Source organism: Tachyglossus aculeatus, unplaced genomic scaffold (assembly GCF_015852505.1).
Source record: "Tachyglossus aculeatus isolate mTacAcu1 unplaced genomic scaffold, mTacAcu1.pri scaffold_114_arrow_ctg1, whole genome shotgun sequence".
In the NCBI taxonomy this organism is placed as follows: Eukaryota; Metazoa; Chordata; class Mammalia; order Monotremata; family Tachyglossidae; genus Tachyglossus; species Tachyglossus aculeatus.
The window spans coordinates 678,241-750,329 of record NW_024044846.1 but is presented as its reverse complement, the minus strand read 5'-3'; the positions used below and the strand labels follow the sequence as shown (position 1 = coordinate 750,329).

The 72,089-nt window shown below is 47.0% G+C and overlaps 2 protein-coding genes and 1 non-coding gene across 3 annotated transcripts; 1 reads left to right on the top strand and 2 right to left on the bottom strand.

The window, feature by feature from the left end:
- Positions 1–44,464: 44,464 nt before the first annotated feature.
- LOC119922618 lies at positions 44,465–44,602 on the bottom strand. Its single transcript, XR_005448676.1, has one exon. It is a non-coding gene; the product is annotated as a small nucleolar RNA SNORA7 (small nucleolar RNA).
- Positions 44,603–46,461: 1,859 nt separating this feature from the next.
- On the top strand, positions 46,462–48,188 carry LOC119922601 (vomeronasal type-1 receptor 90-like). The gene is made up of 3 exons (XM_038742331.1): positions 46,462–46,923; positions 47,032–47,221; positions 48,145–48,188. Exons 1-3 carry the CDS (start codon positions 46,462–46,464, stop codon positions 48,186–48,188), a joined length of 696 nt encoding a protein of 231 aa, XP_038598259.1.
- A 1,460-nt stretch (positions 48,189–49,648) lies between these two features.
- LOC119922600 (putative olfactory receptor 14L1) lies at positions 49,649–61,608 on the bottom strand. Its single transcript, XM_038742330.1, has 2 exons — positions 61,578–61,608; positions 49,649–50,316 (listed from the first exon to the last, which is right to left on the bottom strand). The coding sequence occupies exons 1-2, from the start codon at positions 61,606–61,608 to the stop codon at positions 49,649–49,651; spliced, it is 699 nt and encodes a 232-aa protein (XP_038598258.1).
- Positions 61,609–72,089: the final 10,481 nt, after the last annotated feature.

Sequence of the window (72,089 nt, the reverse complement as noted above, 5' to 3'; positions counted from 1 at the left end):
TCCAGATGGAGATGTCCTGAAGGCAGGAGGAGATGCGAGCCTGGAGGGAGGGGCAGAGATCAGGGGCAGAGATGTAGATTTGGGTGTCATCAGCGTAGAGATGATAGTTGAAGCCATGGGAGCGAATGAGGTCACCAAGGGAGTGAGTGTAGATCGAGAACAGAAGGGGACCAAGAACTGAACCTGAGGAACCCCCACAGTAAGGGGATCGGAGGGGGAGGAGGAACCTGTGAAAGACAGTGAGAATGAACAACCATATGGATAAGAGGAGAACCAGAAGAGGACAGAGTCAGTGAAGCCAAGGTTGCATAGCGTGTTGAGGAGAAGGGGGTGTTCCACAGTGTCGAAGGCAGCTGAGAGGTCGAGGAGCATTAGGATAGAGTATGAGCCGTTGGATCTAGCAAGCAGGAGGTCATTGGTGACCTTTGAGAGGGCAGGTTCCGTGGAATGTAGGGGACGGAAGCCAGACTGGAGGGGGTTGAGGAGAGAGTTGGTGTTGAAGAATCCGAGGCAGCGCATGTAGACGACTCGTTCAAGGAGTTTGGAAATGAATGATAGGAGGGAGATAGGGCGATAACTACAAGGTGAGGTGGGGTCAAGAGAGGGTTTTTTAGGATGGGAGAGACATGGGCATATTTGAATGCAGAGGGGAATGAACCAGTGGAGAGTGAGCGGTTGAAGATGGAAGTTAAGGAGGCGAGAAGGGACGGAGCGAGAGATTTCATGAGATGAGAGGGAATGGGGTCGGAAGCACAGGTGGCCGGAGTACCACTTGAAAGGAGGGAGTAGAGCTCCTCTGAGGATACTGCTGCGAAGAATGGGAGAGTAGCAGAAAGTGTTGAGAGCCGGGTGTTGGAGAAGAGGGGGGAGTGACTTTGCGGATGTCAGACCTGATGGATTTAACTTTGTTAATGAAGTAGGAGGCCAGATCTTTGGGGCTGAGGGAAGGAGGAGGGCGAGGAACCGGGGGCCTGAGAAGGGAGTTGATCTTCCTACAGAGTTGATCTGTAGTTGATCTTCTTCATTAAGAGACAGCTGCAATCCGATTCCCTGGACCTGCAGCTTTGTATGTGTTTGTGTGCATGTGTGTGCGTGTGCTCAGGGTATGGCAGGAGAATCAGGGAGCAAATTCTAGACTTTAAAGAAGGGGGCCATCTCGGTAGGAACAGTGCTGAATATTCTCCCTCTCTCCCTAGAGAACAGGTTTGGGGGGCAGAATAGAGCCGAATAAGTAATTAGATATGTTTATGGGGGTATGCGTCTGCCAACGTGTTTGTACTGTACTCTCACAAGTGATTAGCACGTTGCTCTGTGCACAGAAAGCGCTCGATAAATATGATTGACTCTGTGCGACTGTCCATCTTTGGGAGAACCCCGGTCTGCGAGTGAGCGGGAACATGTGTGAGGGCATTATCTGTTTGGATACATGTATGTTTAGCTGTACTTTTGTGTATGAGAATTAATTTGTATACTTCAGGGTGTCTTCTAGAGTTGACATATCCTTGCCTTTTGTGTCCTCTCGGGGTTCAATAAACACCGTTATTAATATTATCAGTCATTCAATCAGCTTAGTACAGTGCTCTGCACACAGTAAGCACTCAATAGATACGATTGAATGAATAAATGTTTATTGAGCTCAGAGCGGAGCTCTGTATATAGAGCACTGTTCTAATTCTTGGGAGAGTACAATATAACAGTATAACAGACACATTCCCTATCCACAACGAGCTCTGTACGGATCCATAATTTCTTTTATATTGACATCTTTATCCCCCTTTGGACTGTAAGGTTGTTGTTGGGGAGGAAGCATGTCTACAAACCCTGTTATATTGTTATTGTCATATATTCTCCCAAGTATTTAGTACAGTGTTTTGTACACAGCAAATACTCAAAAACACTATTTCTTAATTGGTTGATTGATTGATACTACAACTTATACTAGGGCCTTTGCTGCTATTACTGCTGCTATTACTGTGACTGCTTTCCCATCTTATATCTTTGTCATCTTGTTGTCTCCCCTTGGAAAATTATAGTGTCAACCCTCCTTTGCAATTCGCTCCTAGTTACATGGAAGTCTTTTACCAAGTTTCTAGGTCATTTTGTAATTGATATCTCTCTTCCAATATACCATAGGTTGCTCCTCCAATAGACTCACCGGCAAAACTCCTGTTGATTTCTTCACCTCATCGAGATCTTTGTCCTGTGCAGGAAGTCATCATCACATACCAATGACCAACATGGGTATGTGGCCGTCATGGCCCCATGGGCCTTTGGGGAGATGGCCGCCCCCTCCTGCCTCAGCAGGGGCCTGTTGGGTGTCTTGGTTTCAGCTTTGACCTTCTCCCTGTCCTTCTGCGGGTCCAGCATCGCCCAGCAATTTTTTTGTGATGGCCTCTGCCTGCTGAAGATCACCTGCTCCGAGGACCACGTCGCTGTCGATGTGATGGAGTAGCATTAGGCGTCGTCTGCTTCATTCTCTTCTTGTTTCATACGTGTGCATCTTCCGGGCCGTGCTGAGGATGCCGGCAGCCGAGGGCCGGGACAAAGCCTTCTCCACTGGCCTGCTCCACCTCGTCGTCATTACTGTTTTCCTCTCTGTGGGTGCAATTGCCTACATCAAGCCGCCCTCAGACTCCTTCTTGATCGTGGACCTGCTGGTGCCCGTGTTCTACACAGTAGTGGCCCCCTCCCTGAACCCCCTCATCTACAGCCTGAGGAACGGGGACATGAAGTGTGCCATGGGCAGGATCCCAAAAGGGTCACTCCCCCAGCCTCCACTCTAGGACAAAATGTCTTCTTGTGCAAATAATCTCACACCACCCTTAACCAAGGAATTGTTCTTGGATCTAGCCAGATATTTAGCTGTTCTACAGGGCTCATAGAAAATGCTGGACGTTGATGAATTGTCAAAGTCTGAGAAGGAGGCGGCTATGACTGAAGTATGACTAACAATCTAGTTTTGGGAAGGCATCATTGTCTAAAGGACGGGGAGTCCCTGTAGACTGTAAACTCACTGTGGGCAGGGAACATGTCTACCCATCCCGTTATATTGAACTTTTCCAAATGTTTAGTACAGTGCTATGAGCTTATCATAACCAACAATGCCTGTGGAAAGACGGTGGCCGCCTCCCGGCTCACCGGAATGCTGTTTGGGGTCTTGTATTCGGCGTCGACTTTCTCCTTGAGATTCTTTGGGTCCAACATAGCCCACCAGTTTTTCTGTGACGTCACCACCCTGCTGACGATCTCTTGCTCCGAGGACCACGTCGCCATCGATGTGAGCGTCACCGGTGGGGATAGCTTTAGTGTCGTCTGCTTCATTCTCATCATAGTCTCGTATGTGCACATCTTCCGGGCCGTGCTGAGTATTCCGACCACCGAGGGCCTGGCCAAAGCCATCTCCACCGGCTTGCCCCACCTCGCCATCATCACTCTATTTGTTATGACTTGTTTCTGAGCTTACTTGAGGCCTCTGTCAGGTTCCCCCTCAACGCTAGGCCTGCTGTTGTCCGTGTTCTACACCGTGGGGGCTGCCACCTTGAGCCCCCTCATCTACAGCCTGAAGAATTGGGACATGAAAGCTGCCCTGGGGAGAGTCCTAAAGGTGAGATTCCTCCTCCCTCCTCTAAGGGACAAAATGTATGTTTCCTTTTGCTGATTATCCCATTATTCATCAGGGTTCTGACCGTGGGGGTATCCATATAAAGAGCTGTCCATTCATCCACCCTTCCATCCATCCTTAACAACAATAATAGTGATATTTGTTAAGCGCTTACAATGTGCCAAGCAATGTACTACGTGCTGGGGCAGATACAAGCTAATCAGGTTTTACACAGTCCCTATCCCACATGGTGCTCACATTCTCAATTCCCATTTTAGAGATGAGATACCTGAGGCACAGAGAAGCGACGTCCCTTGCCCAAGATCACGCAGCAGACAATCCAACCATCCATCCATCCATCCATCTATCCACCCACCCTTCCATGTATCCATGCATCCAACAACCCATCCATGCATTCATCTGTCAGTTTATCCATCCACCGATCAATCAATGATATTTGTTGAATTCATCCTCAGTGTAAAGTACTGTAGTGAACCCATCAGAGATCAAAATTAATTAAACACCATCCCTTCTTTCTAAGAGCTTAAACTCTAACAGGAGATATAGACACAAAATTAATTAATGAGAGGACAAAGACGAGAATGGAAATAATGGTAATCTACCACCCACAACCGATTAAATGACCGATTGTTTGTTTGATGTCATGAACAACATAAAACTCAGAGAGGCAGCGTTGTCTAGTCGGTAGAGCGTGGACCTGGGAGTCAGAATAAACTGGGTTTTAATCTCGGCTCTGCTACCGTTCTGCTGTGTGACCTTGGGCAAGTCTACTCACTTCTCTGGGCTTCAGTTCCCTCATCCGTAAAATGGGGATTGAGACCGTGAGCCCCATGTGGGACAGGGAATATGTCCAACCTGATTAGCTTGTATCGAATCCCAGGACTTAGTGCAGGTACCATTGAAGGAAAAAAGAAGCTGAAGCGCCCATCCGCTGACCCAGATGGTCACTAACAGCGGAGACCGTTAGGATGCTGTTGCCATGGGAACCCTGCAGACACGTGCCATCACCGGATCCTCATTTCTGTGGGGACTCAAAGACTGTTGGGGCGAGTCTTCATGATCCAACCCTCCGGGGTCCCACCTAGGAGCAGCAGTGGCTTTATCTAAGGGGACGGGAGCCCGGTCTGGAAAGCACGTCTCGGTGTCCACGGGAAAGCAGAGAGTGGTGACGGCTCCTCATCTTCCCTCCGTGGCCACTGCATCCAGGAGTCCTGGGAGAGAGGGGGGTAACAGCCCAGGCCAGAGTGGATCGGAGGTCCCGCAGTCCCACCCTGGCCCCGTGAGAGTGACCGGAGGTCGGGAGGGACAGGGAGGGACCATCAGACTAATAGATGTGAGTGTGAGGGTCACTCTGGGAAGACTTTCATACCCGGGGTCCAGGGTGGAAGTGGAACCAGGGCTGTATGCAAAAGCAGAGAGAAAACATTTTCCCCTCCCGTAACTCCTGGTCCCCTCCATCCACCGCCCAAATCCCGGCTCTCAGAATGGCTCAGTGGAAAGAGCACGAGCTTTGGAGTCAGAGGTCATGGGTTCATATCCCGGCTCCGCCACTTGTCAGATGTGTGACTTTGGGGAAGTCACTTAACTTCTCTGTGCCTCAGTTACCTCATCTGTAAAGTAGGGGTTAAGAATGCGAGCCCCAGGTGGGACAGCTTGATCACCTTTAACCTCCCCAGCGCTTAGAACAGTGCTTTGCACATAGTAAGGGCTTAATAAATGTCATCATTATTATGGCAGCCGGGCCGGGCTAGGATGTTGTGGCATGGCATCAGCCCCATGCCGTGGTGACTTCAACCATTAGTTCACCCCTCCAGGAAGGTACAAGCAGTTATGACTGAGACTGCACCAGCTAGGTGCTTCATCACCAATTCCTCCTCATAAGAGTTCATCCCGAGATCTTGGGAGGATGCAAAAGAGAAGCAGTGTTACCTAGTGGATAGAGCATGGGCTGGGAGTCAGAGGCATTAGGTTCTAATGACGGCTCCGCCTCTTTTATATTTTTTAATGGCATTTCGTATGCGCTTACTATGTGTCAAACATGGTTCTAAGCACTGGGCAAGTTAATCAGGTTGCACAGAATCCCTGTACCTCATCGGGTTCACAGTCTAAGCAGGAGGGAGAACAGGAGAACAGAGTACATGAGTGACTTACCAAACGTCACATAGCAAAGTCTCTTCCCCCCTTTCTCCAACCCCCCGGCTCTCAACACTCTCTGCTACTCTCCCATCCTTCCCAGCGGTATCCTCAGAGGAACTCTCCTCCCTCCTCTCAAGTGCTACTCCGGCCACCTGTGCTTCTGACCCCATTCCCTCTCATCTTATGAAATCTCTCGCTCCATCCCTTCTCCCCTCCTTAACTTCCATCTTCAACCGCTTACTCTCCACTGGTTCCTTCCCCTCTGCCTTCAAACATGCCCATGTCTCTCCCATCCTAAAAAAACCCTCTCTTGACCCCACCTCACCTTCTAGTTATCGTCCCATATCCCTCCTACCATTCCTTTCCAAACTCCTTGAACGAGTTGTCTACACGCGCTGCCTAGAATTCCTCAACAACAACTCTCTCCTCGACCCCCTCCAGTCTGGCTTCCGTCCCCTTCATTCCACGGAAACTGCGCTCTCAAAGGTCACCAATGACCTCCTGCTTGCCAAATCCAACGGCTCATACTCTGTCCTAATCCTCCTCGACCTCTCAGCTGCCTTTGACACTGTGGACCACCCCCTTCTCCTCAACACATTATCTGACCTAGGCTTCACAGACTCCATCCTCTCCTGGTTCTCCTCTTATCTCTCCGGTCGTTCTTTCTCAGTCTCTTTTGCAGGCTCCTCCTCCCCCTCCCATCCTCTTACTGTGGGGGTTCCCCAAGGTTCAGTGCTTGGTCCCCTTCTGTTCTCAATATACACTCACTCCCTTGGTGACCTCATTCGCTCCTACGGCTTCAACTATCATCTCTACGCTGATGACACCCAGATCTACATCTCTGCCCCTGCTCTCTCCCCCTCCCTCCAGGCTCGCATCTCCTCCTGCCTTCAGGACATCTCCATCTGGATGTCCGCCCGTCACCTAAAGCTCAACATGTCGAAGACTGAGCTCCTTGTCTTCCCTCCCAAACCTTGTCCTCTCCCTGACTTTCCCATCTCTGTTGACGGCACTACCATCCTTCCCGTCTCACAAGCCCGCAACCTTGGTGTCATCCTCGACTCCGCTCTCTCATTCACCCCTCACATCCAAGCCGTCACCAAAACCTGCCGGTCTCAGCTCCGCAACATTGCCAAGATCCGCCCTTTCCTCTCCATCCAAACCGCTACCCTGCTAATTCAAGCTCTCATCCTATCCCGTCTGGACTACTGCACTAGCCTTCTCTCTGATCTCCCATCCTCGTGTCTCTCTCCACTTCAATCCATACTTCATGCTGCTGCCCGGATTATCTTTGTCCAGAAACGCTCTGGACATATTACTCCCCTCCTCAAAAACCTCCAATGGCTACGGATCAATCTGCGCATCAAGCAGAAACTCCTCACCCTGGGCTTCAAGGCTCTCCATCACCTCGCCCCCTCCTACCTCACCTCCCTTCTCTCCTTCTACTGCCCAGCCCGCACCCTCCGCTCCTCCACCACTAATCTCCTCACTGTACCTCGCTCTCGCCTGTCCCGCCATCGACCCCCGGCCCACGTCATCCCCCGGGCCTGGAATGCCCTCCCTCTGCCCATCCGCCGCGCTAGCTCTCTTCCTCCCTTCAAGGCCCTGCTGAGAGCTCACCTCCTCCAGGAGGCCTTCCCAGACTGAGCCCCTTCTTTCCTCTCCCCCTCGTCCCCCTCTCCATCCCCCCGTCTTACCTCCTTCCCTTCCCCACAGCACCTGTATATATGTATATATGGTTGTACATATTTATTACTCTATTTATTTATTTATTTATTTATTTTACTTGTACATTTCTATCCTACTTATTTTATTTTGTTGGTATGTTTGGTTCTGTTCTCTGTCTCCCCCTTTTAGACTGTGAGCCCACTGTTGGGTAGGGACTGTCTCTATGTGATGCCAATTTGTACTTCCCAAGCGCTTAGTACAGTGCTCTGCACATAGTAAGCGCTCAATAAATACGATTCATTGATTGATTGATTGATTGATAGCAAACAATTGGCAGAGCTGGAATTAGGGCTCAGGCCCATGCTCTGTCCACTTGCCTGGCTGATTCTCTTCTAGGTGATTTGAGGCTAGTCACTTCATTTCTCTGTGCTTCATTTCCCTCATCTGTAAGATGGGGACCGAGACTGTGAGCCCTGTGTGGGAAGGAGACTGCGACCCACCCAATTTCCTTTTATTCACCCCAGAGCTTAGTACGGTGCCTGACACATAATGAGGGCTTAAGAAATACCACAAAAAGAGAGGTAGCATAATGATGGTATTTGTTAAGGGCTTAACTATGTGAATGAATGAATGAATCATCATCATCGTCAGTTAAAAGTATTTATTGAGCACTTACTACGTGCAGAGCACTCTATTAAAATCTTGGGAGAGAACAACAAAAGCAGCCAGCACGTTCCCTGCCTATTGCAAACTGGCAGTCTAGAAGACCATCTAATTTATTCATTCATTCATTCAGTCGTATATATTGAGCGCTTACTGTGTGCAAAGCACTGTACTAAGCACTTGGGAAGTACAGGTTGGCAACATACAGAGACGGTCCCTACCAAACAATGGGCTCACAGTCTAGAAGGGGAAGAAAGACAATAAAACAAAACATGTGGACAGGTGTCACGTAATCAGAACAAATAGAAATGAAGCTAGAAGCACCACATTAACAAAATGAATAGAATAGTAAATATGTATAAGTAAAATAATTAGAGTAATAAATCTGTACAAACACATATACAGGTGCTGTGGGGAGGGGAAGGAGGTAGGGCGGGGGGATGGGGAGGAGGAGAGGAAAAGTAGGGCGCAGTCTGGGAAGGCCTCCTGGAGGAGGTGAGCTCTCAGTAGGGCCTTGAAAGGAGGAAGAGAGCCAGCCGGGCGGACGTGTGGAGGGAGGGCATTCCAGGCCAGGGGGAGGACGTGGGCCAGAGGAGAACGAGTACAGCGAGGCGGTTAGTGGCAGAGGAGTGGAGGGTGCGGTCTGGGCTGTAGAAGGAGAGAAATGAGGTGAGGTAAGGGGGGCGAGGTGATGGAGAGCCTTGAAGCCGAGAGTGAGTAGTTTTTGCTTGATGAGGAGGTTGATTGGCAGCCACTGGAGATTTTTGAGGAGGGGAGTAACATGTACATAGCGTTTCTGCACAAAGATGATCCGGGAAGCACCGTGAAGTATAGACTGAAGTGGGGAGAGACAGGAGGATGGGGGATCAGAGAGGAGGCTGATACAGTAATACAGTCGGGTTTGGATGACAGATTGAACCAGCAAGATAGCGGTTTGGATGGAGAGGAAAGGGCGGATCTTGGCGATGTTGCAGGGGTGAGACCGGCAGGTTTTGGTGACGGATTGGTTGTGAGGGGTGAATGAGAGAGCGGAGTCGATGATGACGACAAGGTTGCGGGCTTATGAGACGGGAAGGATGGTAGTGCTGTCTACAGTGATGGGAAAGTCAGGGAGAGGGCAGGGTTTGGGAGGGAAGATAAGGAATTCCGTCTTGGACATATTGAGTATTAGATGGCGGGCAGACATCCAGATGGAGATGTCCAGAAGGCAGGAGAAGACACGAGCCTGAAGGGAATTGAATATTTGGTCAGCACACTGGAGAAAATCACCCAGACCTGGAACAGTTGGGAGGCTGAAATGTCTCTGTTATTAGAACGGGATTCCACAGGTGAATAGCTATCCCTCCTAATCCCAAAACTTTAGGAAAATCAAAACAATGCAAGGAATCATTGTGATCCATCCATCCGGATTCTAGCCCCGGCTCTGCCACTAGTCCCTTCACTTGGGCAAGTCCCTTCACTTCTCTGGGCCTCAGTTACCTCATTTGTAAAATGGGGATTGAGACTGTGAGGCCCATGTGGGACAGGGGACTGTGTCCAACCCGATTTGCTGTATCCACCAAAGTGCTTGGTACAGCACCTGGCACAAAGAAAGCACTTAACAAATGCCACAATAATAATATTGATATTAATATTGATAAAAATAACTTTTACCATTATTATCAACCCACCTGGAAGACATCCCAGAAAGCAATTACAAGGTCCCTCTAAATATACTGTTGCAAGACTCTGTAGGTGGTAGCTGGTCTAATCCAGGAAGTATAAATTCATCGGATACTGATCATAATGATAATTAATTATCATAATCATAATTATCAACATTATCATTATAGCCTTTATTAACAAGTGCTGAGTAGAAACAGAACGACCAGCTCAGACAAAGTCTCTGGCTGTAGGAGGCTTAGAATGTAAGAGAAAGAGACAGCATGTATCAAATCGTCATGTTACAGAGAGACCCAGAGTGGTTACGTTGGTCCTCAAGGTCACACAGCTGGTCAGTGGCAGGGTTGGCAATAGAACTCAAGTGTCATGGCTCACAGTGACATTATCAATCCCCTCTAGGTCTTTTCTGGGCAGGAAACATGCCTACCAAATCTTTTCTTTATCTTCCCCTCCAAACCCCATCTTCCCCTTGATGACCCACCATTCTTCCTGTCTCACAAGCCCCTAACCTTGGCATTATCCTCGACTCCTCTCTCTCATTCAACCCACAATTTCAGTCCGTCACTAAATCCTGTCAGGTCCACCATCACAACAACGCTAAAACCTGCCCTTTCCTCTTCATCTGAACTGCTACCGTGTTAATCCAATCTCTTCTTCTATCCCACCTTAATTACTTAGCCTCCTTGCTGACCTCTCATGCCTCTTGTCTCTCCCTACTCCAGTTCATACTTCACTCTGCTGCCTAGGTCATTTTTCTATTAAAGATTTCAGTCCATGTTTCCCCATTTCTCGAGAGCCTCCAGCGGTTACCCATGCATCTCCACATCAAATGGAAAGTCCTCACCACTGGCTTTAAAGCACTCCATCACTCGCCCCCTCCTACCTCACGTTGCTACTCTCCTACTACAACCCAGACAGCACACTTCGCTCCTGTAAGTAAATATGATTGATTGACTGATGGATTGAATTTCAGCACAAGGAAACTGAAATGTCTGAAATGTCATGTCTTGGGGAATCTCATTTTTAAGACTGTCCACAGAGCAGCTTTCATGTCCCGGTTCCTCAGGCTGTAGATGAGGGGGTTCAGGGCCGGGGGCATTACGACGAAGAACACGGACATCAGCAGATCGAACACCGCGGAAGAGTGTGAGGGAAGCTTGAGATAGCCAAACACGCCCATGGAAAGGAAGACGGTGACGACGACGAGATGTGGCAGGCAGGTGGAAAAATCTTTGGCCAGGCCCTCGACGGCCAGCATCCTCAGCACAGCCTGGAAGATGTGCACGTAGGGGACGACAAGGGAAATGGAGCCTAAGCCACCTATGGTTAGTCCAAATGTCATGCTCACATCGATGGCAGAGTGGTCTTAAGAGCAGGTGATCTTCGGCAGCGAAGGGACGTCACAGTAGAAATGCTGGACAACGTTGGACCCGCAGAAGGACAAGGAGAAGCTCAAAGCTGAAATCAAGATCCCTAACAGCCCTTCGCTGAGCCAGGAGGCGGCCGCCATGTTCCCACAAGCCCCTGGTTTCATGAGGACCTCGTAGCGCAGGGGGAGGCAGATGGCGGTGTAGCGGTGGTAGGACATCGCCATGAGGATGAAAAACTCTGAGGTAGGAAACAGCATCACCAGAAAGAGCTGAGTGACACAGCTCAAGAAGGAGATGGATCGGCAGTTAGTCAAGGAGATGGCGACGGATTTGGGGACAGTGATGAAGATGAGACAGAGGTCGATGAGGGACAGGTTCCTGAGGAAGAAGTACATGGAGCTGTGGAGGCACCGGTCGAGGGTGGTGACAGAGAAGATGAGGAAATTCCCTGTCATGGTCGCCAGGTAGACCAGGAGGAATAGTGCGGCGTGGACAAGCTGCAGCACCCGGACGTCCGAGAATCCCACCAGGAGGAATTCCCTCACCGTGGACATGTTGGACATTTCTGGAGCATAATGTCGACTTCCTGCACAGGAAGAGGGAAGACTTCAATATACAGGCTTTGATGGCGTCGATAAGATAATCAGCATTAATTCCCAGAGGAGTAAATCAATTGTTTATATGTACTGAGCTCAATGGTATTAGTACAAATGATCCCTCCTGTCAAGGAATTCCAAGCTCACAGTCTTGTAGGAGTGGCATAGTGTAGTAGAAAGGGCACAGTCCAAGAAAACCGTATGGATACAAATACCAGAATGATTACTGGTAGTTTATCCATACAGCCACCTTCCGCGGAGTGAAAACCTGAGTCTGTGCCATTGTGTTTGATCCCCATTTTAATCATTTGTTCATCTGTGTTTGACTCTTTCCCCTGCCGCTGCTGCCCAACCAAGGTACAACAACTTTGTGGATTGTGCTTAGATTATTCCGTTATGGGTAACCCTCGAGAGAGTATCTCTCAATGGCATAGCTCTATGCTACATTGGAGTATGGAAAGTCTTCTGCCGCGATAAGGCATTGATGGGTAGGAGATCTGCCGTTCAGAAGAATTTAGGGTGGTGCCAGGGTTTTTCTCAGAATCCGTCAGGCTCTCATCCCTGATAATCACATTCACGCTGAAAACGTTTTTGACATCGTGACGATGCTCAGTTGTAGTGTAAGAGCTTGGCGGGCAGTTGCCATGGTAACCAGAGTTGGGATGGTGGAGGGAGAAGTGTTGTGTTTGTGATGGGGCCACTGATGGTTAGAGCACGGGCCTGGGGGTCAGAAGGATGTGGATTCTAATCCCGGCTCCCTCACTAGTCTGTTGTTTGACCTCGGGCAAGTCACTTCACTTCCCCGTGCCTCGGTTACCTCACCTGTAAAATGGGGATGAGTGTGAGCCCCATGATTGATAGCGACTATGTCCAACTTGATTAACCTGAATCTAACCCAGTGCTTAGAACAATGCTCGGCACATAGTAAGCATTTAACATGTATCAAAAGTATGTATGATTTGTTATTTCTGTCAGACCATTCCCGTCCTACAAGCCTGCCCTGTTTGGGGTACAGTTTTTGTCTGAACTGGTCTCTCTCCCCTTCTAGACTGTGAGCCCGTTGTGGGCAGGGATTGTCTCTATCTGTTGCTGAATTGTATTTTCTAAGCGCTTAGTACAGTACAGTGTTCTTCACACAGTAAGGGCTCAATAAATCGTATTGAATGAATGGGTGAACTGTTCCCCGAGTGTGAGAATCTCCCCAGAATAGCCCCACCTCTGGCTTCATCCATCTGATTCCATGCTGCCTCTCTCCACTCTCGCTCAATCTCACCAGGGCAACTGGGGGCTGGCGGGGGGGCACTGACCTCCTCTGGACTGGGATGACCTCCTCTTTCTCCTCGGATACCTGGGTTCGGTCAGCCACGAAGGGATGTCCAGGAGCCCTTAGCTACACTCTGCTCTCCCATGGATGCTGACGTGCTCTCCAGGCGGACCCCATCCCCGTAGATAAAGTAGTCGCTGGTCCGGGCGCGATCCCTGGAGGACCGGCCTGGATCTCTGTGGATGGGCCTCATGAGCCAGGCTATGCGAGAACCCTCTGGAGATAAGGGCTTGGCAATCCCAACTGCAACAATGGTCCTGGCCTCTGATGTTCCCATGGCAACAAGAGCAACTTCTTCTACATAAGAATACTCATATCCAGAGAGAGACAGGGAATGAGTGATATGCTTCTGAATAGGAGAAGCAGTATGATTTAGTGGAAAGAACCTGGACATGAACGTCCAAGCTCTCCCGAATGATTGCCGGGTGAACTTGAGCAAATCACTTCACTTCTCTGGGCCTCATTTTCCTCAGTTGTAAATTGGAGATGCATTACCAGTTCTCCCTGCTACCTAGACTGTGAACCTCATGTGGGACAAGGATTCTGTGCAACTGGATTGATTTGTATCTATCTCAGTGCTTAGAACAGTGCTTGATACGAAGTAAGTGTTTAACAAATACCATATCAAAAATAGAATATATCCTCATATTCTCACTTGGGAAGCACGATTGGTTACTCAGAGTAACCAATGAAGAATCAGATCGCTCAACACAGAGGTAGGGAGTGACAGATTGGTAAACTCAGTCACTTATACTTAGGGTTTGGAAAGTGTCATTCAGAATAACGAGGCACAGTCCCGGCCCCTACCTGGATTACAATCTCACACGTTTTATCAACCTCTGTCCCAGACACTGACAAATCCTCAGACGCTGGACTTTCTCTTCGGACAGCTCTTTATGTTGATGCCCCCACGGTCAGAACCCTGGTGAGGAATGGGATAGTCAACAAAAGGAAACAGATATTTTATTCCTTAGAGGAGGGCGGAGGAATCTCCCCTTTATGACTCTCCCCAGGGCAGTCTTCATATCCCGGTTCCTCAGGCTGTAGATGATGGGGTTCAGGGTGGGGGTCACTATGATATAGAACACGGATACCAGTAGGTCCAGGGTAGAGGGGGAGTCAGATACGGGCTTGAGGTAGGCAATGGCGGCCGTAGAGAGGAAGATGGTGACGACGGCGAGGTGAGGCAGGCAGGTGGAGAAGGCTGTTGCTGGACCTCGGTGGCCAGCATACTCAGCACAGACTGGAAAATGAACACGTAGGAGATTTTGATGAAGGCAAAGCAGCTGAAACCTGAAACCAGCCCACTGGTGATGCTCACACATCAAGGGCGACGTGGTCTTCTGAGCAGGAAATCTTCAGCAGGTTGGGGACGTCACAGAAGAACTGCTGGAAGCTCAGGGAGAAAGTCGAAGCTGAATACAAGACCCCTAACAGCACCCCGTTGAGCCAGGATGCGGCCTCCTTCTTTCCACAGGCCGTATTGGTCATGATGAGCTCATAGTGCAGGGGTGGCAGATGGCGGTGCAGCGGTCATAGGACATCGCCTTTAGGATGAGAAACGCTGAACCGACAAACAGGACCACAAGGAAGACCTGAGCAGCACAGCCCAAGACAGCGATGGAGTTGCGATTGGTCAAGGAGTCGAGGACGAAGTTGGGGACAACGATGGCGATGAGGCAGAGGTCGATGATAGACATGTTCCTGAGGAAGAAGTACATGGGGGTGTGGAGGGGCCAGTCGAGAACAGTGACGGTGACGATGAGGAGATTCCCCATCAAGACAGTCAGGTAGACCACGAGGAACAGCACAGCGTGGACAAGCAGCAGCTCCCGGATCTCCGAGAATCCCAGTAGGTGGAATTCCCTCACCTTGGGCAGGGAATTTTTTATTTGGAGGCAGCACTGACTTTCTACAATGAATGAGGGAGGAGCCCAAGTTAGAGTCAGTTGATGAGAAGAGTGAAGGAATTGACTCCCTGGTGATTCTCTATGGAGAGGAGACAGTTACTGAATTCAAAATGATCTTTGAGTTCACCGTGGAGACGTTGAACATTTCTGGGGAATGATGTAGACTCCCTGTACAGGAAGAGGGAAGACTTCAATTTAGAGACATTGATGTTAGGGGTGAAGGAATAGGATTAAGTCAATCAATCTATTTATTGAGTACCGGCAGAGGACATGGAATTAGTACATATGATCACTGCCCCCTAGGAGCTTCCATTCTGTTGGAAGCACCAAGCTTCGAACTGTGCAGAAGCAGGGTGTACTATTGGGAGGAACACACGCCTGGGAGGCAGAGGACTTGGGTTCTAATCCCACATCTACGAGTTCTCTGCTGCATAGTTATGGGAAAGAGACTTAATTTATGCCTCAGTTTCCTCAATAGTAAAATGAGGATTTGATACCTGTTTCCCCCCCTGCTTAGTCTGTGAATGCCACGTGGGACACAGACTGTGTTCTATTCATTCATTCAATCGTATTCATTGAGCGCTTACTGTGTGCAGAGCACAGTACTAAGCGCTTGGGAAGTACAAATCGGCAACATATATAGACGGTCCCTACCCAACAACGGACTTACAGTGTAGAAAGGGGAGACAGACAGCAAAACAAAACAAGTAGACAGGTGTCAAAACCGTCATAATAAATAGAATCATAGATATGTGCACATCATTAGTAGAATAGAGTAGTAAATATGCACAAATAAAATAGAGTAATAAATATGTACAAATAAAGACAAGTGCTGTAGGGAGGGGAAGAGACCAGGGCAGACGGAAGGTGGGGGCAATGGGGAGGGAGAATGAGCAGAAAAAGTGGGTTCAGTCTGGGAAGGCCTCCTGGAAGAGATGAGCTCTCAGTAGGGCTTTGAAGGGAGGAAGAGAGCTAGTTTGGCGGATGTGTGGAGGGAGGGCATTCCAGGCCAAGGAAAGGACGTGGGCCAGAGGTCGACAGGGGGACAGGCGGGAACGAGGCAGAGTGAGGAGGTTAGCGGCAGAGGATTGGGGCATACAGCCTGGCTGTAGAAGGAGAGAAGAGAGGTGAGGTAGAAGGGGGTGAATGATGGAGACCCTTAAAGCCGAGATTGAGAAGTTACCAGGCCTTAATACTTAATACTTTGTATGGCACATAGTAAGCACTTAATAAATATCGAGAATTATTTTTGGTAGAGGAAGCCGAAACTAAAATGATTTGCAGATAGCAAAGGTCGGAGAACATAAAGATATGTTCATGACTGTTGTGAAATTTTTTCAGAACTTGTAGAGTTAAACATGAAGTGCCTTTACACTTACATTCATCCATTTAGTGGAGAGAAAATGGGCCTGGTAGACAGAAGGACATGGATTCTAATCATGTCTCCATTCCCTGTCTGCTGCGTGACCTGGAGCCATTCACTTACCTTCTCTGTGCCTCGGTTACCTCACTTGAAAAATGTGGATTACAACTGTGAGCACCCTATGGGGCACGGACTATTTCCAACCTGATTAGGTTGTAACCACCCCAGTGCTTAGTACAGTACCTGACACAAAATAAGCACTTAACGATACCATAAAACAAACTAACAACAAAAACAAGAAAACACATAGACTCCAAACTATTTTCATTTCCATTTCCATCTGGGCAATATCTGCATTCACACTTGTACACACACAAACATAAGCATACCTCGTCATTCATCTAGTCCTTTCCTAAAGCATGGCTCAGCCAACATCTCTCCTCTCCTCAACTTCCTGTCATGACAAGTTGTGCCTTTTCACAAGTAACAAAAACTCACAATCAGCTTGAAGGCTCTCTACCCTATGACTGCACTTCACCCCCTTTCCATCGTTCAACACGTCTTCTCAGCTCTCAAATAAACTTTCTAGTAGTTACTCGCGATCGACTCTCCCGTTTCCATCCTAGCCTGGAACTCCCTCTTATCCACTCAAAATCAGAGAGATCACAGTTATTTCTGAATTCTGAGCACTGCTAAATTCCCCCTTCCTACTCCTACCAGCTACTCCAATTCAGTTCCCAGCCCTCTAAACCCACTTCACCTAACTCAGGCGTGAATCAACCCATGTCCATCCTCATTTAGTGGAAAAAAACATGAGCCCAGGAGTTCTCTTCTTCACTGAGAGCACCTCTGTTCTACTATACTCTCCAAAAGATAGCTTAGTGGGAGTCAGAAGACTTAGCTTCTAATCCTGCCTCTGTCCCTTTGCTGCTGTGGGACCTTGGGCATGTCGCTTCACGTCTCTGGGCCTCAGTTTCCTCAACTGTAAAATGGCATGCAAACATTGCATATTCATCTTTCCATTATTTTTTTCCTTCTAGAAGGGGCAGGGAATAGGTCTGTTATGTTGTTTTATAATGGATAGAGCACGGGCTTGAGAGTCAGAAGGAGGCAGAAGGACCTGGGTTCTAATTCCAGCCCTGCCTTATGTCTGCTTTGTGACCTTGAGCAGGTCATTTAACTTCTCTGAGCCTCAGTTATGTCACGTGAACTCCATGTTCAACAAGGACTGTATCCAACCTCTTACCTTGTATCTACCCCAGCGCTTAGGACAGTGCTTGGGACATAGGAAGAGCTTAAAAAGAAGAGCTACTGTCATTATTATTACTCTCCAAGTGCTTAGTTCACACAATAAGCGCTCAATAAATATGATTCAAGATTAACTGATGATAGTAAATTAGACTGCGTCAACCTAGCCCAGTTGGCTGAAAAGCCCTTGAGGGCAGGGATTACAACCTTTCTCACTATTTGTCTTCTCCCAACGTTTGGGAAGAATTCTTACATGGAGGAATTGCCGATAGTTCATTCATTTAATCGTATTTATTGAGCCCTTACTGTGTGCAGAGCACTGTACTAAGCGCTTGGGAGGTACAAGTTGGCAACATGTAAAGACAGTCCCTATCCAACAGCGGGCTCACAGTCTGGAAGACAGTGCCTGTAGGAATCCAAAGTTGGTCACACTCTCTCAGCCCTGCCCGCCATTTACCCTATGCAAGGGATTCTGGAACCAACGAAGGCCAAAGTGACTGTCCATAGTACTGACGCTGTGCTGGAGCACCGTAGCCTGAAAGGTTGTTGGCATGGTAGCGAGGTTTGAGGAGGAACGAGGAGAGGTATGTGATGGTTAGGGGTTACTGAACTGGGTTACACCTCTCCTTCTACAAGCCCGCCTCCCCCGCTAGTGGCCAAGGCCCAGGCCCGAACCCCAATTTAAGCCCCATACTAGCTCCATCTGTTCCATCCTCATCATCGTCACCCCCGCCCCTCCATCCCACTCACCCCTGCTCACTCTCACAGGGGAAGAGTGGGGCTGGGCGTCACTTACATCTGCAGGGCTGGGATCGTCCCCTCTTCCCCCTCAGCACTCGGTCCCCTCCGCTCTCCCTCAGACCCTGAGAAGCTCTCCCGAGAGCCCCGGTCCATGCAGCGTGGCTCAGTGGAAGGAGCACGAGCTTTGGAGTCATAGGTCATGGGTTCAAATCTCGGCTCCGCCAATTACCAGCTGTGTGGCTTCGGGCAAGTAACTTAACTTCTCCATGCATCGGTTACCTCATCTGTAAAATAGGGATTAAAATTGTGAGCCCCTGTGAGAGAACCTGGTCACCGTGTAACCTCCCCAGCGCTTGGAACAGTGATTTGCACATAGTAAGCACTTAATAAATGCCATTATTATTATTATTATTATTATTATTATTCAGGAGCTGCTCCGAAGGGGATCTCAGGAGGATGGATCAAGGCTCTGTGGAGGGACCTCGAGGCCTGCCCAAACTAAGCACCCTCAGGTCACGTGTTTTCTGAGGCTCCTGGACGACAAGAGTCCGGTCACTGCAGCATCAGCGATGGTGCCTGCCCTCGGGGTTCGCGTGGAAACAGCGGCATCTGCACCGCAGCGTCCCAACAGTTCCTGTGTTCCATGACAGACTTTAGCCATTGTGAATGGTTTCACCTTTGTCTAATTCACAACCTGAGGTACTCAATCTGTCAGTCATTCAGCCAACTGTAACTTTTTCTTATGGCCTTTGTGAAGCGCTCCATGTCCCCCATGGGGCTCACATCTCAACCCTCATTTTACAGATGAGGGAACTAATGCACAGAAAAGTTCAGCGATCATGATAAAGGCCACACAGCAGACACGTGGCAGAACCGAAATCAGAACCCATGTAGATTTGAATCCCAGGCCCACGCTCTACCCACTAGGTGACACTGCTTCTTCTGACTGTCCTGATTGCAAATTCGTTGAAGCTCTGATCATACTGACTTTATAAACTGTACTCTTGAATCAAGCATTCATCCACTTTCTCATCCTTCTCTTCTCTCCTTCTTCCTCTACGTAATTTGTTCTGTATTTAGCTCCTCCATTAGATCATAATCTCTTGGAGACCAGGAACATTGCAATTTTATCTCCTTTCAACTCTCCTGAGCTTTGCATCCAGGATCCGGTCAGTAAATACCATTGATAATAATAATAGTAGTAATTATGGTCTTTGTTGAGCGCTTACTATGTGTCGAGCACTATTCTAAGTGCTGGAGTAGATACAAGTTAATCAGGTTGGACAGAGTCCATGTCCCTCCTGGGGCTCACAACTCAATCCCCATTTTACAGATGAGGGAACTGAGGCACAGATAAATTAAGCGACCCTGCGCAAGGTCACGACCTGGACAAACCTGGAATCCGAACCCGCGACCTCTGCCTCCCAAGCCCGTGCTCTGCATAGATGGATGGCTGGATAGGTAGATAGAAGAGTGGTTGGCAGGTTGGATGCATGGAAGGAAGGAGAGATGGATTGATGAGAGAGGATGAATTTGACAAGACAGATGAAGCGGCAGTCATCCTTTCTTCTCTTCTCTCATACCTCTTCCTATTTTACAACTTTCGTTCCCACCCCCAGAGTCATGCCAAAGAGCGTATCATTTTATTTTCATAGTCATTACTAATAATGATATCATTATTGTATTTATTAAGAGGTTGTGTGCCTCAATTGTTCCACTTGCTGGAGTAGAAACAAAAGAATGAGTACAGACAAAATTCCTGTTCCACAGGGTCTCTGGGTGTGAAAGGAAGAGAAATCCTAGGGATGTTAAGTCACTGCCCCTATGTCACAAAGCAAGCCAGTAGCAGAGCTGGCATCAGAACTCGTCTCAATCAATAGATCATACTTATTCAGCACTTACTCTGGGCCCAGGACTGTACTAAGCACTTGGAAAAGTTCAATATAACAGAGGTGGCAGACATGTTCCTTGCCCACCATGAGCTTAAAGTCTAGAGCGAATCCCATTCCTTTAGGCCATGATAAATGTTTTAAAAAATTTGTGGTATTTGTTAAGCATTTTCTATGTGCCAAGCACTGTTCTAAGCACTGGGGTAGATATAAGGTAATCGGGTTGTGCCACACGGGGTTCACAGTCTTAATCCCCATTTTACAGATGAGGCATGGAGAAGTAATGTGGCTCGCCCAAGGTCACACAGAACACAAGTGGAAGAGCAGGGATTAGAACTGCCCCAAAACTGGATTTACTGTACTAAGCACTTGGGAGAGTTCAGTTTACCAGAGCTGTTAAGCGCATTTCCTGCCCACAGTGAGTTTACAGTCTACAGGAACTCCCCTTCCATTAGGCCATGATGCCGGCCCAAAAATGGATTGTTTGTCATACTTCAGCCTTAGCTGCCTCCCTCCCAGACATTGACAAGTCATCAGTGTCCAGTGTTTTCTCTGAATCCTGTAGGACAGTTAAGTATCTGTCCAAGGGCAATACTTAGGTTAAGTGGTGGTGTGAGGTTATTTGTACAAGGAAGGAGAAATTTTATCTCAGAGCGGAGGCTGGGTGAGTGACCTTTTTAGGATCCTGCCCTTGGCAGCCTTAATGCCCCGGTTCCTCGGGCTATAGATGGGGGGGTTCAGGGATGGGGGCCACCACCATGTAGAACACGGACACCAGAGGGTCCACGATCAAGGAGGAGTCTGAGAGTGGCTCCAGAGCTTAGAACAGTGCTTGGCGCATAGTAAGCACTTAACAAATGCTATTATTAATATTATTATTATTGATGTAGACAAATATCCCAGCAAAGAGGAAAGCAGTGACGGCGCCGAGGTGAGGTAGACAGGTGGAAAAGGCTTTGGCCCGGCCCTCAGTGACCAGCGTCCTCAACACGGCCCAGAATATATGCACGTAGGAGCCAATGATGGAAATGCAGCAGACGAGACCTAAGGCTGTCCCAAAAATCACAGTCCCATCGATGACAATTTGTTTCTAGGATCAGATGATCTTCAGCAGAGGGGGGAAATCACAGAAGAACTGGGGGATGGTGTTGGACAAATGACATCATTAATTAAACAGGCCCCCGCTGAGCCAGGAGGCGGCAGCAATATTCCCAAAGGACCCTCAAACCATGATGACGTCGGTTCAGGGGGAGGCAGATGGAGGTGCAGCGGTCGTATGACATCACCCTGAGGATAGAAAGCTCTGAGCCGGCAAGCCAGACCACAGAGAAGACCGGAACAGCACAGCCCACTAGGAAGATCTCATTCAGCCCTCACATCCAAGCTGTCACCAAAACCTGCCGGTCTCAGCTCCGCAACATTGCCAAGATCCGTCCTTCTCTCTCCATCCAAACCGCCACGCTGCTCGTTCAAGCTCTCATCCTATCCCGTCTGGACTACTGCATCAGGCTTCTCTCTGATCTCCCATTCTCGTGTCTCTACCCACTTCAATCCATACTTCATGCTGCTGCCCGGATTGTCTTTGTCCAGAAACGCTCTGGCCATGTTACTCCCCTCCTCAAAAATCTCCAGTGGCTACCAATCAATCTGCGCATCAGGCAGACTCCTCACCCTCGGCTTCAAGGCTCTCCATCACCTCGCCCCCTCCTACCTTACCTCCCTTCGCCCCTTCTACAGCCCATCCCTCACCCTCCGCTCCTCTGCCGCTGATCTCCTCACCGTGCCTCGTTCTCGCCTGTCCCACCATCGACCCCCGGACCACGTCATCCCCCGGGCCTGGAATGCCCTCCCTCTGCCCATCCGCCAAGCTAGCTCTCTTCCTCCCTTCAAGGCCCTACTGAGAGCTCACCTCCTCCAGGAGGCCTTTCCAGACTGAGCCCCTTCCTTCCTCTCCCCCTCGTCCCCCTACATCCCCCGCATCTTACCTCCTTCCCTTCCCCACAGCACCTGTATATATGTATATATGTTTGTACATATTTATTACTCTATTCATTTATTTATTTATTTATCTTACTTGTACATATCTATTCTATTTAGTTTATTTTGTTAGTATGTTTGGATTTATTCTCTGTCTCCCCCTTCTAGACTATGAGCCCGCTGTTGGGTAGGGACTGGCTCTATATGTTTCCGACTTGTACTTCCCAAGCGCTTAGTACAGTGCTCTGCACACAGTAAGTGCTCAACCAATGCGATTGATTGATTGATTGATCGATTGATTGATCTCTTGTCGGTCAGGGAGTTGTGGAAGGAATTGGGTACGGTGACATAGATGTAGCAGAGGTCTATGAGGGACAGGTTCCTGAGGAAGACGTACATGGGGATGTGGAAGTGCCAGTCGAGAGTGGTGACCGTGACGATGAGGAGATTCAACATCAGGGCCGCCAGGTAGACCAGAAGGAACAGCTTGTTGTGGACAAGCTGCAGCTCCCAGACCTCTGAGAATACCCGGAGCACGAATTCTGACTTCATGGGGAGTCAGTGACTTCTATACTCACTCCCCTGATGTACTCATTCACTCTCACGGCTTCAACTATCATCTCTACGCTGACGACACCCAAATCTACATCTCTCCCTCCCTCCAGGCTCGTATCTCCTGCTGCCTTCATGACATCTCCATCTGGATGTCTGCCCGCCATTTAAAACTCAACATGTCCAAAACTGAACTCCTTATCTTCCCTCCCAAACCCTGCCCTTTCCCTGACTTTCCCGTCACTGTTGACGGCACTACCATCCTTCCCGTCTCACAAGCTTGCAACCTTGCTGTCATCCTCGACTCCGCTCTCTCATTCACCCCTCACAACCAATCCATCACCAAATCCTGCCGGTCTCACCTCCGCAACAATGCCAAGATCCGCCCTTGCATCTCCATCCAAACCGCTACCCTACTCGTTCAATCTCTCATCCTATTCCGACCGGATTACTGCATCAGCCTCCTCTCCGAACTCCTATCCTCCTGTCTCTCCCCACTTCAATCCATACTTCACGCCGCTGCCCGGATCGTATTTGTGGGGAAACGCTCTGGGCATGTTACTTCCCTCCTCAAAAACCTTCAGGGGCTACCAATCAACCTACGCATCAAGCAAAAACTCCTCACCCTCGGCTTCAAGGCTCTCCATCACCTCTCCCCCTCCTACCTCACCTCCCTTCTGTCCTTCTACAGCCCTGCCCGCACCCTCCACTCCTCTGCCTATAATCTCCTCATTGTGCCTCGTTCTCGCCTGTCCTGCCGTCGACCTCTGGCCCACGTGCTCCCCCTGGCCTGGAATTCTTTCCCTCCCTACATCCACCAAGCTAGCTCTCTTCCTCCCTTCAAACCCCTACTGAGAGCCCACCTCCTCCTGCAGACCTTCCCAGACTGAGCCCCCTCCTTCCTCTCACCCTACTCTATCTCCCCATCCCCCCGGCCTTACCTCCTTCCCCTTCCCACAGCACCTGTATATATGTATATATGTTTGTACATATTTATTACTCCATTTATGTATTTTACTTGCACATATTTATTCTGTTTATTTTATTTGGTTTATATGTTTTGTTTCGTTGTCTGTCTTCCCCTTCTAGACTGTGAGCCCGCTGCTGGGTAGGGACCGTTTCTATATATTGCTAACATGTACTTTCCAAGTGCTTAGTACAGTGCTCTGCACACAGTAAGCGCTCAATAAATACGATTGAATGAATGAATGAATGAATGGTGACATTGGTCATTTTCTGGGAGTTGACGTTGACTGCCTAAGGACATTTAAAAAAGATAGGAATGAGAATGATATCCCAGAGAAAAGTGCTCAGGAGAGAAGAAAATCTTTGGGTTGGAAGGAAACTCGTTTTTTTTTTTATGGCAATTATTCACGCTCACTATGTGCCAGATGCTGTAATAAACACTGAAGTAGACAGGAAGCTAATCCGGTTGTTCATCTCCTCCAATCAATCTGCCTTGGGTCAGGACCCCACTGAAACTATTCCTGACTCCTTGAAGTTTATTCCATTTGAAAACATCAGCAAGGATTGTGGTCATATAATTCGACATAATTGGAGAAGCAGCACAGCCTAGTGGAAGGAGGATGGTCCTGGGAGGCTAGGAGACCTTGATCCTAATCCCGGCTCGGCCACTTACCTGATGGGCGACCTCGGGCAAGTCTCTTAACTTTTCTGTTCCTCGGTTTCCTCATCTGTAAAATGGGGTTTAAGATGGTGAGCCCCATGTGGGACAGGGACAGTGCCCAATCTGATTATATCATATCTACTCCAGCACTGAGTATGGTGTTTGGAACGTGTTAAGCACTTAACAAACACCACAGTTATAAAGAAAGAACAGGAATATTTATATTATTTCTTGGGTTTATATTGAAATTTCCCTTTCCCTCACCCTCACCTTCCCCCTATTCCTCTCCGGAGTCACCGGGCCTGTTCTGGTCTGGGGAGCACTGAGCTATTCTGAGAGAGAGGTTCACTCCATCTCGTCGGTCCTGGACACCGGTGGTGGTGACAGGAAGGCCTGGGCAAGGGGTGAGAGCTGTCAGGATACTCCCTCCCCCTCTCGGCTCTCCAGCTGGCTGCGCCATCCCCAAAGACGATGGCCGGGTTATTTTCAGGGCGATTCCCCGTGGGAGGACGGGCCTGGGGTACCGCTGAGACGTCTTACCATCCACGAATCTCGGAAGGCCCTGATCGTGGGCTCTTTGACGTACTGGCCCCCATAATCTAAATAACTGCCCATTCCCGTGCGGTTCCCGCTCTGGGACACCTTCCTAGAACAACCTCAATGGACTCATCATTCTATTTCCATGATTAGTAATAACTTTCATTTTCTACTCTGGGGATTGGAGCTATATCGTGGTAGGGAGAATAGGCACCCTAGCCCATTTGGTTAGTCATGGTTGAGTCCAATATTCACATTGACTTGGCAAAAATTAAAAGAAAAGAACCCCAATATCTCATTCCAGTTTTGACACTGAATGGCTGTGTGTCACAGGCACCTGTAACGTTTTTCAAAAGTGCAAGCTCCTTGTGTGCAAAGAATGTACCTTGGCCTTCTGTTGTACTTCAATTTGATTGATTGATTGATTGAATTAATACTTACATTTTGAAGTATATTATGCAATAAATAATAGTAGTAGCAACAGTAAGAGTAGTAGGAGAAATCATAATGGAGTTTATTGAGTGACAACTGAGAGCATTAAATGGTTGGAAAAATTCAACCTATACCCCTCCTCCTGGCTTATGGGGGAGATTTGAGGATAAAAATTAAGTTTAAAACACTCTTCTGCAGCTACGTCTTCAATTTCCTTTAATGGTATTTGTTAAGCACTTACTATGTACCAGGCACTATAGTAACCACTGGGGTAGATAAAAGGTAATCGGGTTGGACACAGTCCATGTCCCACATGGGGTCCACAGTATTAATCCTTATTTTACAGATTAAGGAACTGAGGCCCAGAGAAGTAAATTACTCACCCAAGGTCACACAGCAGACAAGTGGAAGAGGCAGGATTAGATCCCAGGTCTTTCTGACTCCCAGACCTGTGATCTACCCTCTGCTGGTGATGAATAAAGAGGCTGATTCCAATTGTAGGGATCCATCCCCAGACATTTAAATACCTGTCAAGAGCATATGGATAAAAACTCTTCTAGTTTTTAAAGTAGTCAAAGACATTGATAATAGGCAGCGTGCATCCAGGAAAAGTCTCTAATGACAAATATCTCAGATCTTTGCAGGCTGCCCAAGTCTGTACTGAGTCAATCCAAGAGGAGAGAAATAAGGTCAGACCATGAAGTGAAACTTTCTATCTCTGGAGAAAAGACTCATTTATTCATTTATTCAGTCGTATTCATTGAGCGCTTACTGTGTGCAGAGCACTGTTCAGGACCCTCCCCATCGCCATCTTCACATCCCTGTTCCTCAGGCTGTAGATGAGGGGGTTCAGGGCGGGGGGCATCACGGTGTAGAACACGGACACCAGCAGGTCCAGCCGGAAGGAGGAGCTGGAATTTGGTTTTAAGTGGGCAAGGCGGCCTTGGAGAAAAAAAACGGTGACAACAAGGTGAGGCAGACAGGTGTACAAGGCTTTGGCCCGGCCCTCGGTGGCCGGCATCCTCAGCATGGCTTGGAAGATACGCACATACGAGACGAGGATGGAAACAAAGCAGAAGACGCCCCAAAAAGCCCCGTTGATTACGATCACATTGATGATGAGGTGCGTTTAAGAGCAGGAGATTCGGACCATAGAGGCGATTTCACAGAAGAACTGCGGGATCAGGACGGGCCCGCAGAAGAGTAGTGAGAACGTTCCAGAGGATGACATCACTGCAAACAGCCCCCCGCTGAGCCATGAGGCTGCGGCCATCTTCCCACAAGCCCCTTAGTTCATGATGACCTCGTAGCGCAGGGGGAGGCAGATGGCGGTGAAACGGTCTTAGGACATCACTGTGAGGAGGAACACCTCTGAGGTAGCAAACAGAACGACCGAGAAGACTTTGGTGGCACAGCCCAGAAAGGAAATGTATCTATGGTCCGTCAGGGAGTTGTGGATAATAATAATAATGATAATAATAATAATAATAATAATAATAATAATAATAATAATAATAATAATGATAATAATGGCATTTGTTTAGCGCTTACTATGTGCAAAGCACTGATCTAAGCGCTGAGGGGGGGATACAGTGTGATCAGATTGTCCCACGTGGGGCTCACCATCTTATTCTCCATTTTACAGATGAGGTAACTGAGGCCCAGAGAAGTTAAGTGACACAGCTGACCAGTGGTGGGCCCGGGATTAGAACCCATGACCTCTGGCTCCCCAGCCCGTGCTCTTTCCACTGAGCCGACGGTGACGGAGATGTAGCACAGGTTGAGGACGGACAGGTTACTGAGGAAGAAGTACATGTGGGTGTGGAGGCGCCGGTAGAGGGCGTTGTTGGCGATGATGAGGAAATTCCCCATTAGGGTCGCCAGATAGACCAGGAGGAACAGCACAGCCTGGACCAGCTGCAGCTCCCGGACCTCTGGGAATCCCAGCAGCAGGAATTCTTTCACCTTGGTGACATTGACCATTTCCGGGGGATTGCCGAGACCCCCTATTGGGGAAAGGAGGTGGAATCTCAGCCCCGCAGCATTTATGTCCATAGCCATATTAATGTCTGTCTCCCCCATTAGATGGATTACTTACTACATGCAGAACACTGTATTGAGCGCTTGGGAGGGAACAATAAAGTAGAGTTGGTAGTCATATTCCCTGCCCACAGCGAACCTACAATCTAGAGGAATTAGTCTGTCAATCAATAGTATTAGGTGAGTGTTTACTGTGTGAGAAGCGCAGTACTAAGCACTTCGAGAGTACAATAGAACAGAATTGGCAGATGCAATTCCTGCCCACAATGAGCTTACAGTTTAGAGGGGGAGATAAGCATTAATATAACTAAATAAATTACAGATGTGGACATAAGTGCTATGGGACTGAGGATGGAGTGGCTAGGAAATGCCCAAAGTATTCACAATCAAGTGCCCATCCATAATGCTCCTTACTATGCACAGATCTCTCTACTAAGTGCTTGGGAGAGTACAATAGATTTAGTTGACAAGATTTAAGAATCATGTCTCAAGGAGCTGATAGTCGAATGTGGAAGGCAGGCCTTAAAGCATATTAGAGATATATTGGAGAAACAGCACGGCTTGTGCATAGAGCACAGACTTAGGACTCAGAAGGTCATGGGTTCTAATCCACCTCTGCCACTTGTCTGCTGTACGGTCTTGGGCAAGTCACTTTACTTCTTCTTGCCTCAGTTCCCTCATTGGTAAACTCAAGATGAAGGCAGCGAGCCCCATTTGGGCCAGGGGCTGTGTCCAATCTCATATGCTTGTATCCACTCCAGCAATTTGTACAGTGCCTGGCACATAGTAAGCACTTAACAAATGCAACAATTATTATTCCCCCGGGCCTCGAATGCCCTCCCTCTGCCCATCCGCCAAGCTAGCTCTCTTCCTCCCTTCAAGACCCTACTGAGAGCTCACCTCCTCCAGGAGGCCTTCCCAGACTGAGCCCCTTCCTTCCTCTTCCCCTCGTCCCCCTCTCCATCCCCCCATCTTACCTCCTTCCCTTCCTCACAGCACCTGTGTATATGTATATATGTTTGTACATATTTATTACTCTATTTATTTATTTATTTATTTATTTTACTTGTACTTAGCTATTCTATTTATTTTATTTTGTTAGTATGTTTGGTTTTGTTTTCTGTCTCCCCCTTTTAGAATGTGAGCCCACTGTTGGGTATGGACTTTCTCTATATGTTGCCAACTTGTACTTCCCAAGCGCTTAGTACAGCGCTGTGTACACAGTAAGCGCTCAATAAATCATCAATCAATCGTATTTATTGAGCGCTTACTGTGAGCGCTTACAGAGAGCGGAGATCTCTGTGAGGAAGTAATACGGATTTACGGGGAAAGGAGTGTGAGTGAGGAAGTAGGTGAGAAGATTATAATCAGAGAGAGGGATTTCAGAGTTGGTGAGGGTGGACACAGTGCAGCGATAGGAGATGATGAGGTCGAGGGTATGACCAAGTTGGTGAGTGGGTGAGGTGGGGTGGAGGAAGAGGTTGGCAGCGTCAAGGAGAGATAGAAGGATTGATTGATTGATTGATTGTTATAGGAGGAAGAAGGTAAGTGAATATGTAAGAGTAGGGTTTAAAGAAATAGGGTGTGTGCTACAGGATGTTCCGAGTAAATAAGTGTATGATTGGCACAAAGTGTGAAGTGGTAGTTTCAGGATTAAAAGGCGAGGGAAAGTAAAAATTAACCAGGGTCATCTTCCTGGAGAAGATGTGATTTTAGACGTGTTGGAAGTCGGAGACAGAAGAGAGAGACCCAGTGAGTAGGTGGGCTTGTAAGGGTCTAAGGGTCCGAGCTGGGGCTACTGGGACAGGGAAGTGGATCAGAGAGGGAGTACATACTTGATGGTCGGCACTTAGGGTAGCATTGGGTCGTCCTACATGCCATTTTGCAAAAACCACCCCTCGAATGTGTCATTAATTCATTCAATCATTCAATCGTATTTATTGTGCGCTTACTGTGTGCAGAGCACTGTACTAAGCGCTTGAAAAGTACAAGTTGGCAACATATAGAGACAGTCCATACACAGCAGTGGGCTCACATTCTAAAAGGGGGAGACAGAAAACAAAATATATTAACAAAATAAAATAAATAGAATTAATATGTACAAATAAAATAAATAGAGTAATAAATACGTACAAACATATATACATATATACAGGTGCTGTGGGAAGGGAAAGGCGGTAAGGCAAGGGGGATGGAGGGGGGAGGAGGGGGAGAGGAAGGAGGGTGCTAGGTCTGGGAAGACCTCCTGGAGGAGGTGAGCTCTCAGTAGGGCCTTGAGGGAGGAAGAGAGCTATCTTGACGAATGTACAGAGGGAGGGCATTCCAGGCCAGGCGCATGTGGTGAGCCGGGGGTCGACGGCGGGAAAGGCGAGAACGAGGCACGGTGAGGAGATTAGCGGCAGAGGAGCAGAGGGTGCGGGCCGGGCTGTAGAAGGAGAGAAGGAAGGTTAGGTAGGAGGGGGCTAGGTGATGGCAAGCCTTGAAGCCGAGAGTGAGGAGTTTCTGCCTGATGCATACGTTGATTGGTAGCCACTGGAGATTTTTGAGGAGGGGAGTAACATTCCCAGAGCGTTTCTGGACAGAGACAATCCGGGCAGCGGCGTGAAGTATGGATTGAAGTGGGGAAAGACACGAGGATGGGAGATCGGTGAGGAGGCTGATAGAGTAATCCAGACGGGATAGGATGAGAGCTTGAACGAGCAGGTTAGCGGTTTGGATGGAGAGGAAAGGGCGGATATGGCAATGTTGCGGAGGTGAGAACGGCAGCATTTGGTGATGGATTGGATATGTGGGGTGAACGAGAGAGTGGAGTCGAGGATGACAGCAGGGTTGCAGGCTTGTGAGACGGGAAGCATGATAGTGCCATCAACTATGACAGGAAAGTCAGGGAGAGGGCAGGGTTTGGGAGGGAAGACAAGGAGTTCAGTCTTGGACATGGTGAGTTTTAGGTGGTGGGCAGACATCCAGATGGAGATGTCCTGAAGGCAGGAGGAGATACGAACCTGGAGGGAGGGAGAGAGCGCAGGGGCAGAGATGGAGATTTGGGTATCATCAGCGTAGAGATGATAGTTGAAGCCGTGGGAGCGAATGAGGTCACCAAGTGAGTGAGTGTAGATCGAGAACAGAAGGGGACCAGGAACTGAACCTTGAGGAACCCCTACAGTAAGGGGGTTGGAGGGGGAGGAGGAACCTGTGAAAGAGACTGAGACTGAACGGCCGGAGAGACAAGAGGAGAACCAGGAGAGGACAGAGTCTGTGAAGCCAAGGTTGGATAGCCTGTTGAAGAGAAGAGGGTGGTCCACAGTTTCGAAGGCAGCTGAAAGGTCGAGGAGGATTCGGATAGAGTATGAGCCGTTTGATCTGGCTAGCAGGAGGTCATTGGTGACCTTTGAGAGGGCAGTTTCCAAGGAATGTAGGGGACGGAAGCCAGATTGGAGGGGGTCGAGGAGAGAGTTGGCATTGAGGAATTCGAGGCAGTGCGTGTAGACGACTCGTTCAAGGAGTTTGGAAAAGAATGGTAGGAGGGAAATAGGGCGATAATTAGAAGGTGATGTGGGGTCAAGAAAGGGTTTTTTTAGGATGGGAGAGACATGGGCATGTTTGAAGGCAGAGGGAAGGAACCAGTGGAGAGTTAGCGGTTGAAGATGTTACCGGGGGACAGCTGATCATCTTGTGTCACTTGTTCCCAAGTCGGTAGGTCACGGTACCGGGACCTTGGAAGACAGGCATCGTGACGGAAAGTGCAGAAATCAGTAGTGGGATTGGAGGCGGAGCAAGACTGAAGCTGGAATTAGACACTCGGGACAGAAGACTGCTTTCTGTCATATCCGTACCTGACCCGGGACAGACACACGTATAACCAGGATGCACTATATAAACAGTCGCTGCAATCCTAAATCTATATTTCCTTCTGTCTGAGATAATTCCCCATGGCTCTCACGCTTCAGTTTTAATCACTTTCTTCTGCTCACTTTCGTGGCTTCAACTCTTGTCTCTACAAAGATGATTCCCAACTCTTTCACTCCCTTCCAAGTCACTCTTACTTGCCCCTTTATTCATCCTCCCTCCCATCTCCACAACACAGTTGTAGATTCCCAAATCTACATCTCCACCCCGATCTCTCTCCTCTTCAGCTTGTACTCCTTCAGGCCATCTTTACTCTCAAATTTAACATGTCTTAAACAGAGCTTCTCATCTTCCTTCCCAAACCCTGTCTTCCCTCAGACTTTTCAATCACTGTCGCCTTCAGGACATCTGTACATGAATATCACATTCGCACCTGAAACTCAATATGTCCAAAACAGAGCTCCGCGTCTTCCCACCCAATCCCTGGTCTCCATCAGACTTTTCAGTCACTGTAGACAAAACCAGAATCCTCCCTATCTCACAAGTTGGTAACCTTGGCTTTATCCTCCACTTATTTCTCTTCAGTTTGTCACAAAGTCCCGTCGGTTCTACCTTCATGAAATTCGTAGAATCCTTCCGTTCATCCTACATCCAAATTGCTACAACGTTAATCCAAACACTTATTAATTAATTCATTCAATCGTATTTATTGAGCACTGACTGTGTGCAGAGCACTGTACTAAACGCTTGGTAGGTAAAAGACGGCAACATATAGAGACGGTCCCTACCCAACAACGCGATCACAGTCTAGAAGGTGGAGACAGACAACAAAACAAAATATGTAGACAGGTGTCAAAATCGTCAGAACAAATAGAATTATAGTTATATGCACATCATTAACAAAATAAATAGAATAGTAAATATGTAAAAGTAAAATAAACAGATTAATAAACCTGTACAAATATATACAACTGCTGTGGGGAGGGAAAGGAGGTAGGACGGGGGGATGGGGTGGAGGAGAGGAAAACGAGGGCTCAGTCTGGGAAGGCCTCCTGGAGGAGGTGAGTTCTCAGTCGGGCTTTGAAGGGAGGAAGAGAGCTGGCTTGGTGTATGCGTGAAGAGAGGTCATTCCAGGCCAGGGGAATGCCCTTTCCTCTCCATCCAAACCGCTATCTTGCTGGTTCAATCTCTCATTCTATCCCGACTGGATTACTGCATCAGCCTCCTCTCTGACCTCCCATCCTCCTGTCTCTCCCCACTTCAGTCTATACTTCACGCTGCTGTCCGGATCATCTCTGTCCAGAAATGCCCTGGGCATTCTACTTTCCTCCTCAAAAATCTCCAGTGCCTGCCAGTCCACATTCGCATCAAGCAAAAACTCCTCACTCTCAGCTCCAAGGCTCTCCATCACCTCGCCCCCTCCTACCTCACCTCCCTTCTCTCCTTCTACAGCCCAGCCCGCACCCTCCGCTCCTCTGCTGCTAATCTCCTCACTGTGCCTCGTTCTCGCCTGTCCGGCCTTAAACTCCCTGGCCTGGAATGCGCTCACTCCGCACATCCGCCAAGCTAGCTCTTTTCCTCCTTTCAAGGCCCTACTGAGAGCTCACCTCTTCCAGGAGGCCTTCCCAGACTGAGCCCCCTTTTTCCTCTCCTCCTCCCCAGCACCCCCGCCCTATCTCCTTCCCCTCCCCACAGCATCTGTGTACATGTTTGTACAGATTTATTACTATATGTATTTCACTTGAACATATTTACCATTCTATTGATTTTGTTAATGATGTGCACCTAGCTTTATTTCTATTTATTCTGATGACTTGACACCTGTCCACATGTTTCGTTTGTTATTCATCTCCCTCTACTAGATTATGAGCCCGTTGTTGGGTAGGGACCGTTTCTATATGTTCCCAACTTGTACTTCCGAATCGCTTAGTACAGTGCTCTGCACACAGTAACCGCTCAATAAATACGATTGAATGAATGAATGAATGAGTGAATGAAGGACGTGGGCCGGGGGTCGACGGCGGGACAGGCGAGACCGAGGCGCAGTGAGGAGTGTGCGGGCTGGGCTGTAGACGGAGAGGAGGTGAGGTATGACGGGGCGAGGTAATGGAGAGCCTTGAAGCCGAGAGTGAGGAGTTTTTGCTTAATTCGTAGGTTGACAGGCGGCCACTAGAGATTTTTGAGGACAGGAGTAACATGTCCATAACGTTTCTGCACAAAGATAATTCGGGCAGCAGAGTGAAGTGTGCACTCAAGTGGGGAGAGGCAGGAGGATGGGAAATCAGAAAGGAGGCTGATGCAGTAATCCAGTCGGGATAGGGTGAGAGATTGAACCCGCAAGGTAGCGGTTTGGATGTAGAGGAAAGGGCAGATCTGGGCGATGCTTTGGTGGTGAGACCGGCAGGTTTTGGTGACAGACTGGATGTGTGGGATGAACGAGAGAGCGTAGTCAAAGATGACATCTAGGTTGCAAGCTTGTGAGATGGGAGGGATGGTAATGCCACCTACAGTTACGGTAAAGTCAGGAAGAGGACAGGGTTTGGGAGGGAAGATAAGGAGTTCAATCCTGGTCATATTGAGTTTTAGATGGCGGGCAGACATGCAGATGGAGATGTCCTGAAGGCAGGAGAAGATACAAGCCTGGAGGGAGGAAGAGAGAGCAGGGGCGGAGATGTAGGTTTGGGTGTTAGCAGTGTAGAGATGATAGTTGAAGCCATGGGAGCGAATGAGTTCACCAAAGGAGGTCCCCAGAAGGGGACCAAGAACTGCCCCTTAAGGAACCCCTACAGTAAGGGGATGGGAGGGGAAAGAAGAGACCGCAAAGGAGACTGAGAATGATGGAGAAAATTCCTGCCCTGAGCTAGGCTCCTATCTTTTATTCATTTTTCTCTTGGCAAGTCTTGCAGCAGCAGGCTGAGCTGTTGATCGTCTGGGCCGTTCTCTGTCACCTCCGGCCTCCCATGAACACCAGTCAGTCTGGGGAGAGCAGGCGCTGGTCTCTGCTGTCCTACAACCAATTCCATCCCCTGACTCCTGGACGTCGGCCACCGGAGAGTCTCCGGGTGGCGTGGAGGGTCCCGGATTCCCTTCCATCCCGCCCGGAGCGTGATGGGCTCTCGGCGAGTCTGGGCCTTTCCGGACAAGCTCTCTGCCACTCCGTGTTGGGTTCCTCTCCTGGGACGGGCCACACGGTGGGCTGAGGGGCCACATTACATCCTGTACAGGGCTGGCTTCCCAGGGGGGCGGTATAGCTCGGGCCCTGGCCCCACAGGCAGGGTAGCAGCCCTGCCCCAGGTGACCGTTCGATGGGGGCCACGTGACGCACCATTCATTCAGTCAGTCGTATTTATTGAGCGCTTACTGTGTGTAGAGAACTGTACTAAGCGCTTGGGAAGTACAAGTTGCCAACATATAGAGATGGTCCCTACCCAACAACGCGCTCAGTCTAGAAGGGGGAGACAGACAACAACACCAAAAATGTGGACAGGTGTCAAATCATCAAAATAAATAGAAAGAAAGCCATATGCACATCATTAATAAAATAAATAGAATAGTAGATCTGTACAAGTAAAATAAATAGCGTAATAAATCTGTATAACCATATATACAGGTGCCGTGGGGAGGGGAAGGAGGCAGGGTGGGGGGGATGGGGAGGAGGAGAGGAAAAAGGGGGCTCACTCTGGGGCATGTCTCCCACAGGGAGGAGTTCCACTCAAACTGTGAAGACTGTGAAGCGTCCAGCGTGATTGCTACATAGGGAAAGACACATTTCATCATTCCCACTTTACAGTTGAGGTCTCTGGGGCCGGGAAACGTTAAGTGAGTTCTTTCACAGGCTACTGGCTGAGACAGAGCTAGAATCCAGGCTCTGGACTCCCTGCCCCATTAGGTTTTCCCCAGGCTGTGCTTCTGTGTTAAGGCAGCCATCTGAGAGGGATAAACTGTGCCTTTCCATTCTTGGTCCAGCATCTCTAACATTCCCTTTTTAGCTCCACTGACCACTCCCTGCCCTTTCTACAGCTGTCCTAGAAAATGAGCCCTATGCCATTTGCTACGCCTTTGTCCATTATAACAATAACAACAACAACAATAATAATAATAATAATAATAATAATAATAATAATAATGGTATTTGAGAAGCGCTTATTCTGTGCCAGGCACGGTACTAAGAGCTGGGGTGGATGCAAGCAAATCAGGTTGGACACAGTGCTTATCCGACGTGGGTTCACAGTCTCAATCTCCATTTTACAGATGAGGTAACTGAGGCATAGAGAAGTTAAGTGACTTGCCCAAGGTCACACAGCAGACAAGTGGCTTATCCTCCCTGTTCTTCGTAGATGACTCCATCTCTCCTTCTTCACTAGCCTCTCTCCCTCTCCCTCACATGCCTCTCTGCCCCTACTGCATTAGCTTCTCAGCCTTCCAAACAAATCGATTGAATTTACTGAGGGTTTATTTCTGTTCTTTATGGTATTTGTTAAGCACCGACTAAGTGTCGGGTACTGTACTAAGTGCTGGAGTGGATACAGGCTAATCCTGTTGGACGCGGTTCGTGTCACACGTGAGGCTCACAGTTTTAATCCCTTTTTTACAGATGAGGGACTGAGGCCCAGAGAAGTGAAGTGACTTCCCTCAGGTCACACAGCCTATAAGTAGCAGAACTGAGATCATAACCCAGATCCTTTTAACACCGAGACCCAGGCTCTATCCACTAGACCACAATGTTTCTGCTTATCCTGTGCAGAGAATTGAACTAAATGCTTGGGAAAATACAATAGTTGGTAGTTGGTAAATTGGAAAGTTGATAGATATGTGCCCTGTCCACATGGAGTTTACAATGTTCAAGGAGAGGAAGGCATTAAAACAGATTAGAGATAGGGGAAATAGTAGTGTATTGGGGGAAATTGTAGAGTAGCAATTGTAGAATAATAGAGTAATAGGGCAAATATCCTTTCTCATATTCCTATTCCAGGTCCCAGAATGATGAAGCAGTGTGTCCTGATGGATAAAATCACTGACCTCGGGTCAGAGGACCTGTATTCTAATCCTGGCTCTGCCACTTATCTGCTGTGTGATCTTGGGGAAGTCACTTGACTTCTCTATACCTCAGTTCCTTCATTTGCAAAATGGGAACTCTATCCCTGTTCTCCCATCTACTTAGACTGTGAGCCCCATGCGGGACCTAATGATCTTGTGTCTTCAATAATATTCCAGGGCTTAGAACAGTGCTTTTCACATGGTAAGCACTAGGCAAATAACATCATCATCATTATTATTATTATTATTATTATTATTATTAAGGAAGCTCATTGTGGGCATGAAATGTGTCTGCGAAATTGTTGTTGTGTACTCTACCAAGCGCTCAGTGTAAGTGCTCTGCGGACAGTGAGTGCTCAATAAATGATTGATTGATTGATTATCTCTCCCTCATATCTCCTCCCTCTCCTACTCTGACACTTATGCATTCCCCAGCTCCCAGAAGGTCTCTCCCACTTCTGCTTCCCCACCTCTGGCCTCTCACACCATCTCCCTAGCTCCTGGCAAGCTCCAATGGCCACCCATCATTCTGAGGAAAGAGGCCATCATGGCTTTCACGATCCCAGCCCCTCCACTGTGAGCCCCTGCTCTGGGCAGTGTCTGGCTCTGGCTAACACCTGAGAGTACTCCCAGAGATTTGGACCACTTCCAGATTGTCCCTTCCACGGGCTTCATTTCCAATCCACGTTAATCAGTCAAACAAACCAGCAATCACTGGTATTTGATGAGCAATACTCACCTAACTTTTGTCAGTCGTTCAGTCCATAGTATTTATTGAATGCTCATTTGTGCAGAGCACTGTAGGAAGCGATTGGGAGAGTCCAATATGAGAATGATAGACACTTTCCCTGCTCAAAAAAGCTTACTGTCTAGAGGGGGAGACAGACATAATAATTATAAGAATTATAATGATGGTATTTGTTAAGTGCTGACTACATGCTGATCACTGTTCTAAGTGCTGGGGGTAGACTCAAGGTAATCAGGTTGTCCCAAGCCGGGCTCACAGTCTTAATCCCCATTTTACATATGAGGTAACTGTGGCCAAGAGAAGTTAAGTGACTTTCTCAAAGTCACATAGCTGACAAGTGGCAGAGATGGGATTAGAGCCCACGACCTCTGACTCCCAAGCCCGTGCTCTTTCCACTAAACTATGCTGCTTCTCTAACATAAGTGTCATTATAAAGTGATGTATAAAGTGATTCATGTAAAGGAATTAATTTTATATAATTAATATAAATGAATAATCCACCGCTGGTCAGCCCGAATAATAATAATGGTAGTTGTTAAGCTCTTACTATGTGTCAAGAATTGTTCTAAGCACTGGACTAGATACAAGGTTGGACACAGTTCCTGTACCCCATGGAGTTCACAGTCTTAATCTCCATTTTACAGATGAGGGAAAAGAGGCACAGAGAAGGGAAGTGACTTGCCCAAGATCACACAGCAGGCAATCAATAAATCAATCGTATTTATTGAGTGCTTTCTGTGTGCAGAGCACTGTACTAAGCGCTTAGGAAGTACAAGTTGGCAACATATAGAGACAGTCCCTACCCAACAGTGGGCTCACAGTCTAGAAGGGGGAGACAGAGAACAAAACCAAACATATTAATAAAATAAAATAAATAGAATAGATATGTACAAGGAAAATAAATAAGTAAATAGAGCAATAAATACGTACAAACATATATACATGTATACAGGTGCTGTGGGGAAGGGAAGGAGGTAAGACGGGGTGGATGGAGAGGGGGAGGAGGGGGAGAAGAAGGAGGGGGCTCAGTTTGGGAAGGCCTCCTGGAGGAGGTGAGTTCTCAGTAGGGCCTTGAAGGAAGAGAGCTAGCTTGGCGGATGTGCGGAGGGAGGGCATTCCAGGCCAGGGGGATGACGTGGGCCAGGGGTCGACGGCGGGACAGGTGAGAACGAGGCACGGTGAGGTGATTAGCGGTAGAGGAGCGGAGGGTATGAGCTGGGCTGTAGAAGGAGAGAAGGGAGGTGAGGTAGGAGGGGGCGAGGTGATGGAGAGCCTTGGAGCCGAGGGTGAGGAGTTTCTGCCTGATGCGCAGATTGATTGGTAGCCACTGGTGACAAGTGGAGGAGAGGGATTAAAACCCAAGTCCTTCTGACTCTCGGGCTTGTGCTCTATCCATTAGGCAATATTGCTTCTCCTGTAGACTATAAAATTGTTGTGGGTAAGGAACGTGTCTATCAACTCTAATGTATTGTACTTTCCCAAGGTTATTGGTATAGTGGTCTGCACACAGTGAGCAATTGATAAAAACCATTGATGATGGTGATTGCGGGTAGGTGTTACAAGTGAATGGACAGACAGTAAGCCTGAAGAAAATAGAGGCCATGTATCAACCTGCCCCAGGGAATCCCAAGAACAACCAAAATTGCACAGGCCACTTGGCTATCAGGGATGCCACTGAATTCTGCTACCTAGGCAGTATGCTAATGCAACAATTCAGGGGGTAAAAAATGATAGTCAAGGCAGAAGGAGAACCATTCTACCCTGGGTTAAAGAAATCCCACCTAGGACCCTCCCCACCTCCTCCTTCATGTCCCTGTTCCTCAGGCTGTAGATAGGGGAGCTCAGGGAAGGGGACACCATGACGTAGAAAACAGACAGTACCATATCTAGAGCAGAGGAGGAACCTGAAGGTGGTTTTACGTAGCGAAGATAGCCGTGGTGAAAAACATAGTTGTGACAGCGACGTAGGGTAGGCAGGTGGAGAAGGATTTGGCTTGGCCCTCGGCGGCCGACATTCCTAGCATGTCCCGGAAGATGTGCACGTACATGACGAGGATGGAGACAAAGCAGAAGACGCCCGAAAGGGTCCCGGTGACTAGGATCACCTCAATGACGGGGTGCGTTTCAGAGCAGGAGAGTCGGACCATGAAGGTGATATCACAGAACTGTGGGATCAGGAAGGACCCTCAGAATTGTAGGGAGAACGTCCCAGAGGATGTCATCACTGCAAACAGCGTCCCTCCGAGCCATGAGATGGCGGCCATCTTTCCACAAGCCCCTTGGTCCATGATGACCTCGTAGTGCAGGGAGAGGCAGATGGCGGTGAGGCAGTCGTAGGACATCACCGTGAGGACGAACAGTTCTGAGGCAGCAAACCAAACCACCGAGAAACCCTGGGTGTTACAGCCCAAGAAGTAAATGAATTTATGGAAGGTCAGAGAGTTGTGGATGGATTTGAGGACGGTGACGCAGATGTAGCAGAGGTTGAGGATGGACAGTTGCCTGAGGAAGAAGTACATGCGGGTGTGGCAACGCTGGTCGCGGATGGTGACTACGACGATGAGGAGATTCCGCGTCAGGGCCGTCAGGTAGACAAGGAGGAACAGCGTGGCGTGGACCAGCTGCAGCTCCCGGACCTCCGAGAAACCCGCAGGAGGAATTCCGTCACCACCGTGTGATTGGTCATTTCCAGTAAAATATAATGAGTTTCCGGGGAGGAAGCAGGGAAAGGAGGTGATCATGGACAGAATATCTAATGGATTAGAACGACCTGGGTTCTAACCCCGGCTCCACCATGCATCTGCTGTGTGATGCCGGGCAAGCCATTTCACTTCTCTGTGCCTCAGTTACCTCACCTGTAAAATGTAGATTAAGACTGTGAACCCCAACCTTGTTGTGGGCAGGAAATCTGTCTCTTTTTTGTTATATTGCAAACTCCCGAGCACTTAATTCACAGTGCTTTATACACAGTAAGCACTCAATAAATATGATTGAATGAATGAATGTGGGCCATGGATTATGCCTGATGCGAATAGCTCCAACCTTCCCCAGAACTTAGTACAGTGCCTGGCACATAGTAAGCACTTTAAAATACCATAAAAAAGATGAGGGAGAAATGTCTCAAGTATTTTGCTGTGTCCTCGCTATGAATTCATTCACATCAAATGACACACATTCCCAAAAATTACATCAGAACGCCTCCTGCTCCCTCCTCCCGTTTTTGATTATCAGTTCCTCAGCCCCCGGATATCAGTCCCCTTCAGATGCCTGATCCATATATAAAACCACCCCTCATGCCTGCCCAAGGAAAGGAGCCTAGGACTGGAAGCCCCACAACCATGATTCTAGCTCCTGCTCTGCTGTCTATGTGTTTGGTGACCTTGGGAAAGTCACTTACCTTCTCTGGGCCTCAGTTTCCTCACCCATAAAATAGAGAGAAAAATCCTTGTTCTCCCTCTCTCAGACTGTGAACCCCATATAGGACAAGGACTGTATCCAGTACAATTATTTTGTGAACTGCCTAAGTGCTAAGCAAGTAAATAGGGACTTTCTGCTTGATGTAGAAACTATGGGTAACCATTGGAGGGTCTTGGGGCAACGCCATCAAAATACAATCTATCATCAATTATCATTGGTGGTATTTATGGAGTGCTTATTGTGTGCAGAGCACTGTACGAAACATTTGGGAGACTACAATGCAACAGAGTTAGTAGACAGGTACCTGCCCACAAGGAGCTTACAGTCTAGAGGGAGAGCAAGACATAAATATAAATAATTTATAATGCATAAATTATAGCTATATACATAAGTGCTGCAGAGCTGAGGGTGGGAAGGATATTAGAGGTCAAAGGGAGTGGGAGCTGGGAAAAAGAGGGCTTAATCGGGGCAGGTCTCTTGTAGGAGGAGTGACCTTAATAAGGTTTTGAAGGTGGGGAGAGTGGTGGTCTGGCATATTTGGACGGGGAAGGAGTTCCAGACCAGAGGGAGGAGGGGTGCCTGGTTTGAGAGTCTAAGATGAACTTCATGGCTCAAGGAGGGGACCCTATGCTCCCTTGAAGACCAACAAAATCATCCTTCTGACCATGTTTGCTCCAGATGCTTCACAATCTCTTTCTTGGCACCCTCAGGCAGACCATAGACCACATGGCTAACCTCACCACGCTGGCGGGATTCCTTCTCGCGGGGTTCTCGGAGGTCTGGGAGCTGCATCTGGTCCATGCCACACTGTTGCTACTGGTCCATCCGGTGGCCCTGACAGGGAATAACCTCATCATCACCACCACCACCCTCGACTGGCACCTCCATACCCCCATGTACTTCTTCCTCAGGAACCTGTCCTTCATCGACCTCTGCCTCATCTCCGTCACCGTCCCCAAATCCATCATCACCTCCCTGACTGACCAATGTTCAATCTATTATTAGGGTTGTGTGACACATGTCCTTTGTGTGATTTTTTCATGGGTTCAGAGATGTGCATCCTCATGGTGATTTCCTATGACTGTTATGCCGCCATCTGCCGCCGTCTGCGCTATGACATCATCATGAACCGATGGGCCTGTGGAAAGATGGCCGCCACCACCTGGCTCAGCGGGGGCCTGTTTGGATTGATGCATTCCGTTGGGGCGTTCACGTTAAACGTCTGCGAGTCCAACATTTTCCAGCAGTTCTTCTGTGACATCCCCTCCCTGCTGAAGATTTCCTGCTCCAAAACACATCTTGTCATCGATGTCAGCATGGCAACTGTTATTGGCTTTGGTTCACGCTCCATTGCGCTATCGCCACCTATTACTTCTGCATCTTCTCCGTACTGCTGATACTCCCGTTCACTGAGGGCCGGGCTGAAGCATCTCCACCTGCTTGCCTCACCTCGGGGCCGTGACTAACGTTTTTGTCTTCACTGCCGGTTTTGCATATTTAAAGCCTCCCTCAGCTACCCACTCAACGCTTGATTTCCTGGTGTCCGTGTTCTACACGGTGGTGCCCCTCACCCTGAACCCCCTCATCTACAGCCTGAGGATCAGGGGTATGAAAGCCACCCTGAGGAGGATTTTCTCTGGCAATTTCATTCCTGGGTGAACTGATCCCCGCTCTCTGTTTCTCCATCTGTAATGTATTCATAGTAATGTCTGTCTCCCTCTCTAGGCTGCAAACTCGTGGTAGGCAGGGAATATGTCTGTTTTACTGTTCTACTGTAGTCTTCCAAAAGCTTAGTATAGTACTCTGCACGCAGCAAACGCTCAATAAATACAATTAAATAAATTAAGGAATGAAGGAAAGAATTTGTAAAATGGGGATTAAATCCTACTCACTCCCAACTAGACTCTAAGTCTCATGCAGGACAGGGTTTGTGTCCAGCTAGATAATTTTGTTTCTACCCAGTGCTTAGAACAGTGCTCGACACATAGTAACTGCATAACAAATAATATGATGGTAATAATAATAATGATATTACTACTATCCCTAGGACTTAATACAGTGAATGGGACCCAATTGGTGCTCAATGAATAATGTTACTCTACTATTTCCATCATTCCTCCTCCAATTGCAACAATCTGAGGCAGTGTAAATAGTGGAATACAACTTAATTTTATTGTACACACCCAGAAGCTTAGTGCAATGCTTTCCACACAGTAAGTGTTCAATAAATACCTTGATTAACTGATTAATGTCTGTCTATCTCTCTAGATTGCAAATCCCTTGTGGGCAGGGAACACACCTACCAATTCTGTTATATTGTACTCTCCCAAGTGCTTAGGGCAGTACTCTGCACACAGTAAGCACTCAATAAATATAACCAATCGATAGCTGAGTGGAAAAAGTACGAGCCTAGGAGTCAGAAGGTTCTGGGTTCTAATCCCAGCTCTGCAACTTGTCTGCTATGACTTTGGGGAAGTCACTTATCTTCGCTCTGCCTCAGATCCCTCATCTGCAGAATGGGGATTTAGACTGTGAATCCCATGTAGGACCTGATAATCTTGTATCTAGCTCAATAATTGGCACTTAGAAAATGCTTAACAAATGCAATTTTTATTACTTTTACCCTCTCCCTTCCTTTGTTCTCCTGGGTTCCAGATCCCCATCCCTCACGTGACAGCTGCATGCTCACAGACTCTACATTTCATAGGGGGATTTTTGTTTCTCAATTACCTCATATGCAGAATCACAACTGTGAGTACCTGAAGCTCAGAGAACAGTTAGGGCCCAGCTATTCTTGGCTGTTTTGCCATGAGGAAATAGTGGTTTATCACCACTAGGGACTCCCCCCTCTCTGATCCTATGTCACAGCATCAGGCTCCTACCAATAACAGAATTATGGCAACCCTGGAGGGAGATGAGCTCATGAAATCTTTCTTTACAACTGTCATTTCAACTCACTAACCACCAGACCCTGATGGCTCAGAAATGTCCACATTCCTCTGGTACACACTAGCCTGGTGAGTAACTTTTTTCTGCCTTAGAATCTGAGACTGGAGATGGAGGGAGAGAAGAAGACGAGTAGCAGCTGGTGGATAGAGCTGGCTCTTGGAGTCACGGGATCTGGGTTCTAATGCTGCTTCTGCCACTTGTCCACTGCATGACCTTGGACAAAGAATCAATAGTATTTATTGAGTGCTTACTGTGTGCAAACCACTGTACTAAACGCTAAGAAGAGTACAATATAACACAATTGCTAGACACATTCCTTGCACACAAAGAGCCTACATTTCAGAAGGGGATTTCTGTTTCTCAATTACCTCATATGCAGAATCAAAACTGTGAGTACCTATGTGGGTCGTGGACTGTGTCCAATCTGATAATCACGTTGTTGGGTAGGGACAGTTTCTATACGTTGCTGATTTGTACTTCCCAAGCGCATAGTGCAGTGCTCTGCACACAATATGCACTCAATAAATATCATTTAATGATTGAATGAATTATTTGGTTTTTTATTTACATTTATATATGGCATTTGCCTGGCACTGTACTAAGCACTGGGGTAGATGCAAGCTAATCAGTTTGGACAAAGTCCATGTCCCGCATGGGGCTTACAGTCTTCATTCCCATTTTACATATGAGGTAAAAGACTTCAAGATCATTGTGCCTTTGGGCACTTGACAGTTTTCCCACCCTTGACCTCACAGCATTTATGTACATTTCAATGTTTCATAAAGTCTTGGTTTCATTCATATTACTGTCTGTCTCCCCGTTTAGACGTTTCTGCTAATTCTGTTGTACTCTCCCAAGTGCTTAATACAGTGCACTGCACATAGTCTTGTCTTATGCCATTGAGTCATTTCCGGCCCATAGAGACAGCATGGACACATCTCTCCCAGAACACCCCGCTCTCCATTTGCAATCGTTCTGATAGTGTAACCATACAATTTTCTTGATAAAAATACAGAAGTACTTTACCATTGCCTCCTTCCACACAGTAAACCTGAGTCTCCTCCTTCGACTCTCTTCCATGCTGCTGCTGCCCAGCATGGGTGAATTTGGACTTGTAGCAAATTGCCTTCCACTTGCACGCCACTGGCCAAGCTAGAAATGGAATGGTTATGCCTTTGCTTGACTCTCCCTCCCGTAGCTGATACTGGTAGAGTACTGGAAACTCTCCAGGTGTGACCCTGAGAAGTATTGCATATAGTAATTGCTCATAAATACCGTTAACTGATTGATCGATTGATTAAGATATATTTCCCCCTCTACAATGTGAGCTCGCTGTGGGCAGGGATTATCTTTATTTGTTGCTGAATTGTACTTTCCAAGTGCTTGATGCAGTGCTATGCACACGGTAAGTGTTCAATAAATACGATTGAATGAATGAATGTTATATTGTTATATTGTATTCTCCTAAGTACTTAGTAAGTGCTCAGTAAATATGATTGACAGACTGACTGACCCATCAAGTGTTCATTAAGTACCACTGATTGATGCATGATAAACACATTTCTGTAATATACACTGTAGAAAAATGATGCAGGAAGTGAAGTATGAACTTGATGAAGAGTCAGGAGGCAGGGAGGTCAGCAAGGAGGCTGATGCAGTAGTCGAAGTGGGATAGGAAAAGTGCTTGGAACAGTGTGGTTGCAGTTTATTTGGAGACAAAAGGGCAAATTCTATAGATGTTATGAAGGTAGAGCTGACAGGACTTGATGACCGATTGAATATGTGGGTTGAATGAAGGAGATGAGTCGAGAATAACACCAAGGTTGTGAGTTTATGAGACAGGGACGATGGTGATCTTGTCTACGGTGATGAGAAAGTCTGGGACAGAGTTTTCGGGGGATGATGAGTTATACCGTATGGGACCTGATGAGAAGCAGCGTGGCCTAATGGAAAGAGCATGGTACCGGGAGTTAGAGGACGTGGGTTCTAATCCTGGCTCTACCACTGGTTTCCAATGTTAATCCTGGGCAAGTCATTTCACTTCTCTGTACCTCGTTTACCTCATCTGCAAAATGGGAATTAAATCCTACTTCCTAGACTGTGATCCCCAAATGGAACAAGGAATGTGTCCAATCTGATTATGTTGTATCTATTTCAGCACTAGGAACAGTACTTGGCATGTAGTAAGTGTTTAACAAATTGCATAATAATCATTAGTATTATTACGAGGATGAAGTTGGATGCCTACAGTTTGTAGACTGTAAGCTCGTTTTGGGTAGGGGCCATGTCTATCACCTCTGCGTGATTTAGTGGAAGGAGCACGGGGTTGGGAGTCAGAGGTTGTGGGTTCTAGCCACTTAACGTCTCTATGCCTTAGTTACCTCATCTGTAAAATGGGGATTAAGACTGTGAGTACCATGTGGGACAACCTGATTACCTTGAATCTACCCGAGTGCTTTAAAAAGTGCTTAGCACATAGTAAGCACTTAACAAATACCATAATTATTATTATTATTACTCTCCCAAATGCTTAGTACAGTTCCCTACAGACAGTAGGCACTCAGTAAACAAGATCGATTAAAGGATAGTTGGAATTTCTTTAGCCCTGTGTCCAGAGTTCTGTTGGGTTCTAGATTCTGTCAGATATTTCCTAGTGAGCATTGCTCAGCATCTCTTTCCTTTATATATTATGTTCCTCTTCATTCATTCATTCTTTCAATCGCATTTATTGAGCGCTTTCTGTGTGCAGAGCACTGTACTAAACGCTTGGTAAGTACAACTTGGCAACATACAGAGACGGTCCCTACCCAACAACGGGCTCACAATCTAGAAGGGCGAGACAGACAATGAAACGAAACAACAAAACATGTAGACAGGTGTCAGAATTGTCAGAAGAAATAGAATTATAGCTATTATTATTATATTATTATATTATATCATTATAATAATTACAATGTAATTATAATAATAGCTGTAATATAGATTCTACCTACCAACCCGAGAAGTGAGAATGCTGACTTTCTCCAATGATGTGGTCCAGGGCATCTGCTTTCTCTTACAAACCGGAGTGGGGGTCATGGGAAACTCTCTCCTCATCATTCTCCACGATGCTCCTGGAACCCAGGCTGAAGGCCACGGACCTGGTCATTGTCCACCTGGCCCACACGGCGATGTTCCTTACCAAAATGGTCACTGTATCAGCATCAGCTCAGCATCCGAGGCTCCTGCAGACGGACGTCGTATGTAAGACGTTCGCTTATGTGTACTGGTTGACCAGAGGCCTCTCCATCTGCACCACAGGCCTCAGGAGTATGGTCCTGGCTGTGATCATCAGCCCCAGTTCTTTTTTCTGGACCCAGATCAAAACCCAGGTCCAAAAGAATATCCTCCCAATCTTTATCCTCCTGTGGCTCCTCAGCTCCATCGTGGACATCAACCTCCTGTTCAACACCGTTACATCTCTGAATGTGACCAGCTGCGAACCCAGATGGAACAGTGATGACTACTGTTCCATCAAGCCCGTCAGCAGCATCGTAGGGCTGTTCCTCTTCCTCATCGCACTCCACGATGTTCGCTCCTTGGGAATCATGGGACGCTCTAGTGGCTACTTGGTCCTCCTCCTCTTCTGACACAGCCGGAAGGTCCGGCATCACCACGGCCACTGCCAGCCTCCTCAGAACTCCCTGGAGATGAGAGCAACCCGGACCGTCCTGTTTCTGGTCAGCTGCTTTATGCCCTTCTACTGCACGGAGATCATACTGTCACTGTTTCTGGAGAGTTCCCTCAGGAACAACATCACCCTTCTGAATGCGAATATGTCTGTGGTCAGCGGTTATGCCACCGTCAGCTCCTTCTTGCTGCTAAGCAGTAGCTCCAAGCTTACCAGGTTTTGGGAAGACATTTGAGGAAGACAAGGTTGCATCTCTGTGAGGAACCTATATCCTTCCCAGGTTCGTCTTTTATACTGAGGGATCCTTCTTGAGGTAGCAACATGGCCTAGTGAAGAAAGTATATACCTGGAAGTCAGAAGGACCTGAGTCCTAAGCCCTGCTCTGCCACGTTCCTGTTGTGCGGCATTGGGCAAGTCACAGGTCACTTAGCTTCCCTGTGCCTCAGTTACCTTGTCTGTGAAATAGGGAGTAAGACCATAAGCGCCATGTGGGACATGGAGTATGGCCAACTTGTTTAATTTGTATCTACCTCAGCGCTTAGTACAGTACCTGGCACATAGTAAGCATTTACCAAATACCATTGAAAAGAAACAGCGTCCACCACAATCTGCGACTTAAATTCAGGACTTTCAGATTGCAAGATGAATGCACTGACTCCTGTGATAAAGATGGGTGGTGCTACCTTGCAGAATTAAGAAGGAGCAAGTGAGCTCAAGGGATCGAACAGAGGGTGTTAGAGTCAGAGGACTTGGGTTCTAATCCTTGCTTCGCCAATTCTCTGCTGTATGACCTTGGGCAAGTCACTTCAATTCTCTGGGCCTCATTTTCATCAACTGTAAAATTCAACAGACTGTAAGCCCCTTGTGGGGCAGGGATTATGTCCGATTTGATTACCTTGTATCTAACACCATGTTTAGAAAGGTGCTTGAGAAATAGTAAGTGCTTAACAAATACAATTTTAATAAAATAATGGAGCCGAAAGGATTGGTGAAGTAAGGATGTTGTTCTTGAGAATGAAATTCTGGGGCTCCTCGATACGCCATTTCTATATGTCCCTCTGTAGAGGAGTGTAACTCTCTTTATAAGAAGGTCTGGAGCCCTTGCCCCTTTTAAATTCAGATAATTTCTTTGCCCCTAATGATTTCATCCAGCAACCCCTCTGATCCCTTCAAATCTCCCTTACTCCCAAATTTCTATCATCATCTTCATCTTCATCACCACAGCATTTCCAACCCTGAAAGAAGTCTGGGAAAATAATGATATTTGTCAAGTACTCACTATGTATTAAGCACTGCTGTACATACAAGATCATCAGGTCCCTCATGGGTTTCACATTCTAAGTAGGAGGGAGCTAGGTACTGATTCCCCCTTTTACAGATGAGGGAACTGAAGCCCAGAGAAATAAAGCGACTTCTTCAAGATCACACAGCAGACAGGGGATGGAGCTGGGATTAGAACCCGGGTCCTCTCTGAGGCCCCGGCTCCTTCCACTAGGCTATGCTGCTTCTCGAAACTAGAGCAATAGCCAATGGAGAGGGAAAGGTGAAAGGATTCAATAAGGGAGGAGTAGAAAAGCAAGTGTTTCTGAGAGGTGACATGTTCTGCGGTCCAGGGCGTGGGTCAAGGGGTTGGGTGTTACAAACATCAGGGAGACCAGTTTTTATCAATCAATGATATTTTATTGAGTGCTTACTATGTGCAGAGCGCTCTACTAAGACCATGGAAGACTACAGTACTAGAGAGTTGGTAAACACATGCCCTGCATGCAATAAGCTTATAGTTAATCAATCAATGGTGTTTATTGAGTGCTTACTGTGTGCAGATCACTGTACCAAGCACTTGGAAGAGTACAATAGAACAGAGTTGGTAGATGCAAACCCCACCCACAGAAAGCTTACAGTCTAGAGGGGGAGATGGACATTGAAATGAATTCCTGCTAGGGGAAATAATCAGTTAGTCAATCATGAATCAAGTAATCCCTTAATCAATAGTAAAACAATCCCCAACAAAAATAATCAATCCGTCATTGGTATTTACTGAGCACTTACTGTGTTCCAAGCTCTGCACCAAGAGTTCGGAAAAGTACGGTATAACAGAATTGATAGACATTATCTCTGACCACAAGGATTTACAATCTAGGGCAGGAGGAGAACAGGGAATGGGGACAGGATAATGTATGAGGAGAGGGAGACAGACCCTTTTGCCAATAAATTAGTAGGGGAGATTTGTCAATTCGCCTCACCTTGGGGCAAGAGAATTTTCAGCTCTCAGGACGAATGATTGACCTGTTCCAGAAGAAATGGTCATTTTCTGTTAGAGCCTATTTTCTGTTAGAGAACCATTATGAGAAGCAGCTTGATGTAGTGGATAGAGCACGGGATGTGGAGTCAGAATGTCATAGGTTCTAATCCCAGCTCTGCTACTTCTTTATTGTGGAACCTTGGGAAAGTCCTTTCACTTCTCTGTGCCTCAGTTACCTCATCTGTAAAATGGAGATTGAAACCGTGAGCCCCACGTGGGACAGGGACTGTGTCCAACCCGATTTGTTTGTATCCACCCCAGTGCTTAGTACAGTACCTGGCACACAGTGAGTGCTTAACAAGTGCCACAGTTATCATTATTATTACGGGAATAACATCCACTCTAGAGCAGCTTCCATAGCCTGTTTCCTCAAGCTGTAGATGTCAGGGTTCAGACCCTGGGGCACTATGGAATAGAAAATGAACAGAAGCAAGTCTAGTCCCGATGGACAATTAGAGAATGGAATTAGATATTCAGAAACACCCGTGGATACGAAGAAAATCACAACGATGAGATGGGGAAGGCAGGTTGAGAAGGTTTTGGACCGGCCCTCTGCTGATGGCATCCTCAGCACGGCTGAGAAGAGGCAGACATACGAGGAGGTTATGTACACGGAACAGACGGTGAAGGAACTGGCAGACAGGACAATGAGTGAATATTCACGTGTGTTTCCTGGGGGACTAGAGAGCTTCAGAAGCTGGGGGACATCATCAAAGAACTGATGGATCATTTGAAGCCCAGAGAAAGGTTCAGAGAAGGTGGCAGCTGTGTGCATGAGACCGAAGAGGCCACCACTGAGCCAGGAGGCGGCTGCCATCTTCTCACAAGTTCCTCTGTTCATGACAACCTCATAGCACAAGGGGTGGCAGATGGCAGCGTAGCGGTCATTGGACATCACTGTGAGTAGGGGCACCTCAGAGACAACATCCGAAACAAAGAAAAACACTTGCAGAATGCAGCCCTTGAAATAAATGGAGTTCTTGTTGGTCGCTGAATTGAAGAAAGATTTGGGGACAGTGACAGAGATAAGCAGAGGTCCAGGACGGACAGGTTCCTGAGGAATAGGTACGTGGGGGTGTCGAAGTGCCGGTGAAGGGTCGTGACAGCGACGATGAGGAGATTCCCTGTTAGGGCCGCCGGGTAGACCAGGAGAAACAGAGTGGTGTGGACCAGCTGCAGCTCTCGGGCCTCCGAGAAACCCAGATGCAGGAATCCGATCACCAAAGTGCCATTGGCCATCTGAGTGAATGGACAGTTTGGAGAAAACGTCTGTTTTGCAACACAAGAAGAGCACATAGTTTATTGAACAACTGAAAACAGTTGTGACAAAGGTCCCCATGTGGGCAAAAACTACCAGAAAGTACAGGAGTTTTTGACCAAGTTTGCCTTTCAATTCCTCCTTCCCATAAATCTGCTTGGTCTCCTAGAGTGTAATACCTCTGGGCTCAGATTCCTAGCACTAGTAAAAATAATAATAATTATGGTATTTGTGAAATGCTTACTATAATAATAATGGCATTGATTAAGTGCTTACTATGTGCAAAGCATTGTTCTAAGCGCTGGGGAGGCTACAAGGTGATCGGGTTGTCCCACGGGGGGCTCACAGTCTTCATCCCCATTTTACAGATGAGGTAACTGAGGCACAGAGAAGTTAAGTGACTTGCCCAAAGTCACACAGCTGACAATTGGCAGAGCCGGGATTTGAACCCATGACCTCTGACTCCAAAGCCCGTGCTCTTTTCCACTGAGCCACGCTCCTTCTGTATGTGCCAAGCATAGTTTTAGCACTGGTGTTGATTCAAGATAATCAGGTCCCACCTGTGGCTCAAAGTCTCTGTAGGAGAGAGAACAAGTATTGAATCCCCATTTTGGGAATGAGGGAACTGAGGCACAGGGAAATTAAGTGACTTGTCCGAGGTCACACAACAGGTAATTGGCATAGCAGGATTAGAACCCAGCTCCTCTGACTCCAAGGCTCATTCTTTTCTCACTAAGCCGTGTTGCATGGTCTAGGTATTACCACATACTGAAAAGGGGCATAGAAAGGTACCAGTATTCCAGCTCAATATTCGTGAAATAGAACTTCCTCCATCTAGCTACAAGAACTTAGTTTTTTCCTTGCTGTTCTCCTAGAAAATCTAATTACTTTCAGTTTAGTTAAGTACTAGTTTTGAAGTAATAAAAAATGTCTCCTGATACTAGTAGGATACCTAGTACAGTTCCCCAGAGGTTAGTACAGTGCTTGGCACATAGCAAGTGCTTAACGAATGCCATAATTATCCATTAGGCATTACCTTCTTTTGGGCCTAGTGGACACTGGTTTCATCTATCTCAATATACCTATAATAAGCTGTGAGAGTCATGCAGCCAGCCGCAAATGTACAGGAAGTGGGAAGGAGGAACTGTGGAAGTTGCTAAAAGAAGACAAACTTTCCTCCTGACCCCTCCCTGAATCAACAATCAGTGGTATTTATTGACTGCTTACTGTGTGTAGAGTGTGGTACTAAGCACTTGAGGGATTAATGACAATAGTTGGGGAATCTGTAAAGTGTTTACGATGTTCCAGGCAATTCACTGAGTGCTGGCCTAGATGCAAGAAAATCAGATTCTAATACAGTCATACCTGCTTTCTATTTTTTTGTTTTTGTTAAATGCTTACTATGTGCCAGGAACTGTACTAGTGCTGGGGCAGATACAAGATTGGACACAGTCAATGTCTCACATGGGGCTCACATTCTTAATCCCCGTTTTACAGATGAGGTAATTGAGGCACAGAGAAGTGAAGCAACTTGCTGTGCCAAGATGAAACCGGGGTACCCATCATCTAAAAGTCAAATGCTATCTCGTGACTGCCCGAGCCATTAAGGCAGAACTCAGAAGTGCGGGTGGGATACCGCCCCCGCAACCAAAACAGCTAAACTGACAGCCCAGGCCAATAATTCAGAAGGTGTCCCTTACCCCCTTGCCAATCAAATTAGTATGGAGGACAGGGGGAGGGCAGAGATTGGATAAACTGAGGCCAGAAGCTGGAGTAGTCTAGGAGCACAGGTGATGAAAACCTGCAGCCCCTGACCTTTTGTGCAGCAGAACAAAACTTATAGCAACCGGCTGTGGATCAGTTCTGCCCAGAGCTTGGGATGCCCGCTCTGCCTGCCCCACGTGAAGAGCCTTGGGATGGCTGAGTGTCCGCTGAACGCTTGTGGGGCTGGAAGGTAGGCGCTTCGCCACGGGTTGCATTTCTAAGTTTATTCATCCTAAGTTGGAAGTGCAAGTGGGTGGGAGCTAGCCGCCTCACCACATGCAAGCAAACAATAAGTGAATTCCTCCTGTGTGGGACCTGGGTGTTTTACCACGTTCCAGTAACACATAATTATATTCCTCCCGATAGGGAAGCTCTAATATCACTAAATAATTATATTCCTCCCAAAAGAGAGGTTCATTTCGCCATGTCCAAGATAATCAAATAATTCAATTCTTCTCGTGAAATAAATTTTGTATAAAACTCAGCCTTTCTGTCTCCACTCTCTCTCTCCAAACTAGTTCCCGAACAAACTGGTCTCCGGGCAACGGGTGACACTTGCCCAAGGTCATACAGTAGACATGTGGCAGGGCTGAGATTAGAACCAAGGTCCTTCTGACTCCCAGGCCCATGCTTTATCCACTTGCCCATTGTGTTTCTCCATTCATTCAATCGTATTTATTGAGCACCTACTGCGTGCAGAGCACTCTACTAAGCATTTGGGAAGTTCAAAACGGCAACATATAGAGACGGTCCCTACCCAACAACGGGTTCACAGTCTAGCAGTTATGATGGCATTTTTTTTATCTGCTTACAATGTACAAAGCACTGTTCTAAGCACTGGAGTAGGTATACGGTAATCAGGTTGTCACACGTAGGGCTCATAAGCTTCATTCCCATTTTACAGATGAGGGAACTGAGGCCCAGAGAAGTTAAGTGACTTGCCCAAAGTCACACAGCTGACAACTGACAGAAGCAGCATTAGAACCCACGACCTCTAACTCCCAAGCACACCCTCTTTCCACTAAGGTACGCTGATTTTCCAGCACTATATACCCCAGCTACCTACTATATCCATCACATCACTTAATACAGTGCTTGGCACATAGTAAATGCTTAACAAGTGTCATTATTCTATAATAACAAATATAATTGTTATCATTCATTCATTCAGTTGTATTTATTGAGCGCTTTCTGTGTGCAGAGCACTGTACTAAGCGCTTGGGAAGTACAATTCGACAACATACAGAGACGGTCCCTACCAAACAACGGGATCACAGTCTAGAACGGGGAAAAAGACAAGAAAACAAAACAAGTATACAGGTGTCAATACCATTACTATATTATAACAAATGTGATTATCATTAAAAGACTATTCTGTCCATATGTTGTTGGATGACAAATAGTCAACTTATCAGTTTTCTATCTTTGACTACTTTCCCCCATTCTGTGCCTACATATATCAGGGGCCCATTTTGGATCAGATTGGAACAAAAGCTTGGAAATTATATTGATCAATCAGTGAATCATTGGCTTTCAATGTCCACTCAGTCACTCACTCAATCAATCAATCAATCATGTTTACTGTGTACAGTGCACTGTACTAAATACTTGGGAAAGTACAATATAAAAGGATTGATAAAAACATTTCCTGCCTACAACGATATTGGAAGAGTTAAACAGAAGCAAGGTACATTTCCCTGACCTCAAGGACCTTAACCTAGAACTTAGTACAGTGTCTGGCACAATGTAAGTGCTTAACAAATATCATCTAACAAATCAAGGCACATGTTCCCTGCCCTCAAGAATCTTTCAATCTAATGGGGGAGACAGACAAAGATTTTAGTCTCAAATACAGATTTAGATTATTTCCTGCTGTACACTGAAAGGATAATTTATATCAAAGGCTACTGAGTCTGTTTCCTTACACAAACCCATCACAGTCGACGCTTACCATATGGAAATGCTGATTTCTTTCTGAAACAAGGGTAGTCTGGAAGGCTGAATGACAGTCAGATGGAACAGGTTAATCTGAGATCCGATCCCAGCTCTCTTGCTGAATCGCTGGGAGACCCTGGTCAAGTGTCAGCCTCTCTCTGTGCTTCAGGATTGTCATGGAAACATAGAAGGTAGAGAGTGGAAAGAACGTCTTTTCAGGGTCAGATCACCCAGCATGAGGGATAATCTCCATCCATACAGAGGTAGTCAATATTTCAGTTCTTCTGCTGTCATTGAAGCACCTTGAGACCCACTGAGACACTCAAATGTGTATCTGAAATGTTCTGATGCACAAATCCGTTTCATCAGGTCACAGTGCATCGGAGGGAAACTGGTGATATTTAATAGCCTGATATGGCTTTTGGAGACAGGAGTGATGGGGAAAGTCCCAAGGGGGGAGATGAAGTCAATTAGCCCCACTGGACACTGTTGTGGAGATGTGGTTTGCTGGGAGAAGGAGAGGAGAAAGGAGACAAAACAGAATTTTAGTGCTGTCAGAGGTTCGTATTTCTAGACTGCGAGCCTACTTTTGGGTAGGGATTGTCTGTATTTGTTGCTGAAGTGTAATTTCCAAGAGCTTAGTACAGTACTCTGCACACAGTAAGTGCTCAATAAATAAAATTGAGTGGATTGAATGAATATTTGCAGAGGCACAATTTTTGTCTAGTGGAAAGCGCATGGATCTGTGTGCCGGAGGTCCTGAGTTCTAAACCCTGCACTGCCACCTTGCCAGTTGTGTGAGCACTGGCAAGTCACTAAACCTCTCTGTGCCTCAGTTTCCTCAACGGTAAAATGGGGATTCAATACCTGTTCTCCCTCTTATTTAGACCGTGAGTCTCATGTGGGGCTACTGGTGAGAAGCAGCGTGGCCTGGTGGTGAGCGCATGGGAGTGGGAGTCAGAGAACTCAGAAGTTACGTCCAAATCTGAGCTTCTTGTCTTTTCACCCAAATCATGTCCACTCCCAGACTTTCCTGTCACAGTAGATGACACCATCATCCTTCTCGTCTCTCAGGCCCATAACTTTGACACCTCTCTCTCATTCAACCCACATATTCAATCCATCACCGAATCCTTTAGGTGTTACGTTCACAACATCGTTCGTATCTGCCATTTCCTCTCCATCCAAACTGCTGCCATGTTGATACAATTACTCATCCTATCCCGCCTAGATTACTGCATCAGCCTCCTTGCCGACCTCCCAATCTCCTGCCTCTCCCTACTCCAGTCCAGACTTCACTTGGCTGCCTACAGAAACGTTCATGACATGGCACCCCCACTCCTCAAAACTCTCCAGGGGCTGCCTATCCATCTCCTTATCAAACAAAAACTCCTCACCATTAGCTTTAAAACACTCCATCACCTAGCCTCCTCCTACCTCACCTCGCTTCTCTCCTTCTATAACCCAGCCCACATACTTTGCTCCGCTTGTGCTAAACTTCTCAGTGTGCCTCGATCTCGCCTGTCCCACCATCGACCACTGGCCTACGTCCTACCTCTAGCCTGGAACACCCTCGATCCTCAAATCAGCCAGACAATTCTCTCCACCACCTTCAAAGCCTAATGGAAAGCATATCTCCTTCAAGAGGCCTTCCCAGAATAATTCCTACTTTTCCTCATCCCCCACTTCCTTCTGCGTTGCCCTAACACGCTCTTTCCCCCTCTCCCAGCCCCATAGCACTTATGTATATATTTGTAATTTTATTTATTTGTATTGATGTCTGTTTATTTTTACTGATGTCTGTCTCCCTCTTTCTAGACAGTGAGCTCATTGTCAGCAGGGACTGTCACTCTTTATTGTTGTATTGTACTTTTCCAAGTGCTTAGTACAGTACTCTGCACACAGTAAATGCTTAAAAAATATGAATGAATGAATAAATGAATGAATGAGTCAGAGGACCTGGATTCTAATCCCGGCCCCACCATTTGTTCGTGAAGTGATCTTGGGAAAATCACTTTTATTCTCTGTGCCTCAGTTCCCTCATCTATAAAATGGGAATTAAGACTGTGAGCCCCATGTGGGATATGGATTAGGTTCAACCTGGTGACCTTGTATTTACTCCAGCTCTTAGTACAGTGTCTGGCACATGTAAATGCTTACCATCATCATCATCAGTGATATTTATTGAGGACCGTATGCAGAGAACTGTACTAAGTGTTTGGGATAGTTCAATACAACAGACTTGGTAGACACGTTCCCTACCCACAACATGCTTACAGTCTAGAGAGGGAGAGTGGCATAGACATAAATAAATAATTTATAATGTGACTGTATAGACATGCACATATTTGCTGGGGGGGGCTGAAGATGGGGTGAATACCAACTGTCAATACCATAAAAGAGGGGAATGGTGCCAACTTGATTCACTTTTGTATCTTCCGCAGCACTTATAACAGTGTGTGACAAGTGGCAAGTGCTTAAGAAATGTTGTTATTATTATTATTATTATTATTATTATTATCATAATCCATTCACATCTTTCAGAGTAGGGACAATAACACTTTGCTCTGACCCTCCATGAAGGTGACCCTAAATCTCTCGAAGTCTAGTGTCCTAGGCACTGGGTTCATCTGAACTGTCTGGACCGTCATACATCAAGGCCATGGCCCAAACTAGCCGACAGGATTACCCTGCGAGTGGACCAGGCTCAACGCCAGTGAGAGAACTGTGCTCCTGAGGAGATCAATACCTTTCTGTGTACAGGACACTGAACTAAGTACTTGGGAGAGTAAAATGCAACATAGTTGTTGACATGTTACTTTGCCACAACAAATCAATCTATTAATGGCATTTATGGAGTGCTTACTTTGTGCAGACCACTGTACTAAGAGCTAGGGAGAGCACAACACAACAGAAATGGTATACACGCTTCTTGCCCACAATCAATCAATCAATCAATCAATGGTGTTTAATGTGTATTTACTCTATGCAGGACAATGTACTAAGTTCTTGGGCGAATACAACACAACTGTATTATATATAATATATTCTATATATATATATATATATATATATATATATATATATATATATACCTATATATTTATTCAATCGAATTTACTGAACTCTGAGCACTGTACTAAGCACTTGGGAGGGTACAATACAAAAATAAACAGACTCATTCAATCGTATTTTTTCCTTCACTCAATCATATTTATTGAGCACTTACTGTGTGCAGAGCACTGTACCGAGTGCTTAATTGATTTCCTGTCATTCAGTCAATTGCATTTACTGAGCGCTTCCTGTGTGCACAGCACTGTACTAAGCGGTTGGAAAATGCAATTTGGCAATCCCTACCCAACAATCCCTACCCAACAATGGCCTCACAATCTAGAAGTGGGGACACAGACAACAAAACAGGCAGACATCAATAGCATTAATATAAATAAATATAATTATAGATATATAAACATCCTTAATAAAATAAATAGAATAATAAATATGAACATATGTACACAAGTGCAGTGGGGTGGGGAGTCGGGGAGAAAGGGAGCGGAGGAGGAGTAGAGGAAACGCAGGGCTCAGTCTGGGAAGTCTCCTGAAGAAGGTGAGTTTTCAGTAGGGCATTGAAGGGGGGAAATGTGCCAGTTTGGCGGTTGTGAGATGAGAGGGCATTCCAGGCCAGAGGCAGGACATGGGCCAGGGGTCTACGGCAGAGCAGGCGAGAACGAGGCACAGTGAGGAGGTTAGCAGCAGAGGAGCAGAGTGTGAGGGCTGGGCTGTAGAAGGAGAGAAGGGGAGGGCTCTTCTTCTCCTGCTCACCCAGACTCTCAGGAAAAGGAGGAGGTGTCAGTTTCCTTCTCGCCCCCCAATGTGGCTTTTGCACTATCCCTCCTCCCCCTTCCCTTTCCTTCCCTTCCTTTGAAGCCCACATTATTCTCCTCTACCACCCCCTCCAGATTCTTGTAGCCATCATCTACCGCCCCCCCCGGGCCCACCTCCAACGTCTTTAGCGATTTTGACCCCTTCCTCACCTTCCTTCTCTCCTTTTCCATGCCCACTCTGATCCTCGGAGACTTCAACATCCACATGGATATCCCTGATGACTCCTCTGCCGCCCGCCTTTTATCCCTCCTCGACGCTGCCAACCTCTTGGTCTACCCCACCTCACCCACTCACCAACTTGGTGATACCCTCGACCTCATCATCTCCTATCGCTGCACTGTGTCCACCCTCACCCACTCTGAAATCCCTCTCTCTGATCATAATCTTCTCACCTGCCTCCTCACTCATGCTCCGTTCCCCTGTAAATCCATATTACTCCCTCACAGAGATCTCTGCTCTCTTGACCCCATCATCTTTCTGAGCGCCTCACACCCCACCTCGCCTCCCTCTCCTCTCTGCCCAGTCTTGATGATCAGATTACTGCTCTCAACTCTACCCTTTCTACTCAGCTAGACTCGTTCACTCCCCTTTCCCTCGCCGCTCTCGTACCACTAACCCACAGCCCTGGATCACTGCCACTGTCCGCCTCCTTCGCTCTTATGCTCGAGCTGCCTAACGTTGTTGGCGAAAGTCTAAACACCATGCCAACCTCGTTCACTTCAAGTTTATCCTTTCCTGCCTTAACTCAGCCCTCTCCTCTGCCAGACAAAACTATATCTCCTCCCTTATTGACACCCATGCCCATCATCCCCACCACCTCTTCCATACATTCAACTCCCTTCTCAGGCCCCCGGTTCCTCCCCCTCCTCCTTCCCTCACCCCCAACGATCTGGCCTCCTACTTCATTAACAAAATTAAATCCACCAGGTCCGACCTCCCCAAAGTCACTGCCCCCCCTTCTCCAACCCCCCGGCTCTCAACCCTCTCTGCTACTCTCCCATCCTTCCCAGCAGTATCCTCAGAGGAGCTCTCCTCCCTCCTCTCAAGTGCTACTCCGGCCACCTGTGCTTCTGACCCCATTCCCTCTCATCTCATGAAATTTCTCGCTCCATCCCTTCTCCCCTCTTTAACTCCCATCTTCAACCGCTCACTCTCCACTGGTTCCTTCCCCTCTGCCTTTAAACATGCCCATGTCTCTCCCATCCCAAAAAAACCCCTCTCGACCCCACCTCACCTTCTAGTTATCGCCCCATATCCGTCCTACCATTCCTTTCCGAACTCCTTGAACGAGTTGTCTACACGCGCTGCCTCGAATTCCTCAACACCAACTCTCTCCTCGACCCCCTCCAGTCTGGCTTCCGTCCCCTACATTCCACAGAAACTGCCCTCTCAAAAGTCACCAATGACCTCCTGCTTGCCAAATCCAACGGCTCCTACTATATCCTAATCCTCCTCGACCTCTCAGCTGCCTTCGACACTGTGGACCACCCCCTTCTCCTCAACACGCTATCCGACCTTGGCTTCACAGACTCCGTCCTCTCCTGGTTCTCCTCTTATCTCTCCAGTCGTTCATTCTCAGTCTCTTATGCAGGCTTCTCCTCCCTCTCCCATCCCCTTACTGTGGGGGTTCCCCAAGGTTCAGTACTTGGTCCCCTTCTGTTCTCCATCTACACTCACTCCCTTGGTGTCCTCATTCGCCCCCACGGCTTCAACTATCATCTCTACGCTGGTGACACCCAAATCTACATCTCTGCCCCTGCTCACTCCCCCTCTCTCCAGGCTCGCATCTCCTCCTGCCTTCAGGACATCTCCATCTGGTTGTCTGTCCGCCACCTAAAACTCAACATGTCCAAGACTGAACTCCTTGTCTTCCCTCCCAAACCCTGCCCTCTCCCTGACTTTCCCATCTCTGTTGACGGCACTACTATCCTTCCCGTCTCACAAGCCCGCAACCTTGGTGTCATCCTCTACTCCGCTCTCTCATTCACCCCTCACATCCAAGCCGTGACCAAAACCTGCCGGTCTCAGCTCCACAACATTGCCAAGATCCGCCCTTTCCTCTCCATCCAAACCGCTACCCTGTTCGTTCAAGCTCTCATCCTATCCCGTCTGGAAGACTTCTCTCTGATCTCCCTTCCTCGTGTCTCTCCCCACTTCAATCCATACTTCATGCTGCTGCCCGGATTGTCTTTGTCCAGAAACGCTCTGGGCATGTTACTACCCTCTTCAAAAATCTCCAGTGGCTACCAACCAATCTGCACATTAGGCAGAAACTCCTCACCCTGGGCTTCAAGGCTCTCCATCACCTCGCCCCCTCCTACCTCACCTCCCTTCTCTCCTTCTACAGCCCGCCCCGCACCCTCCGCTCCTCTACTGCTAATCTCCTCACTGTGTCTCGTTCTCGCCTGTCCCACCATCGACCCCCGGCCCACGTCATCCCCAGGCATGGAGTGCCCTCCCTTTGTCCATCCGCCAAGCTAGCTCTCTTCCTCCCTTCAAGGCCCTACTGCGATCTCACCTCCTCCAGGAGGCCTTCCCAAACTGAGCCCCTTCCTTCCTCTCCCCCTCGTCCCCCTCTCCATCCCCCCCATCTTATTTCCTTCCCTTCCCCACAGCACCTGTATATATGCATATATGTTTGTACATATTTACTACTCTATTTATCTTACTTGTACATATCTATTCTATTTATTTTATTTTGTTAGTTCGTTTGGTTTTGTTCTCTGTCTCCCCCTTCTAGACTGTGAGCCCGCTGTTGGGTAGGGACTGTCTCTATGTGTTGCCGACTTGTACTTCCCAATCGCTTAGTACAGTGCTCTGCACATAGTAAGCGCTCAATAAATACTATTGATTGCTTGATTGATTGATTAAGAGGGTGCAAGATGATGGAGAGCTTTGAAGCTAATAGTGAGAAGATTTTGCTGTCCACAATGAGTTTACAGTCTAGAGGTATGAGAGATAAATTAATATAAATAAAGTAATTACAGATATGGGCATAAGTGCTGTAAGGCTCGGAGGGGGAATGAAAAAAGGAAAAAATCCAGTGCAATGCAGAAGAGAGTGGGAGAAGTGGAAAGGGGAGTTTAGTTAGGGAAGGCCTCATGAAGAACATGTGCTCTCAATAAGGTATTGAAGGTGGGGAGAGTAAATGTCGGGTTTAAGGAGGGAAGGCATTCCAGGCTAGAGACAGAACATGGGTGAGGGTTCACCGATGCGATAGATGAGATCGAGATACAGTGAGAAGGTTGGCATTAGAAGAGTGAAGTGTTCAGGCTGGATTGTAGTAGGAGAGTAGCAAGGTGAGTTAGGAGGGGCAAGGTGATTGAGTGCTTAAAGCCAATGGTGTGTAGTTTTCGTTTGATGTGGAGGTGGATGGGCAACTACTGGAGTTTCTATAACTGTTTGGCACCTGTTTCCTTGTTGAACTCATTTGCTCCCATGGCTTCAACTATAATCTCTACGTGGATGACACCCAGATCTGTATATCCTCCCCTGTTCTCTCTCTCCCTCCAGGTTCCCATCTCCTCCTACCTTCAGGACATATTTATTTGGATGTCCACCCGCCATTCAAAACTCAAGATGTCCGAGACAGAGCTCCATATCTTTCTTCCTAAATACTGACTTCCTCTCCCTGACTTTCCCGTCACTGTGGACGGCACTACCATCCTTCCAATCTCACAAGCCCACAACGTTGGTTTAATCCTTGACTCTAATCTCTCATTCACCCTACGTATCCAATCTGTCACCAAGCCTGTCTGTCTCACCTTCACAACATCGCCAAGATCCTCCCTTTCCTCTCCATTCAAACCACTACCACGTTAATACAATCACTCATTCTATCCCTACTGGATTACTACATGAACTTTCTTTCTGACCTCCCAACCTCCTGCATCTCCCTAATTCAGTCTATACTTCACTCTGCTACCCTGATTATCTTTCTACAGAAACTTTCGGGACGTGTCACCCCCCTAGTCAAAAATCTCCAGTGGTTGCCTTGACAACCTACGAATCAAGCAAAAACTCCTCACTCTCGGCTTCAAGGCTCTCCATCACCTCGCCCCCTCCTACTTCACCTCTCTTCTCTCCTTCTACATCCCAGCCCACACACTCCACTATTCTGTGCTAAACCTACTCACTGTGCCTCGTTCTTGCCTGTCCCACCATCGACCTCTGGCCCACATCCTACCACTGGTCTGGAATGCCTTCCCTCTTCAAATCCGATGATCAAACTTCCCCCCTTCAAAGCTCTACTGAAGGCTCACCTCCTCTATGAGGCCTTCCCAGACTAAGTCCCCCTTTTCCCCAGCTACCTCTCTCCTCCCCATCTCCCCGACTTGCTCTTTGCTCAACCCACACCACAGCTCTTGTGCATATCTGTATATATCTATAATTTTATTTATTTAAATTAATTCCTGCTTACCTGCTTTGATGTGTATATATCTATAAATCTATTTATTTATATGGATGCTATTTATTGATGTCTTTTTGCTTGTTTTGATATCTGTCTCCATCCTTCTAGACTGTAAGCCCGTTGTGGGCATGGATTGTCTCTGTTGCTGAATTGTACTTTCCAAACACTTGATACAGTAAGCACTCAATAAACACCATTGAATGAATGAATTAATGAATTTTGTACGCTGGTGCCAACCTACTCACTGTACCTCAGTCTTGTCTATCTCATCACCGACCTCTTGCCTACATCCTGCCTCTGGCCTGGAACACCTTTCCTCTTCATAACCGACAGATGACCACTCTCTCAATTTCAAAGTCTTATTAAACGATCCGATTAAAACTACATCTCCTCTGAAATGTCTTCTCCGACTAAGCCCTCCTGCCCTCTCCACCCACTCTCTTCCATGCCACCCTTGCACTTTGATTTGCTCCTTTTGTTCACCCCTCCTTCAGACCCAAAGTGTTTACAGCAATATCTGCAATTTTTTATTTGTAGTATTGTCTGTCTCCCTCTCTAAACTATAAACTCAGTGTGGGCCAGGACAATTTCTACCAACTTTGTTATATTGCACAAGTACTTAGTATGGTGCTCTGCACACAGTAAGTGCTCAGTGAATACAACTGATTGCTTGAGACATGTAAATTATATATTACAAATTATTTATGTATATCAATATCTGTCTCCTTCTCTAGACTGTAAACCCATTGTGGGAAGGGAACATGTCTACCAACTCTGCTGCATTGTACACTCAAGTGCTCAGTACAGTGCCCTGCGAACAGTAAGCACTCAGATTGATTGATTGATGGCATAAGCTTCGTGGCTGTTATCGTGCACCACATTTCAGGACGTTTTAACTTTGATTTCCCTCCTCCCCCTCTCCATCCCCCCCATCTTACCTCCTTCCCTTCCCCGCAGCACCTGTATATATGTATATATGTTTGTATGTATTTATTACTCTATTTATTTATTTATTTATTTATTTATTTTACTTGTACATATCTATTCTATTTATATTATTTTGTTAATATGTTTTGTTTTGTTGTCTGTCTCCCCCTTCTAGACTGTGAGCCCACTGTTGGGTAGGGACCATCTCTATATGTTGCCAACTTGCACTTCCCAAGCGCTTAGTACAGTGCTCTGCACAAAGTAAGCGCTCAATAAATACGATTGATTGATTGATTGATAGATTCCCATATGGACATTTGATACTTGATACCACAAGACACTCAAATATATGCACAGTACATAACTGAAACTGATGTTGGTTCATTTTCTTTCCTACTTCTCCTTGAACATAGCTAGTGAATCAGACAGCATAAGAGATGACCAATGCCACCACAGTGACAGAATTCCTGCTCCTGGGTTTCTCAGAGGTCCAGGAGCGGCAGATTGTCCATGGCACACTGTTCATTCTGGTCTATCAGGAGGTCATGACAAGGAATCTCCTTATTGTCGCCATCACCGCCCTTTACCTGCACCTCCACATACCCATGGACTTGTTTCTCAGGAACCTCTCCGTCCTTGAACTCTGCCTCATCTCCATCATCGTTCCTTAAATCCATTCACAACTCCCTGACTAATGACAGATCCATCTCTTTCCTAAGCTGTGTCCTCCAGGTGTTTTTTTTTTTTTGGCTATTTCATCAGTTTTTACAGAGCTGGTCATCTTTACAGTGATGTTCTATGACGGCTACTTGGCCATCTGCTACCCCCTGTGCTACGAGATCATCATGAATCAAGGGGCCTGTGTGAAGATGGCCGCTGCTTCTGCATTACACACAGCCAGAACCTTCTCCTTCTATGGGCCCAGAGTTGTAGGCCATTTTATCTGTGACATCCCCCAGTTACTCACCATCTCCCGCTCTCCTGACCTCCTCAGATAGGTGGTGCCCATCTACATTAATGTGACTTTCGACTTCTGCTGTTTCATTGTCATAGTCGTCTTCTACATCCATACCATGGTGACGGTGCTAAGGATGCCGGCCACAGAAGGCTGGACCAAAGCCTTCTCCACCTGCCTGCCCCACCTCGTCGGCATCACTCTTTTCCTCTCCATGGGGTTCTTAGCCTACCACTAGGCCCCCTCGTACTCCCACTCAGTTATGGACCTTCTGATGTCCGTGTTCTACACAGTGGTGCCCCCCACCTTGAACCCCCTCATCTACAGCCTGAGGAACAGGGACATGAAGGTCACAAAGGGAAAATTCTTAAAGGGGAAATTTTTCACAAGAGAGAAGTCTCTGCACATCTCCCATTTGTCTTAGAATATTCCCAGAGGCAAAATGCATATACATTTTCATCATTTATCACCACACTTCATTCCTTACTATGTGCCAGGCATTGTACATAGCAATGCAGTAGATACAAGCAAATCAGGTTGGACACAATCCACACCCCAATCAGGGCTCACAGCCTTAATCCCCACTTTACAGGTGAGGTAACTGAGGCACAGAGAAATTAAGTGATTTGCCTAAGGCCAGACAGACTATAAGTTTGTTGTAGGCAGGGAATGGATCTATCATATTGTATTCTACCAAATGCGTAGTACAGTTTTCAGCATGCAGTAAGCCCTCAATAAATAAAATTGAGTGAGTGATTCACTTACTGACTGATAGGTGGTGTAGCCAGAATTAGAATACAGGTCCACTGACTCCCAGGCCAGGGATCTGTCCACTAGATCATGCTGCTTTGTTGTGCGCCAATTACCTCAACTGCAAAATGGGGATTAAGACCGTGAGCCCCTTGAGGGACACGGACTGTATCTAAACTGATCATCTTCTTTCTACCCCAGTGCTTAATACAGTGTCTAGCACATCATAAGAACTTAACAAATACCATACAATAAATGCTATTACTACTATTACAACCACCTATTACAACCACTGCTATTGCTGCTATTAATTCTTATGGTATTTGTTAAGTGTTTAGTATGTTCCAGGTACTGTTCCGAGCACTGGGGTAGATTCAAGATAATTGGGTTGGACACAATCCCTGTCCCACAAAGGGATCAAAGTCTTAACCCCCATTTTACAGATGAGAGAACTGAGGCACAGAGAAGTGAAATGACTTGCCTAAAGTCATATAGCAGACAAGTGCAGTCGGGATTAGAACCCATGACCTTCTGACTCTCAGGCCCATGCTCGAGCCACTAGGCCATGCTGCTGCTTATTTCTACCACTACTCTCCCCTTGGGCATGCTCTCTCCTGTCATTCAACACTGACCCAATCTCATTCACTTACTCTCCTTGTCCACGGTAAGTGCTCAATAAATATGATTAATTGATTTGTCTCCCAGGTCATTAGTTCATTTTGACTCTGCACCACGGAAGCTTATTTTCATGGGGTTAGGTGGTGCAAAAGAGTCAACCGATAGAATACAAGGGAGATTATCCTGGGTACCTCTGCCAAGTTGGACTACCCAATCCATTATACTGCAGTGGTATTGTTCTTTGTGTCTCCACAGTGCTGAACTCCCCTATTCCTACTATAACCCAGCCCACACACTTAATAAATTCCACTGATTGATTGACTGCTCTGTACACAGTAAGTGCTCAATAAATACCATCGATGGATTAATGGAATCCTCTGCACACGATAAATACTCAATAAATAGCATTGATTGATTGATTGCATACAATCTGATTATTTCGGTATTCATTCATTCATTCAACCATATTTATTGAGCGATTACTGTGTGCAGAGCACTGTACTAAATGCTTGGGAAGTACAAGTCGGCAACATATAGAGACGGCCCCTACCCAACAACGGGCTCACAGTCTAGAAGGGGGAGACAGACAACAAAACAAAACACGTAAACAGGTGTCAAAATGGCCAGAACAACATGGCACATAGTAAGTGGTACATATTATTATGACTATTACTGCTCTTTTTGTTATTATTATGATAACCCTTTTGCGTAGGTAAAAGCGATTGCATTTTTGAGACATTTCAGGCCACCGAGATGTAGAAATGGTGAAGACTCCCAGAGGGAGAGGCAGAGGATAGAGTTGGGACTAGAACCCAGGTCTCCTGATTCCCATTATCCCCCGCTGCCTATGTACCCCCTGGCAATTTGACAACTCTCCCTCTGAATGGGACTCCAAAGATTGTTTTCCTGTGCAGGAGACTTGGCCTCATGGGATAATATCAGGAGGGATAAAACAGTCTTCTAGACTGTAAGCCCATTGTTGGGTAGGGACCGTCTCTATATGTTGTCAACTTGTACTTCCCAAGCTCTTAGTACAGTACTTTGCACACAGTAAGCGCTCAATAAATATGATTGAATGAATAAATGAAAACGAGTTGATTTATTACTACTGTTGCCACGACCACCATGTGGACTGGACGAAAGCCATGTCTATGTTAACGTAGCATCCAGGGGTGCAGGAAAAGATGTTGGGATGCCGGTGGCATCCCAGCCACAAGTAAATGTGATCCTCCCACTGCGTGCCCATCTCCATCCAGATTGAACACAGCTAATAGAAGCAGCAGAGCATAGTGGATAGAGCACGGGCGTGGGTGGTAGGTCATGGATTCCATTCCTGGCTCTGCCACTTGTTTGCTGTGTGACCTTGGACAAGTAACTTCACTTCTCTGTGCCTCAGTTAACTCATCTGTAAAACTGGGATGGAGACTGTGAGACTCACATGGGACAGGAACGGTGTCCAACCCGATTTGCTTGTATGCACCCCAGGGCTTAGTACAGTGCCCGACACAGAGTAAGCACTTAAAAAATAACACAGCTATTAATAGTCTGCTTGAGGGGAGGTAGTGGCTTTATGATGCTGGCCTTATAGGAGTGACTCCAAATATCCCTCTTTAATATCCTTGTTTCTCTGGTTCAGTTAGTCAGCCCCAGAAGGATTCATTCCCTCTCCTCCCACTGCTTTGGCATTGCACCTCTGCATTGGGATCCCTTTTCGAAAGGTTTCATTAAGATACTGATAGGTATGAAGTAGGTAGTCTCCAGAACACTGTTTTGCATCAATCAACTAACAGGGCAGATCGATACTTGGCTCTTCCCATATTTGACTGTAAGTTGCTGTGGGCAGAGAACACATCGTATGCTTTTGTTGCACTTATTCTATTGCTTTAGTAATGTGAATTACAAGCCGTAATGTGTATTACAAGTGATGTGAGGTTTTTGTAATGGTATTTGTTAAGTCCTTACTATGTGCCAAGCACTGGACTTAGCGCTGGAGTATATAGAAGTTAATCGGGTTAGACACAGTGTATGCCAAACTTGGTGATCATGGTCATAATCCCTATTTTACAGATGAGGGAACTGAGGCCCAGAGAAATTAAACTGACTTGCTTAGGTCAGGCAGCAGTCAAGTGGCAGAGACAAGATTGTCTTGTCTCGTCTTATGCTGTTTCATAGTCTCCGACCCATAGCGACTCCACTGACACATCTCTCGCAGAATGCCCCAATTTCCATCTGCAATCGTTCTGTGAGTGTATTCATCCTGTTTTCTTGTTAAAAATATGGAAATGGTTTATCATTGCCTTCTTCCATACAGTAAACCTGAGTCACCACCCTCGACTCTCTCTCATGCCACTGCTGCCCAGCACAGGTGGGTTTTGACTTGTAGCAGATTGCCTTCCACTCGCTAGCCACTGCCCAAGCTAGGAATGGAATGGGTAGGCCTCTGCTTGACTCTCCCTCCCATAGCTGAGAAAAGTAGAATACTGGAAGCTCTCCAATACTGGAAACTCTCCAAGTGTGATCCTGAGAGGGGGATCCCCGATTAGAGCTGAATAAAGACCATTACTACTACAGCAACGCAGTGCGGTCTCATGGAAAGAGCATGGGCCTGGAAGTGAGAGGACTTTGGTTCTAATCCTGGTTCTGCCACTAGTTTTCTGTGTTACTTTGGGAAAGTCACTTAATTTATCTATGTTTCAGTTCCCTCATCTACAAAATGGGGATACAATACTTGTTCTCGCTCCTACTTAAACTGTGAGCCCCACGTGGGAACTGATGATCTTGTATCTATCTTAGGATGTAGTAGAGTGTTTGGCACATAGTAAGTGCTTACCAAATATCATTATAGTTATTACAGCTACTACTCCTACCTTCTGTCACTGCTTGTTACCTCTTTCAATGCAGGCAACACTGATGGTAAAATTTATCTACAAGTGCTCATTTAACTGAAAAAGGCAATGTAAAATCCACAGTCCACAGACCACATTGTACACACAAAAGGACATTCCCTGAATGTGTTGCCATGCTTAGTGCTTGCAGTGTTTGGTGCTGTTTTCTCATTTGTCTCCTTGTCTTTCATGCCTTACAAAGGTTTGGTTTGACGGGAACAATTCCTTTCTTGATTGCGAGATTCTGTTCTGTTGTACCTTCAGCAACAGACTCCCAGTTTCAGTTGGATGCAATATTTTCTGAAGCTTAGTTTTACCGTGTCCTTAAAACATTTCTTCTGCCCTCCTTCTTCTCAGTTTCTCAATTTTAACTCTCCATCTGGCAACTCTTTGGATATTCTACTATTGTCCATTCTCCTCATATCTTCCATCTACTGTAACTGCTTTAACATGAGCAGAGCTTTGATGCTCAGGGACTTCTTTTAAGTAGCCTTTGAGAAGCAGTGAGGTCTCGGAGCCTGGGAAAGAACCTGGGCCTGGAAGTCAGAGGACCTGGATTCTAATCCTGGCATAGTCACTTGTTTGCTTTGTAATATTTGACAAATCATTTCACTTTTCTCTGTTTCAGCTTCTTCAACCGTAAAATGGATGTTCAATACGTTTTCTCCCTCCTACTTGACTGTGAGGCCCATGTGGGACAGGGACTGTAACTGACCTGATTAAGTTTTATCTACCCTAGTGTTTAGAACCGTGTTTGACACATAACGATTGCCTAACAAACACCATAAAAATAAACCTGCCACTAGGAACACTTGATGCTCAATCATTGATCCACACTTCTGCTCTCTTTTCCTCTTCAGGGAGAGATTCAGATTTCCAAGGAAATGAGCAATCACACAACGATGAAGGAATTCCTCCTGGGATTCTCAGAGGTTCAGGAGCTACAACTGGTCCGTGCCATCCTGTTTCTCCTGGTCTACCTGGCGGTCCTGATGGGATATCTCCTCATCTTCACTGTCATGGCCCTTAACCAGCACCTCCACACCCCCATGTACTTCTTCCTCAGGTACCTCTCCATCCTCGATCTCATCATCAACGCAGCCACCGTCTCCAAATCCATATTCAACATTTTGACTGAAATGAAGTCCATCTCTTTCTTAAGCTGCCTCTCTCAGGTCTTCCTTTTGCTTTTCTCTTCACCTGCAGAGCTGTTCATCTCACGGCGCTGTCCTACAACCGCTACGTGGCTATCTGTCGCCCCCAGCGCTATGTCATCATGGACTGAGGGACATGTGGAAAGATGGTTGCTGCTTCATGGCTATTCGCGAGCCTGATGGCAGTGGTACACACATCTGACACCTTCTCTCCCTCTGTGAGTCCAATCACATCCACCAGTTCTTCTGCGACATTCCCCAGTACTCCTCATATCCTGCTCTCAAGACACTCTCAGAGAGGTTGTGTCAATCAATATAGGTATATTTCTAGACTTCTGGTGATTTCTGGGCATTGGTATTTTTTATACCTGTATCTTCTCTGATGTCATGAAGATGCCAGCTGTAGAATGTCGATCCAAAGACTTCGCCACCTGTCTGCCCCACCTTGCTGTCATAATCCTTTTTCTCTTCACTGGATTTTTTGCCTACCTCAAGCCGCCCTCTAACCCCACCTCCACGCTGGACCTGCTGGTGTCCTTGTTCTACAAGGCGGTGCCTCCAGCCTGGAACCCCTTCATCTAAAGCCTGAGCAACAGGGACATGAAGGTGGCGATGGAGAGGCTTGTAAGGGGGAAACTTAACTTCTGTTCAGGGCCACCTGCACAGAAATATCAGTGGCTTTGTGCAGTTACTGAAGATAGCTCAGCTTTAGAATAGTGGTCTGTTTCAGTGTGTTCTGACTGAATCCATTGGCTTCTTGGAGTGCAGGAGGGATTCCACATCTCCCTGCAGGCTCTGGTGGCTCTGAAAGATTTCCTCCTGGTTATCTGCTCCATCTCTTAATAATAATTAGGGAATTTGTTAAACTCTGACTATATGCCAAATACTTTTCTAAGCACTGTGTAGATATAAAATGATCAGGTCCTCACATGGGGCTCACAGTCTAAGTAGGAGCGCTTAGTACAGTGCTCTGCACACAGTAAGCACTCAATAAATACGATTGAATGAATGAATTTCTTTTAATGGTATTTGTTAGCTCTTACTATGTGTCAAAAACATTTCCAAGCTCTGGGATAGATACAAGTCAGTTAGGATAGATATAGTCCCTGTCCTGCATGGGGTTCATTTTCCTGAAGAGGGAATTGAGGCACAGAGAAGTGAAGGGACTTGTCGTAGGTCACACAGCAGGTAGGTGGCAGAGCCAGGATTAGAACCCAGATCCTCTGACTCCTAAGTCTGTGCTCTTTAAATTAGGCCAGGTCAGTTAACTTAATCTGTGTCTCAGTTACTTTATCTGTAAAGTGGAGATTAAGACTGTGTGTCTCAGGTGGGACATGGAATGTGTCCAATCTGATTATTTTGTTTCTACCCCAGTGCTTAGTACAGTGCTTAGCACAGAGTAAGTGCTTAACAAATACCATTAAATTTTTAAAAAATAAGCAATGCTGACACTGGGCAAGTCACTTAACTTCTCTTAGCTTCAGTTTCCTCACCTCTAAAATGTGAATTAAGTCTGTGAGCCCCATATGGGACATGGACTCTGTCCAATCTGATTAGCTTGTATCTACCCCAGCACTCAGTAGGAAACTCTAAAACGATGGTAAATCCAGAATGACTGTACAATGGGAAAATAAGCCCCATGTGGGACAGGGACTGTGTCCAACCTAATTGACTTGTATCTATCCCAGCCCTTTGAAGAGTGTTTGACCCAAAATAAGTGCTCAAAAAATATTATTAAAAACATTCCAGGAACAGGGACTGTGCCTGATCTGATGACAATATACTTACCCCAGTGGTTAGTACAGTGTTTGGCACATAGTGTTTAGAAAATACCACATGAGAAGCAGCATGGCTTAGTGACAAGAACACAAGCTTAAGAGTCAGTGGTCATGGGTTCTAACCCCAGCTCCGCCACTTGTCTGATGTATGACCTTGGGCAAGTCACTTCACTTCTCTGTGCCTCAGTTACCTCATCTGTCAAATAGGGCTTACGATTGTGAGCCCCACGTGGGACAACCTGATTACCTCATTTCTACCCCACTGCTTAGAACAGTGCTTAGCACATAATAAGCACTTAACAAATGCTACCATTATTATCACTAATGAACAGTTATTGAGCATGCATTGAGGTGACTATGGAACCTGTTGACATCATTCAGGCCAATTTGCTTACTGCATCTAGATCTCATCTATTTCACTTCTGACCCCTTGCCCATGCCTT

Coding starts and splice junctions, on each gene's coding strand:
- LOC119922601 (XM_038742331.1), top strand. CDS start 46,462: ATGCTCCTGGAACCCAGGCTGAAGGCCACGGACCTGGTCATTGTCCAC. Junction 46,924..47,031: donor TCCTCATCGCACTCCACGAT/GTTCGCTCCTTG, acceptor CAGCCTCCTCAG/AACTCCCTGGAGATGAGAGC. Junction 47,222..48,144: donor CTCCTTCTTGCTGCTAAGCA/GTAGCTCCAAGC, acceptor TTTTAAATTCAG/ATAATTTCTTTGCCCCTAAT.
- LOC119922600 (XM_038742330.1), bottom strand. CDS start 61,608: ATGGGAGCAAATGAGTTCAACAAGGAAACAG. Junction 50,317..61,577: donor TGAGTTCAACAAGGAAACAG/GTGCCAAACAGT, acceptor TCTTCAATTCAG/CGACCAACAAGAACTCCATT.